This window comes from Hyla sarda, chromosome 3 (genome assembly GCF_029499605.1).
Source record: "Hyla sarda isolate aHylSar1 chromosome 3, aHylSar1.hap1, whole genome shotgun sequence".
Taxonomy (NCBI): Eukaryota; Metazoa; Chordata; class Amphibia; order Anura; family Hylidae; genus Hyla; species Hyla sarda.
The window spans coordinates 56,395,139-56,467,227 of NC_079191.1; the positions used below are offsets into that span (position 1 = coordinate 56,395,139).

The 72,089-nt window shown below is 45.3% G+C and overlaps 1 pseudogene; it reads left to right on the forward strand.

Moving 5' to 3' along the window:
* Nucleotides 1-29,550: 29,550 nt before the first annotated feature.
* LOC130363328 (U2 spliceosomal RNA) lies at nucleotides 29,551-29,632 on the forward strand (annotated as a pseudogene).
* The last annotated feature ends 42,457 nt before the right edge of the window (nucleotides 29,633-72,089 follow it).

Genomic DNA, 72,089 nt, shown 5'->3' on the forward strand with positions numbered 1-72,089 from the left:
AGATAAGATATCAAGGGGCAGAGTACCCCTTTAAGTAACACTCTTGCAAAGTCAAGTAATCGTTTGGCAGAGGAGAAGAAATGCCTGCACAAAAAGGATCAGTGACTGATTGCTTTGTATTGAAGAGATAAGCAGAGCCTATACAGCAACGCTTGTCTGTGTATAATTGATGCAGAATGTGATAATTAAACAAATAGTATATATTGGCGCGTCAATGGGGAATTTCCATTGATGTGTAACATATCATTATAAACGTAGAAATTTTTGGGACTTTGGACTCACTACAATTTCCTCAATAATTTTATTACCTCATTTTTGGAAATTAAAGCCAAGAGTGAAAATGCAATGTGAATATTTCCTTAGTCACCCATATGGTAGGCATCATTTTTTTCCTTCTCTTACCAGGAATGCAGCTGGGTGTGACTGGAGTGTCCCAGCTATTTCATCTCAAAACAATAGTTATGTCAGGCCCGCGAGCGGTCTTTATTCCTCCGCGTTATTAAGACTTCCCAGTTAGTTAATTCCTTGTAAGAGGGCTTGTTAGCTATGTTGCAGCTTGCCAAAAGATTTGAGCAGTTTAAAGAAAAAAATGCCTTGAACCGCCAGCGATTGTCTCAGCCTGACTTTAGAAGATTGCATGTGTACTTCTCAGTACTTAGAAGATTTTCTTTCCAGGACAAAGTTGGTGTCGAAGAAATAGGTGATTTTTATGTGCTCATCCGGCTTCAAAGCCAGGACACTTACCTTATTAGAGCGACATCTTGACTACATGCTCCTCTGCTATGGATACCTGCTCAGACTATACAGCTGAAGTCTACAGGTAGACAAACTTTGAGCTTTCAAATGGTTTTACCCACTATATTATATAATGGTGAATCACTAGGATCAGTCCTACAACTCCGACTGATCCTGGGGATGAATGTGGGTGGCCATGGAATTAAAGGGGTACTCTGGTGCTCCAGCGTTCTGAACATTTTGTTCTGAATGCTTGGAGCCGGAAGCTGTGATCGTGATGAAACGGACACGCCCCCTCCATTCATGTCTATGGGAGGGGGCGTATCGGCCTCCCATAAACATGAATGGAGGGGGTGTAGTGTGATCTCACAAGGAGGCGTGACTGTGATGTCATGACCACTGCCGCAGGAACCTGGTGTTTGTTTAAAATGCTGTGTGCAGTGGGAGATTGTGGGGGCTCATCACACTCCCTCCATTCATGTCTATGGGAGGGGGCGTGTCGGCTGACACGCCCCCTCCCATAGACATGAATGGAGGGTGTGTGGTGTGATCTCACTAGGAGGCGTGGCTGTGATGTCACGACCACTGCCGCAGGAGCATGGTGTTTGTTTAAAACGCTGTGTGCTGTGGGAGATTGTGGGGGCCCCAGCAGTGATTCTCCTGCGGTAAGACATCTTATCCCCTATCTTTTGGATAGGGGATAAGATGTCTAGCAGTGGAGTACTCCTTTAAGTGGAGCACAGGTCACCACTATACATAATGTTGTGGCATATCCTAAGGATGATTATACACCTTTAACGCTTTACTGCTACAATGCAGTGAAGCAAAGCTTCTACCTAAATAGACTTGATAACCAGAAAACAGTGCCCTCTCTCGGCATCTGATGTCCAGAGCATGAAGTGCTTCATTTGTTCAATCAGATAAGTGCTTGAGATAAAATACATCAAATACCTGGACTGACTAGGGCATTGCTGAAAGTGAGGTTAAATGGCGTGGTATAAATAGGGCAGGATAGTGATCCAAAAAGTTCAAGTGTATCTAAACTTTCACACAACCTCTTTATAAGATGTCATATATTGTGACCAGTGGGGTTCAGCTGCTGAGACCCCCACCGATCGTTAAAATGAAGGGACCAAAGTGCTCCCCTGACTGCTTTCTCCCTTAGTTTCTGCTCAATATTATTTGGAAATCCAGGTGTATGGTGTACAGGTGCAGTAGAAGTCAAGTCCTTAAACCACTTGTTTGGCATTTTGAATAAAGTTGAGGAGAAACTAATGAACAAAGCACTAAGTGGAGCACTTCTGTCCCTTTATTCTAGTGATCATCGGGGTCTCAGCAGTGGAGCCTCCACCAATCACAACTTCTGAGATTTTTTTTATGATATGACAGAAGTTGTGTGAAAGCTCAGGTACACTTTAAAGGGATTGTGCGCTGCCCTGACTTTCGGAGCTCCGCTCACAGCGTCCGGAAGTTCATTACTCCGAACGCTGTGTGCAGGCTTCCGTGTTCGCGGACATCGGGCGTGACGTCTCGCCTGGCCCCTCTACCAAAGTCTATGGGAAGGGGGCGTGACAGCGGTCGCGCCCCCTTTCCATAGACTTTCGTTGAGGGGGCGGGCAAGACGTCACGAGGGGGCGGGCGAGACGTCACAAGGGGCCGGGCGTAATAGACGGAAATGTATTCCATGCGGAGTCTGCAGAAAGAATGAACATGTCTATTCTTTCTGCAGACACTGGAATATGTATTTTCCCGTCAGATGTTTCCAGCGCAGAAATTCTGATAAGTGCACAGCACAGCAGAATCCCATTTTAATCAATGAGACTCTGCTGCTGCAGAATCTCCATGCCGAATTCCAATGCGGAATTCCACATGGAAATTCTGGTGTGAACATAGCCTTAGTGTTTTGAATGCAAACAGAAGCCTTAGTGTCTACTGCCGCTAAATCTTGCTGCAGGTCTTCTGCAGTCATTTAAAGGGTTTTTGACCGCCTGCCTCCTCAGCAATAAGGTTGGAAGCCATTAAAACCTAATGGGGTACTCTTCCCCTAAACATCTTATCCTATATCCAAAGGATAGGGGATAAGATGTCTGATTGCGGGGGTTCCGCTGCTGGGGACCCCCGCAATCTAGGCTGTGGCACACCAAACATCCGTTGCACAGAGCGAACTTTGCTCCGTGCAGGATGACTGGCGATGCGGGGCGGAGGCTCGTGACATTGCGGCCATGCCCTGCTCTTAACATCACACCCACGCCCCCTCAATGAAAGTCTATGGGAGGGGGTGTGACAGCCATCACACTCCCTCCCATAGACTTGCATTGAGGGCATGGTCGTGACATCACAAGCATGGCGTAGCCGTGAGGTCATGAATCTCTGGCACTGCACCCGACACTCTAAACAAATGCCGGGTGCAGCAGGGAGATCGCGGGGGTCCACAGCGGCGGGACCCTGGGATAAGGTGTCTAGGGGCGGAGTACCCCTTAAATTTTTCTGCCACATTAGGTAGTGTAGCCAAAATTTCTCTAACTTTTAACCTTTTTCCAATTGTATTTCTAGGAACATTCAGTGCTTTTGCTATCTTTCTGTATGCTCTGTCCTGCTTGTGCAAGACAATGATTTAGTCTCTTAAAGGGGTTGTGCACTGCCCTGACTTCACGAGACGTCACTAGGGGCCGGGCTAGACGTCACGCCCGGCGGCCGCAAACACGGAAGCCCGCACACAGCGTTCGGTGTAATGAACTTCCGGATGCTGTGAGAAGATCCGAAAGTCAGGGCAGCGCACAACCCCTTTAAGAGACTAAATCATTGTCTTGTACAAGCAGGACAGAGCATACAGAAAGATAGCAAAAGCACTGAATGTTCCAAGAAATACAATTGGAAAAAGGTTAAAAGTTAGAGAAATTTTGGCTAAATTTTGCCCGCGATCTCCCTGCTGCACCCGGCATTTGATTAGAGCGTCGGGTGCAGTGCCGGAGATTCATGACTTCACGGCCACGCCATGCTTGTGATGTCACGACCATGCCCCCTCAATGCAAGTCTATGGGAGGGGGCGTGATGGCTGTCACGCCCCCTCCCATAGACTTTCATTGAGGGGGCGTGGGTGTGATGTTAAGAGCAGGGCGTGGCTGCGATGTCACGAGCCTCCGCCCCGCATCGCCAGTCATCCGGCACGGAGCAAAGTTCGCTCTGTGCAACGGATGTTTGGTGTTCCGCAGCCGAGATTGCGGGGGTCCCCAGCAGCGGAACCCCCGCAATCAGACATCTTATCCCCTATCCTTTGGATATAGGATAAGATGTTTAGGGGAAGAGTACCACATTAGGTTTTAATGGCTTCCAACCTTATTGCTGAGGAGGCAGGTGGTCGAAAATCCTTTAAATGTCTGCAGAAGACAAGCTGCAAGATTTAGCGGCAGTAGACACTTAGGCTTCTGTTTGCATTCAAAACACTAAGGCTATGTTCACACCAGAATTTCCGTGCGGAATTCCGCATTGGAATTCCGCACGGAGATTCTGCAGCAGCAAAGTCTCATTGATTTAAATGGGACTCTGCTGTGCTGTGCACTTAGAATTTCTGCGCTGGAAACATCTGACGCGAAAATACATATTCCAGTGTCTGCAGAAAGAATAGACATGTTCATTCTTTCTGCAGACTCCGCACGGAATACATTTCAGTCTATTGTGCATTACAATGCTGAGATTCTCAGTGCAGACATTCCAAGTGTGAACATAGCCTAAAAGTGTTTATTCTGGAACTTTAAGATGTACAACACTACTGACCCAAAAGAACAAGAAATATTGGCTTCAATACAAAAACTACGTTTTTCAAGTCTAGGGATCAGTGGTTTGTCTGGAGTAGGAAGAATGAAGCATACACTGATAAGAATACCCTGTGAAGGGTGGCGGTGGCTTGGTGATGCTCTGGGGCTTTACTTTCTCTGGATTCAATCAAGTACAGTGTTCCCTCAAGTTACAATATTAATTGGTTCCAGGACGACCATTGTATGTTTAAACCATTGTATGTTGAGACCATAACTCTTATGAAACCTGGTAATTGGTTCTGAAGCCACCAAAATGTCATCCAAAAATAGGAAAAAGTGAGGATTAAAGATAAATAAGTAGATAACTAATCTAGATAAAGCAAATCCTTACATATAAAAGTAAGAAAGATCTGCTGGGAGCTGTAATCACTGTCTATTTCAGTGTTTCCCAAAGAGGGTGCCTCCAGCTGTTGCAAAACTACAACTACCAGCATGCCGAAGGCTGTCCGGGCATGTTGGGAGTTGTAGTTTTGCAACAGCTGGAGGCACCTTCTTTGGGAAACACTGTCTATGTAGAGGACAGGAGCTTCTTCAGAGTCCTGTACAGAACACGCAGTGTCCTAAAAATAGTAAAATGGAGCCGCCCTCACCTGGTGTCCAACGGAGCAGCTAACCCTGGTACAGGTAAAGAGTGCAGAACATGTAATACCTCCCTGTAGTGTAGCCTGTAGTGTAGGGGGCGCTACCAGACACCAGTCAGTGCATGCACTTTAGGAATACAGGGATTTTACCAGTGAAATACCCATTCTGATTGGCCGGTTCTTCAAAACATTGACACGTTTCGCAGATTCCATAGCATTGTATGTTGAGTCTGGTTTCAAGTTACAATGGTCCAGAAAAGACCATTGTATGTTGAAACTATTGTATGTTGAGGCCATTGCAAGTTGAGGGATCACTGTATCAGGAAATCCTAAGGAAAACATTATGGGGGAGATTTATCAAAACCTGTCTAGAGGAAGAATGACACAGTTGCCCATAGCTGGAGAAGGAGGAAAAAAGAAAAATATACGGGGCGCTCTCTGGCGTAGTAGGTTGTATACTTCTTGATAAGGAAGAAGAGCGACAAAGAAATCCCACCACCACACCTGTGTAGTGGTACTGACCTCTAGAAGCAGTACGGCGTATATGGCGCGACTCTGGAGTGGTGTGGGATGACGGGCTGTTACAGCTTGCTGCTTGGTACCCCCTTGTCCGTTGTGCCCAGGGCAGGGCAACGGAAAGGCTATATAGGAAGGGAAGTACGGAGATTTAGCAAAAGCTGTATAGAGTTAGAGTGGTGCAGTTGCCCAAAGCAACCAATCAGATTGCTTCTTTTATTTTTAAAGAGGTCTGAGGAAAATAAAAGCAATCTAATTGGTTGCTATGGGCAACTGTATAGGAACGGAAGTACAGGAAAGGCGGGGGTTCTGTATCCCAAGTGCTACTGTTGAATAAAACCGATAGGCCAAAAGGTACACAGGATGCTTTTTATTCGTACATAAAAGGTACAACTGGACAACGCGTTTCGGCGTTGCAATTTTACAGTTTATATTGTGGACCTGAGGAAGGTGTGAGAGCACGCCAAAACGCGTTGTCCAGTTATACCTTTTATGTACGAATAAAAAGCATCCTGTTTACCTTTTGGCCTATCGGTTTTATCTAACAGTAGCACTTGGGATACAGAGCCCCCGCCTTTTCTGTACTTCCCTTCCTATACAGTTGCCCATAGCAACCAATTAGATTGCTTCTTTCTATTTACTCTTTAAAAATAAAAGAAGCAATCTGATTGGTTGCTATGGGCAACTGCACCACTCTAACTCTATACAGCCTTTGATAAATCTCCCCCTATGAAAATAATCCAATGAATCCAATGAAGCGGTAACGTGAGGTGAACAGCTGTGCCTGGAGGATGAGGACATATCTTCAAACGCTGCACAGTATAACTTGTCACAGGAATTCCCCATTCCTTTCCTGCTGGGAGCTATAACTATTCCCAGATAAACACATTTAGTGAGTCCAAAATTCCTGACCTGATAAACTCACCTATAAAGTTGACACAAGGAGCCAGAGATTAGAGAGCTAATACAGTGAGATATATACAGCGAGATAAGGAAACCACAAGTCTTAAATCACCTCAGCTCCTCTTGTAAACTTTTTGGACTTCTAGCACCAGAGCCGACAACAGTCAGGCCGATAGATAATTCCTGTTTAGCTGATAGAGAGATTACTTACCTTATAGGCCAGAAAGTTCTGCTTTTGTGTGGGTGGGCTAAGACTGAAGTAAAGGACTAAAGCATAACTTAAGGATGTGACCTGGATTAACCCGACCTGTAGATAGACCTTTACTATTAAACAAATTCTCATCTTGCCCTTCGCCACCTCCTTGGTGATACCATATCTGCACTATGTAAGATACGGACACAAAAGACCAAAAACAGGAATTATTCTTTGAAGAGTGGATGTTGATTATTAACCTTATGTAAAAGACGTTCTCTACGAAAGTAGATTCTCTTACAAATGCTTTTTTTTTTTAATCACTTTTTAGTGTTTTGACATTGTGAATAGAGACATGTCTTTGTACAATTACACTTATAATTATACTATTAATGTGTGAATAACAGCTGTTACAAGGATATCATGCAGACATTTAGAATTTGGAAGAAATAACAAGGCTTTACAGAACTGAAGAGCTACAATATCTATATATAATGGATTTGTAGGTCATTAATAAGCCATGTATGGAAAGGTATGATCTAAAGATGGTCCTTAAAGGGAGCCTGGAATCCCTTTCATGCCACCTGAACCACGAGTCATCAGGGGGGTCCCTGGTGGCTTCTACCCACCCCACCAGCCGTGATTGATAGATCTCTCTTCATGTATAGGTGCAGGAAGAGACCTATCTATCAGGGCCAGCAAGATGGGCAGAAGCCACAGGGGACCGCCCTGATGGTTTGTGGTTCAGGCTGCATGAAAATGATGACAGGGCTGTCACGCCTCCTCCAATAGACATGAATGGAGGGGGCATTGCGTGATGTCATGAGGGGGCGTGGCGGACCATCACGACCACAGCCGCCCGAACCAAGCTTTCTGAATATAATGTTCAGAACGCCGGGGTGTCAGAATGGAGATCTCAGGAGTCCCAGCATCCGGACCCCACGCGATCAGATATCTTATCCTCTATCCTTGGATAGGGGATGAGATGTCTAGGGGCGGAGTACCCCTTTAAAGGTATATTCTGGATAATGTTTTTTAATTTTTTTTTTATAAAGAATCAGGCTCCTGTAAAAAAAAAAAAAAAAAAATATATATATATATATATATATATATATATATATATATATATACTTACCTCCCCAAAACCCCCACTTGGTCCCCACTGCGCAGTACTTACTTGTGTAGGTGTCAGCACAAGGACCTTGCTACTTCAGTGATTGGCTGTCTTTGAACTCTGAAACTCAGAAACAAGGAATTAATGCACAAATATTATCCAGAATACCTATTTATTACATCCACTCTTCATATGCCTTGTATAGATGGTTTAGATGGGTTCTTCCACTCAGTACCTCCCTACATGAGCCTGACTGGAGAAGCACTTTGTAATGTAGTATGGTCCCACTTAAGTGGACTCAAGTCATCTATGTATGTGAGCAGAACATGTAATGCTACATTTCCTCTGAAGTGGTTACTGGGGACATGGTTGGCTGCAGCTTACCTCAGATAAATTGGCTTTTCGCCAGAGATGTTGTACTGGACCTATGGCATTCAGCTGACACCCATGTCAACGACAAATGAAAGGGGTTTTCACTGATAAGACATCTCCTTTAAACCTAAAGGGGTACTCCTGGGGGCGGTGGGGGTATTTCAGCTGCCGGGGCCCCTCATGATCTCCTAAGTAGGGCATCATCTGTCCCTGCTCAACTCACCGGTCCGCTGATTCTCCCCTGAGCGCTCTGGCCCCCACCTTCAGAGATGCGCTTGGGCTGAACAGCCAACCATCTAATGTAGATGGTGGCCACCAAAATCTCCCCATAGAGCAAATTTGAGGAACAGCATATAACAGTTGGACATGGCAAATTTCAACATGGACCATTCTTTTTTTTTGGAGGGGGATAAGCCATTGCCAGAGGTATCTAGTAGCAGCTTTCTCCCCCCTCTAAACACATGTAAATATATCAAGTTATATAGAAATGTATTCCCACCCATCATTTTATATAAACAGAACAGGTTGGTCTTCCACCAAGACCAAAGTTATTGAAAGCTGAATGAGAATATTTATGGCATTTATATGTCCACCATATTGGTTGTAACCCAGTTTTCTTAAAAACTATAACAACTAGAGGTGACCTGGATCTCAAAAGGGTCCATTCAAGGATTTGTTATTATAGAGGGCTACGACTATTCTGTACAACCTCATACAACATCAAACTATCTCCAACCTAATCTCCACTGGCGATGAAATATGAATAGGGCATCATCAGAATCACTCAGTAGTGCAGCCTCATGCTTTGGGCCTATACTTTCTAATGATTAAGTGGAATATTAAAAAATGGTTTTCACATGTGTAATGTAGAATAAAGTGCTATTATATTATCTTCTTGTAGGCATGGTAGATGATGCATCTGAATTAAAGATGTTGGGTACATGATACTATCCTTTAAAAATGAGCGGTCTCATTCCTGTGATCAGAATTAGTGTATTCTGACTGTATTGCTCGAGTGACACACAACCTGTGTTACGCCGAGCGCTCCGGGTCCCCGCTCCTCCCCGGAGCGCTCGCTTCACTCCCTCCGCTGCAGCGCTCCGGTCACGTCCTCTGACCCGGGGCGCTGCGATCCTGCTGCCAGCCGGGATGCGATTCGCGATGCGGGTAGCGCCCGCTCGCGATGCGCACCCCGGCTCCCCTACCTGACTCGCTCCCCGTCTGTTCTGTCCCGGCGCGCGCGGCCCCGCTCCCTAGGGCGCGCGCGCGCCGGGTCTCTGCGATTTAAAGGGCCACTGCGCCGCTGATTGGCGCAGTGGTTCCAATTAGGGTTTTCACCTGTGCACTTCCCTATATTACCTCACTTCCCTTGCACTCCCTTGCCGGATCTTGTTGCCTTAGTGCCAGTGAAAGCGTTCCTTGTGTGTTCCTTGCCTGTGTTTCCAGACCTTCTGCCGTTGCCCCTGACTACGATCCTTGCTGCCTGCCCCGACCTTCTGCTACGTCCGACCTTGCTTCTGCCTACTCCCTTGTACCGCGCCTATCTTCAGCAGCCAGAGAGGTGAGCCGTTGCTAGTGGATACGACCTGGTCACTACCGCCGCAGCAAGACCATCCCGCTTTGCGGCGGGCTCTGGTGAAAACCAGTAGTGGCTTAGAACCGGTCCACTAGCACGGTCCACGCCAATCCCTCTCTGGCACAGAGGGTCCACTACCTGCCAGCCGGCATCGTGACAGTAGATCCGGCCATGGATCCCGCTGAAGTTCCTCTGCCAGTTGTCGCTGACCTCACCACGGTGGTCGCCCAGCAGTCACAACAGATAGCGCAACAAGGCCAACAGCTGTCTCAACTGACCGTTATGCTACAACAGTTGCTACCACAGCTTCAGCAGTCATCTCCTCCGCCAGCTCCTGCACCTCCTCCGCAGCGAGTGGCCGCTCCTGGGATACGCTTATCCTTGCCGGATAAATTTGATGGGGACTCTAAGTTTTGCCGTGGCTTTCTTTCCCAATGTTCCCTGCATCTGGAGATGATGTCGGACCTGTTTCCCACTGAAAGGTCTAAGGTGGCTTTCGTAGTCAGTCTTCTGTCCGGAAAAGCCCTGTCATGGGCCACACCGCTCTGGGACCGCAATGACCCCGTCACTGCCTCTGTACACTCCTTCTTCTCGGAAATCCGAAGTGTCTTTGAGGAACCTGCCCGAGCCTCTTCTGCTGAGACTGCCCTGTTGAACCTGGTCCAGGGTAATTCTTCCGTTGGCGAGTATGCCGTACAATTCCGTACACTTGCTTCAGAATTGTCCTGGAATAATGAGGCCCTCTGCGCGACCTTCAAAAAAGGCCTATCCAGCAACATTAAAGATGTTCTGGCCGCACGAGAAATTCCTGCTAATCTACATGAACTTATTCACCTAGCCACTCGCATTGACATGCGTTTTTCTGAAAGGCGTCAGGAACTCCGCCAAGATATGGACTCTGTTCGCACGAGGCGTTTCGTCTCCTCGGCTCCTCTCTCCTCTGGTCCCCTGCAATCTGTTCCTGTGCCTCCCGCCGTGGAGGCTATGCAGGTCGACCGGTCTCGCCTGACACCTCAAGAGAGGACACGACGCCGTATGGAGAACCTCTGCCTGTACTGTGCTAGTACCGAACACTTCCTGAGGGATTGTCCTATCCGTCCTCCCCGCCTGGAAAGACGTACGCTGACTCCGCACAAAGGTGAGACAGTCCTTGATGTCTACTCTGCTTCTCCACGTCTTACTGTGCCTGTGCGGATGTCTGCCTCTGCCTTCTCCTTCTCTACAGTGGCCTTCTTGGACTCTGGATCTGCAGGAAATTTTATTTTGGCCTCTCTCGTCAACAGGTTCAACATCCCAGTGACCAGTCTCGCCAGACCCCTCTACATCAATTGTGTAAATAATGAAAGATTGGACTGTACCATACGTTTCCGCACGGAGCCCCTTCTTATGAGCATCGGATCTCATCATGAGAGGATTGAACTTTTGGTCCTCCCCAATTGCACCTCGGAGATTCTCCTTGGACTTCCCTGGCTTCAACTTCATTCCCCAACCCTGGATTGGTCCACTGGGGAGATCAAGAGTTGGGGGTCCTCTTGTTCCAAGAACTGTCTAAAACCGGTTCCCAGTAACCCTTGCCGTAACTCTGTGGTTCCTCCAGTAACCGGTCTCCCTAAGGCCTATATGGACTTCGCGGATGTTTTCTGCAAAAAACAAGCTGAGACTCTACCTCCTCACAGGCCTTATGATTGCCCTATCGACCTCCTCCCGGGTACTACTCCACCCCGGGGCAGAATTTATCCTCTCTCTGCCCCAGAGACTCTTGCCATGTCCGAATACGTCCAGGAGAATCTAAAAAAGGGCTTTATCCGTAAATCCTCCTCTCCTGCCGGAGCCGGATTTTTCTTTGTGTCCAAAAAAGATGGCTCCCTACGTCCTTGCATTGACTACCGCGGTCTTAATAAAATCACGGTTAAGAACCGCTACCCCTTACCCCTCATCTCTGAACTCTTTGATCGCCTCCAAGGTGCCCACATCTTCACTAAATTGGACTTAAGAGGCGCCTATAACCTCATCCGCATCAGAGAGGGGGACGAGTGGAAAACGGCATTTAACACCAGAGATGGACACTTTGAGTATCTGGTCATGCCCTTTGGACTGTGCAATGCCCCTGCCGTCTTCCAAGACTTTGTCAATGAAATTTTTCGTGATCTGTTATACTCCTGTGTTGTGGTATATCTGGACGATATCCTAATTTTTTCTGCCAATCTAGAAGAACACCGCCAGCATGTCCGTATGGTTCTTCAGAGACTTCGTGACAACCAACTCTATGCCAAAATTGAGAAATGTCTGTTTGAATGCCAATCTCTTCCTTTTCTAGGATATTTGGTCTCTGGCCAGGGACTACAGATGGATCCAGACAAACTCTCTGCCGTCTTAAATTGGCCACGCCCCTCCGGACTCCGTGCTATCCAACGCTTTTTGGGGTTCGCCAATTATTACAGGCAATTTATTCCACATTTTTCTACCATTGTGGCTCCTATCGTGGCTTTAACCAAGAAAAATGCTGATCCCAAGTCCTGGCCTCCTCAAGCAGAAGACTCCTTTAAACGACTCAAGTCTGCCTTTTCTTCGGCTCCCGTGCTCTCCAGACCTGACCCTTCCAAACCCTTCCTATTGGAGGTTGATGCCTCCTCAGTAGGAGCTGGAGCTGTTCTTCTACAAAAAAATCCTTCCGGGCATGCTGTCACTTGTGGTTTTTTCTCTAGGACCTTCTCTCCAGCGGAGAGGAACTACTCCATCGGGGATCGAGAGCTTCTAGCCATTAAATTAGCACTTGAGGAATGGAGGCATCTGCTGGAGGGATCAAGATTTCCTGTTATTATCTACACCGACCACAAGAACCTCTCCTACCTCCAGTCGGCCCAACGGCTGAATCCTCGCCAGGCCCGGTGGTCTCTGTTCTTTGCCCGATTTAATTTTGAGATTCACTTTCGTCCTGCCGATAAGAACATTAGGGCCGATGCTCTCTCTCGTTCCTCGGATGCCTCAGAAGTTGATCTCCCTCCGCAACACATCATTCCACCTGACTGCCTGATCTCCACTTCTCCTGCCTCCATCAGGCAGACTCCTCCAGGAAAGACCTTTGTTTCTCCACGCCAACGCCTCGGAATCCTCAAATGGGGTCACTCCTCCCATCTCGCAGGTCATGCGGGCATCAAGAAATCTGTGCAACTCATCTCCCGCTTCTATTGGTGGCCGACTCTGGAGACGGATGTTGGGGACTTTGTGCGAGCCTGCACTATCTGTGCCCGGGATAAGACTCCTCGCCAGAAGCCCGCTGGTTTTCTTCATCCTCTGCCTGTCCCCGAACAGCCTTGGTCTCTGATTGGTATGGATTTTATTACTGATTTACCCCCTTCCCGTGGCAACACCGTTATTTGGGTGGTCGTTGATCGATTCTCCAAAATGGCACATTTCATCCCTCTTCCTGGTCTTCCTTCTGCGCCTCAGTTGGCTAAACAATTTTTTGTACACATTTTTCGTCTTCACGGGTTGCCTACGCAGATTGTCTCGGATAGAGGGGTCCAATTCGTGTCTAAATTCTGGAGGGCTCTCTGTAAACAACTCAAGATTAAATTAAATTTTTCCTCTGCATATCATCCCCAGTCCAATGGACAAGTAGAAAGAATTAACCAGATCCTGGGTGATTATTTGCGACATTTTGTTTCCTCCCGCCAGGATGACTGGGCAGATCTCCTTCCATGGGCCGAATTTTCGTATAACTTCAGGGTCTCTGAATCTTCCTCCAAATCCCCATTTTTCGTGGTGTACGGCCGTCACCCTCTTCCCCCCCTCCCTACCCCCTTGCCCTCTGGTCTGCCCGCTGTGGATGAAATTTCTCGTGACCTTTCCATTATATGGAGAGAGACCCAAAATTCTCTCTTACAGGCTTCTTCACGCATGAAGAGGTTCGCGGATAAGAAAAGAAGAGCTCCCCCCGTTTTTTCCCCTGGAGACAAGGTATGGCTCTCCGCTAAATATGTCCGCTTCCGTGTCCCTAGCTACAAGTTGGGACCACGCTATCTTGGTCCTTTCAAAATTTTGTGTCAAATTAATCCTGTCTCTTATAAACTTCTTCTTCCTCCTTCTCTTCGTATCCCTAATGCCTTTCACGTCTCTCTTCTCAAACCACTCATCCTCAACCGTTTTTCTCCCAAATCTGTTCCTCCCACTCCTGTTTCCGGCTCCTCGGACGTCTTCTCGGTCAAGGAAATTTTGGCTGCCAAAAAGGTCAGAGGGAAAAATTTTTTTTTAGTAGACTGGGAGGGTTGTGGTCCTGAAGAGAGATCCTGGGAACCTGAGGACAACATCCTTGACAAAAGTCTGCTCCTCAGGTTCTCAGGCTCCAAGAAGAGGGGGAGACCCAAGGGGGGGGGTACTGTTACGCCGAGCGCTCCGGGTCCCCGCTCCTCCCCGGAGCGCTCGCTTCACTCCCTCCGCTGCAGCGCTCCGGTCACGTCCTCTGACCCGGGGCGCTGCGATCCTGCTGCCAGCCGGGATGCGATTCGCGATGCGGGTAGCGCCCGCTCGCGATGCGCACCCCGGCTCCCCTACCTGACTCGCTCCCCGTCTGTTCTGTCCCGGCGCGCGCGGCCCCGCTCCCTAGGGCGCGCGCGCGCCGGGTCTCTGCGATTTAAAGGGCCACTGCGCCGCTGATTGGCGCAGTGGTTCCAATTAGGGTTTTCACCTGTGCACTTCCCTATATTACCTCACTTCCCTTGCACTCCCTTGCCGGATCTTGTTGCCTTAGTGCCAGTGAAAGCGTTCCTTGTGTGTTCCTTGCCTGTGTTTCCAGACCTTCTGCCGTTGCCCCTGACTACGATCCTTGCTGCCTGCCCCGACCTTCTGCTACGTCCGACCTTGCTTCTGCCTACTCCCTTGTACCGCGCCTATCTTCAGCAGCCAGAGAGGTGAGCCGTTGCTAGTGGATACGACCTGGTCACTACCGCCGCAGCAAGACCATCCCGCTTTGCGGCGGGCTCTGGTGAAAACCAGTAGTGGCTTAGAACCGGTCCACTAGCACGGTCCACGCCAATCCCTCTCTGGCACAGAGGGTCCACTACCTGCCAGCCGGCATCGTGACAACCTGAGGGTCAAGGCCTAAAGCTGTGTCTGATAATCTGTCTTTTGTGCCCTTAAAGCCAAAACTGCAAGTCATACCACCTGGACATGCCTATATAGGGGCCTCACAAGCTGAGGGATAACTTGGAGCCCTTGGGCCCTAGTCCAAAATCTATAAAGATCTCTCAACAATCACTTATCATTTATAGTAGTCATCTCCTCACATGGTTCAGGGGGACCTTTTGTAACCCCTCATGCTCCAGAGTCTTGGTCCAGCTAAAATTCCTTCCCTCTCTTATAATAACGTCCTTATTTATAAGCAAGCCATTTTTATATGAATCATCTGCTCCCCGAGGGTCCGATTATACTGTGCAAGTGTTTGCCAAACAGGACAATATTGTCCTGTGTATAAGGCCCAAGGATCAGAAACAAATTTGATAATTTTATCAGGTTTACAAGTCCATGTTCGCTGATTGACCTGATTGGTCGATCTACTTGAATGGCGCTCACATTGGGTTTCGGTCTGATACCACCCTTAGAATAGTGTCATGTAGACGGGTTGAAGAAACATTGGTGGGAGAATGACTTTTGCAATAAAGCAACCTCTGAGAAAAGATGGGGAAAAGGGATGAATGAACGATCCAGCTCTATCTGCACAATCAAGGAGTCAGGTAAAGGCTCTTTAGGACCCTTTCACACTGCCGTTGCTCCCCGTGAAGAACAGCCATTAAAGTCTCTTTATTTTTCTTTGACTTTAACGGGCGTGCTGATGACGGAGCATAACGGACAACAATGGGTCCTGACGGCTCCCATTTACTATTATAGGGGCCTAAGGGGGCCGTTGTTTTTGACAGGAATAGCAGGAGAAAAAGAAAGTACAAGCAGTATTTTTCTCCCACTATTCTCCCCGGCTCCCCTGACGGGCATCACACTGCCGTGTCCTAACGGTAGTGTGAAAGAAGCCTTAAATGAGCGCCAAGCAACAAGATCATCTTTTATAATGTGCTTATCTGTCAAAAATGGCCCTATCATGATATGAAAGTAATAGTCTCATGTAATACATTCTGTATTCTGCAATACAACTACTGTGTTACATGCAATTACTTATTTTTCTTGCTATATTGACCACTAGGTGTCGTACAAGTGAAATTATGCAGAGATGTAGCAGAGATGAAGTTGCCATTTGTTTGCTGTAGTATTGTTTTTGCACCCTGGTATCTATCTGCCACAAAATAAATTAGTTGGAGTCCTATGTAAACCCACATCTCATACTGAGTTGTAACAAATGACAAATTCAAATCTGCTACATCTCTAAAGAGTCTCCAAGGGATATCAGTGATCAGGTCACATTATCTCCCATTGTTTTGAATGACAACACAAGATTGATTGACTTCCATTGCCTGTGGCTTAGTGTGTGTCCTCTCCCTGGGGAGACTGGCCAAAATCACGGTTAGCCACAAAATTACCAACACGATCTATCATAATACAAGGGATCCATGGCACAAGAGGTTTTAACATATAAACCCCCCTATGAGCGGAACGGATGAAACTTCAATTACTGTGATGTTCTGCGCAACAGTCAAGGCCATTTGCCAGTGACAAAGTTCTGCAACCGTCATTGGAAGTCATTGTATGTCTATGAAAAGGGGAGATGTTGCTCGGCAGATGGAGGTCTGTGTGCAGATAAACAGGTAGATGACATCACGCCATGTGATAAAACTTTCAACATCCACCATTTATATGCATATTCCTGGGTAAATAATATCCATTGCCTGATCTTGCATCAAGAGCTTCAGCTTGACATCTGTTTAGCAGCCATTGTACTGTGCAACTATGTGACTCACGAAGCATGACGTAGCAATGGCTGGCAGCGCCATCTACAGGACAGATATAGAGACTGCAGTGACTTTTTTTTTATTCTGCTTTAACTTTTGGGCATATGCCACTAAGTGCAGAATTACAAGGCAGAATCTGGATTCATATTCAGGACTTTGTACACACTAGAATTCTCTTTTTTTTTTTTTTATAGATTTTTTTTTTAGGCAAAATATAATGGATATAGAATATATGATGTTTTTTCTGGGCTTCCTTTCCTTGGGAAGCAGCAGGAATCTTAGTGTCCACTTTGTTCCCAATCCGTTTTAGAAGTTATGGGTCAGAGGCCACTTCTTGTACTCACTAACAAACAGTAGATACATTTTGTAATTGATCATACGGGTAGATTGAGTCAAACGCTTCACTAGACCATGGATCCATCAAAAAAGCAACCTATAAGTTTACTATTAAAGGGAAACTGACCACTGGTTCACCCTCACTAATCCAATACTAGGGTGAAACGGATTAAAATGATGTATGATCATTGAAAGAAGCTACCCACCTCAATTATAGGGGTTATTTAAATATGGTGACTTATTACATGCTTACCAAGGATCTGTGCTTGTCTTGATGGTAGGTTGCCAAGTCCCGTGTCCCCATCATGCTGCTGTCTTGTTTGTGTGAACTGGCTATTCACTGTTTCTGTGCCCTCCCTACAACTACAATCCCCAGCATTCCTTATTTCTAGGTGTAAAGTGACTTATCTCCCTCTGAGGAGAATAATATCCATCCCACCCAACGGTCACTCCACCCATTGAAGCACAGACAAGCTCCCTTTCAACACCTGACTAGTGATGCATTATCTCAATCTGCACTGCAACCTGGGAAACACTAATTTTGTTGGCCACTAAAAAGGAGAATCCAGGGTTAAAATCACATAAGAATTGTGAGAATTATGAACTAGACTAACTTTATAGACACTGTAGCATAGTCAAATAAAAAAAATCCAGAATACCCCTGTTACGCCGAGCGCTCCGGGTCCCCGCTCCTCGCTCGCAGCATCCTCTCATTCGCAGCGCCCCGGTCAGACCTGCTGACCTGGTGCGCTGCAATATCTCTCCCAGCCGGGATGCGATTCGCGATGCGGGAGGCGCCCGCTCGCGATGCGCATCCCGGCTCCCGTACCTGACCCGTTCCCCGTCTGTCTTGTCCCGGCGCGCGCGGCCCCGCTCCTTAGGGCGCGCGCGCGCCGGGTCTCTGCAATTTAAAGGGCCACTGCGCCACTGATTTGCGCAGTATGCTTAATCAGTATGTTCACCTGTGCACTCCCTACTTATACCTCACTTCCCCTGCACTCCCTCGCGGATCTTGTTGCCATTGTGCCAGTGAAAGCGTTTCTTTGTGTGTTCCTAGCCTGTGTTCCAGACCTCCTGCCGTTGCCCCTGACTACGATCCTTGCTGCCTGCCCTGACCTTCTGCTACGTCCGACCTTGCTCTTGTCTACTCCCTTGTACCGCGCTTATCTTCAGCAGTCAGAGAGGTTGAGCCGTTGCTGGTGGATACGACCTGGTTGCTACCGCCGCTGCAAGACCATCCCGCTTTGCGGCGGGCTCTGGTGAATACCAGTAGCAACTTAAAACCGGTCCACCAACACGGTCCACGCCAATCCCTCTCTGGCACAGAGGATCCACCTCCAGCCAGCCGAATCGTGACAGTAGATCCGGCCATGGATCCCGCTGAAGTCCCACTGCCAGTTGTCGCAGACCTCACCACGGTGGTCGCCCAGCAGTCGTAACAGATAGCGCAACAAGGCCACCAGCTGTCTCAATTGACCGTGATGCTACAGCAGCTATTACCACAGCTTCAGCAACAATCTCCTCCGCCAGCTCCTGCACCTCCTCCGCAGCGAGTGGCCGCTTCCGGCCTACGATTATCCTTGCCGGATAAATTTGATGGGGACTCTAAGTTTTGCCGTGGCTTTCTTTCGCAATGTTCCCTGCACTTGGAGATGATGTCGGACCAGTTTTCTACTGAAAGGTCTAAGGTGGCTTTCGTAGTCAGCCTTCTGTCTTGGAAAGCTCTGTCATGGGCCACACCGCTCTGGGACCGCAATGACCCTGTCACTGCCTCTCTACACTCCTTCTTCACGGAGATTCGAAGTGTCTTTGAGGAACCTGCCCGAGCCTCTTCTGCTGAGACTGCCCTGCTGAACCTGTTCCAGGGTAATTCTTCTGTTGGCGAGTACGCCATCCAATTCCGTACTCTTGCCTCCGAATTATCCTGGAATAATGAGGCCCTCTGCGCGACCTTTAAAAAAGGCCTATCCAGCAACATTAAAGATGTGCTGGCCGCACGAGAAATTCCTGCTAACCTGCATGAACTTATTCATCTTGCCACCCGCATTGACATGCGTTTTTCCGAAAGGCGTCAAGAGCTCCGCCAGGATATGGACTTTGTTCGCACGAGGCGGTTTCTCTCCCCGGCTCCTCTCTCCTCTGGTCCTCTGCAATCCGTTCCTGTGCCTCCTGCCGTGGAGGCTATGCAAGTTGACCGGTCTCGCTTGACACCTCAAGAGAGGACACGACGCCGCATGGAGAATCTTTGCCTGTACTGTGCCGATACCGAACACTTCTTGAAGGATTGTCCTATCCGTCCTCCCCGCCTGGAAAGACGTACGCTGACTCCGCACAAAGGTGAGACAGTTCTTGATGTGAACTCTGCTTCTCCATGCCTTACTGTGCCTGTGCGGATATCTTCTTCTACCTTCTCCTTCTCTGCTATGGCCTTCTTGGATTCCAGATCTGCAGGAAATTTTATTTTGGCCTCTCTCATCAACAGGTTCAACATCCCGGTGACCAGTCTCGCCAGACCCCTCTACATCAATTCTGTTAACAATGAAAGATTGGACTGTACCGTGCGTTACCGCACGGAACCTCTACTAATGTGCATCGGACCCCATCACGAAAAAATTTAATTTTTGGTCCTCTCCAACTGCACTTAAGAAATTCTTCTTGGATTACCGTGGCTTCAACGCCATTCCCCAACCCTTGATTGGTCCACAGGAGAAATCAAGAACTGGGGTACTTCTTGTCACAGGGTCTTAAACCGGTTCCCAGTACTTCCTGTCGTGACCCTGTGGTTCCCCCGGTATCCGGTCTTCCTAAGGCTTATATGGACTATGCTGATGTTTTTTTGCAAAAAGCAAGCAGAGACTTTACCTCCTCACAGGCCTTATGACTGTCCTATTGACCTCCTCCCGGGTACTACTCCACCCCGGGGCAGAATCTATCCTCTGTCTGCTCCAGAGACTCTAGCCATGTCGGAGTACATCCAGGAGAATTTAAAAAAGGGGTTTATCCGCAAGTCCTCCTCTCCTGCCGGAGCTGGATTTTTTTTTGTGTCCAAAAAAGATGGCTCCCTACGCCCTTGCATTGATTACCGCGGACTTAATAAAATCACGGTAAAAAAACGCTACCCCTTACCTCTTATCTCGGAACTCTTTGATCGCCTACAAGGCGCCCACATCTTTACCAAACTGGACTTAAGAGGTGCTTACAATCTCATCCGCATCAGGGAGGGGGACGAATGGAAGACTGCATTTAACACTAGAGATGGCCACTTTGAGAATCTGGTCATGCCCTTTGGCCTGTGCAACGCCCCTGCCGTCTTCCAAGACTTTGTTAATGAAATTTTTCGTGATCTCCTATATTCCTGTGTTGTGGTTTATCTGGACGATATTCTGATTTTTTCTGCCAACTTAGAAGAACACTGCCAGCATGTCCGCATGGTTCTTCAGAGACTTCGGGACAATCAACTTTATGCCAAAATGGAGAAATGTCTCTTTGAATGTCAATCTCTTCCTTTCCTAGGATACTTGGTCTCTGGCCAGGGACTACAAATGGACCCAGATAAACTTTCTGCCGTTTTAGATTGGCCACGCCCCTCCGGACTCCGTGCTATTCAACGTTTTTTGGGGTTCGCCAATTATTACACACAATTCATTCCACACTTTTCCACTATTGTGGCCCCTATCGTGGCTTTAACCAAGAAAAATGCCAATCCTAAGTCCTGGTCTCCCCAAGCGGAAGACGAATTTATACATCTCAAGTCTGCCTTTTCTTCTGCTCCCGTGCTCTCCAGACCTGACCCATCTAAACCCTTTCTATTGGAGGTAGATGCCTCCTCTGTGGGAGCTGGAGCTGTCCTTCTACAAAAAAATTCTTCCGGGCATGCTGTTACTTGTGGTTTTTTTTCTAGGACCTTCTCTCCGGCGGAGAAAAACTACTCCATTGGTGATCGAGAACTACTGGCCATAAAATTGTCGCTTGAGGAATGGAGGCACCTGCTGGAGGGATAAAAATTTCCAGTTATCATATACACTGATCACAAGAATCTCTCCTATCTCCAGTCTGCCCAACGACTGAACCCTCGCCAGGCTAGGTGGTCGTTGTTCTTTGCCCGTTTTAACTTTGAAATCCATTTTCGCCCTACTGACAAGAACATTAGGGCCGATGCCCTCTCTCGTTCTTCTGATGCCTCTGAAGTAGAGGTCTCTCCGCAACACATCATTCCTCCGGACTGTCTGATCTCCACTTCTCCAGCTTCCATCAGGCAAACTCCTCCAGGGAAGACCTTCGTTTCTCCACGCCAGCGTCTCGGGATTCTCAAATGGGGACACTCCTCCCACCTCGCAGGCCATGCGGGCATCAAAAAATCCTTGCAACTCATCTCTCGATTTTATTGGTGGCCGACTCTGGAGACTGATGTTGTTGATTTCGTGCAGGCCTGTACTATCTGTGCCCGGGATAAGACTCCTCGCCAGAAGCCTGCTGGTCTCCTGCATCCTCTGCCTGTTCCTGAACAGCCTTGGTCACAGATTGGTATGGACTTTATTTCGGACTTGCCCTCATCCCGTGGCAACACAGTTGTTTGGGTGGTCGTTGATCGATTTTCCAAGATGGCACATTTTATTCCTCTTCCTGGTCTTCCTTCAGCGCCTCAGTTGGCAAAGCATTTTTTTGTACACATTTTTCGCCTTCACGGTTTGCCCACGCATATCGTCTCGGATAGAGGCGTCCAATTCGTGTCTAAATTCTGGAGGGCCCTCTGTAAACAGCTCAAGATCAAATTAAACTTCTCTTCTTCTTATCATCCCCAATCCAATGGGCAAGTAGAAAGAATTAATAAGGTCCTGGGTGACTATTTACGGCATTTTGTTTCCTCCCGCCAGGATGACTGGGCAGATCTTCTACCATGGGCTGAATTCTCATACAACTTCAGAGTCTCCGAATCTTCTGCTAAATCCCCATTTTTCGTGGTGTACGGCCGTCACCCTCTTCCTCCCCTCCCTACTCCCTTGCCCTCTGGTTTGCCCGCTGTGGATGAAGTGACTCGTGATCTTTCCACCATATGGAAAGAAACCCAAAATTCTCTTTTACAGGCTTCATCCCGGATGAAAAGATTTGCTGATAAAAAAAGAAGAACTCCCCCCATTTTTGCTCCCGGAGACAAGGTATGGCTCTCCGCTAAATATGTCCGCTTTCGTGTCCCCAGTTACAAACTGGGACCACGCTATCTTGGTCCTTTCAAAATCTTGTGCCAGATTAACCCTGTCTCTTACAAACTCCTTCTTCCTCCTTCTCTCCGTATTCCCAATGCCTTCCATGTCTCTCTCCTTAAACCACTCATCATTAACCGCTTCTCTCCCAAAGTTGTTTCTCCCACTCCTGTTTCCGGTTCATCTGACGTCTTCTCTGTGAAGGAGATTCTGGCCTCCAAGACTGTCAGAGGTAAAAGATTTTTTTTGGTGGATTGGGAAAACTGTGGCCCAGAGGAGAGATCCTGGGAACCTGAGGACAACATCCTAGACAAAAGTCTTATCCTCAGGTTCTCAGGCTCCAAGAAGAGGGGGAGACCCAAGGGGGGGGGGACTGTTACGCCGAGCGCTCCGGGTCCCCGCTCCTCCCTGGAGCGCTCGCAGCATCCTCTCATTCGCAGCACCCCGGTCAGACCTGGTGACCGGGTGCGCTGCAATATCTCTCCCAGCCGGGATGCGATTCGCGATGCGGGAGGCGCCCGCTCGCGATGCGCATCCCGGCTCCCGTACCTGACCCGTTCCCTGTCTGTCTTGTCCCGGCGCGCGCGGCCCCGCTCTTTAGGGCGCGCGCGCGCCGGGTCTCTGCAATTTAAAGGGCCAGTGCGCCACTGATTGGCGCAGCAGGCTTAATCAGTATGTTCACCTGTGCACTCCCTACTTATACCTCACTTCCGCTGCACTCCCTCGCCGGATCTTGTTGCCATTGTGCCAGTGAAAGCGTTTCCTTGTGTGTTCCTAGCCTGTGTTCCAGACCTCCTGCCGTTGCCCCTGACTACGATCCTTGCTGCCTGCCCTGACCTTCTGCTACGTCCGACCTTGCTCTTGTCTACTCCCTTGTACCGCGCTTATCTTCAGCAGTCAGAGAGGTTGAGCCGTTGCTGGTGGATACGACCTGTTTGCTACCGCCGCTGCAAGACCATCCCGCTTTGCGGCGGGCTCTGGTGAATACCAGTAGCAACTTAGAACCGGTCCACCAACACGGTCCACGCCAATCCCTCTCTGGCACAGAGGATCCACCTCCAGCCAGCCGAATCGTGACAACACCCTTACAAGTATATCATTAAATCAACCTGGTCTACTACACCAAGACCTCCATTGCAAAAAAGAAATAACATCTATGGTGTACACAGAGTCAAACTGACCTATTACTCGACAAGTCCCATTTTAATAAGTAAAGCCACCTCCATGGGGAGTATAGTATTACTTCTAATATAAGAAGTGGTTATCTCCTCTCAAGATCCTTCTTGAGGTTCACCTAAGCATCCTATGAAGTAGGTACAGTTAACCACTGAAGCTTGGTGGACTCCATTAAGAAGAAATTAAGCTCTCTGTCCAAATATATTTGCCCGACAAATAAAAGATTTTGAGTCATCTCTGGATAAGCTCAGCAAATCAAATACATTTTAAATCAAAGAACAAAAAATGTATTTTGAAAGTGAAGTATGGTCTGAATTAAAATGAAAGCACTTGGATGACTGTTTCATCTATCAAGATACTTTCAAATACTAATTGACTTAAAACTTTGAAGGGATTTGTGGGTAAATACATTGTAATTCTCATCTCATTTATTTTCACGATGGAAGTATTTTTTTTTTTTTCAAACTATGAACCAATCTTGAATCATATCCATTAGCACTTTGAGTGTGCAGCTGAAATTAAAGACAGCTGTCTGGAGCCTCTGTTCATATAGTACAGATTGCCTTTATTGTAGGAACAACTTCATGGCTTGTTTGAAGCCAAGGCAATTATAGAATGAATGACTTCCTTCATATCTTCATGCTTCTTAATATTTTCCTTCCAAATCGATATATTGTGGGATCTAAACAACAAAACAGAGCTAACATTTCAGAAATAACTGTTGGGGGTATGGGGGGTGGAATAGTTTATCCAAATTTCCATATCGTTAAAGGGCCAATTTTCTTAAAGTGATTTTCTACCCAAAACAGAATATAAGCCATACATTAGTAAAAAAAAAAAAAAAAAAAAGAAGATAAAGCAGAAGACAATTTTTGGGAAAATAAATAAATAAATAGATCAAAAGTTGTATTTATTTACAGAGTAATTGGTCTGTTTTGGTTCAGAAACCAACTTATAGGCATGTTATCCACTCAGCACCCTGCCAATCAGCATTGGAGGATAGGCCATCAATCATATTTGCCCAGAGACCCCTTTAACTTAAGAATAGATAGTTACCTACATATGACTTTGTTCACATCTGATTTTGTCTTTTTTATAGGTATGTTTATAATATGGAGGCACAGAGGAGGGCCTAACTACTAAATGTGGGTACAGGGGTGGGCCTACCTACTATATGAGGGTATGTTTATTATATATGGAAGCAAAGAGCAGACCTAACTACTATATGGGGTCTCCGAGTTAAACCTAAAACAATATGGGGACATAGAGCATGGTTAACTACCATTAAGGGGAAACAGAGGGGGCCTAATGGAAGCACCAAAGGGACCTAATTACCATATGAGGACACAGAGGAGAGTTAATTACTAAATGGAGTATGGCACAAAGAGGACTTTATTACTGTGTGGGGCAAAATGCAGTTTGTATATGAGGAGTTTTTATATAAGTGAGTATGGTGCTAAAGGATCCTAAAATGTTTGTCTGGCAGATTCTGTGGAAATGAGTTGTTGGTGGCAGAAGTCTTCGAGATGTCCCAGGTCACATGGGGAACAAAAGGAAGTGTTGGCAACTCTGATCACAGGAGACATCACCTTCTATTCACTTGAGAAAATGTCATTTGTGAGTCGTCACTGGATGAAATAATTACTTATATGGTCTGCAATGATGGCGGTGTGGTGGTATTATAGTCCTTTGTATATTGGTATTATTGGTAATATCGGTCTAAGTAAACTGGTGTAATTGTGTAATTAATTTAGAGATATTAAAGTTATTAAAGTGGATAAGCATTGTAACTTTTGTAATTTTGTAAAGGGGACTACAATCAGCCAACCCTGCCCACTTAAGCCTATGGTCTAAAGTGTATGTCGGCCTTCAGACTCTCCAAAGACAACAATGGTCAGGTATGTTGGATTTTTACCACCCAATACTATTCTCCGCGGTGATAAAAGCCACCTCCAGCGCTATCTCACTGTAACTTACCCCTCCCCATAGAGGAAGCATGAACATTTGACCATGCCGAACGTTCATGAACGTTTATACTGTTTACTGAATGTGTGTTCCTCCACAATTCTCTATCACTTTCTTGTCAAAGGAGTACTTCAGTGTTTTAGCACTAATTACCTATCCACAGCTTAGGGGATAGTTGTCTGATAAAGAAGGGTCTGACCGCTGGGACCCCCCCCCCCCTGCCATCTCCTGAACAAAACCTAATCTCTGCCGGCTCAAATTTTTATTTTTATTATCAACATTTAAATAATATACAATACATATGAGGATATGAATCTCTGCATTACACATATTTTAACCCCCTTTCAACCCCTCTCTCCCTACGCCAGTGGAGGGAAGAAAAAATTAATGATGACTCTACTTCCATCCTATTAATTCAAATTCCTTCACTCTATCCACCAATTTCAACCATTTTACAATTTGTGGGGGAGATGGAGAAAACCATGCCCTTAGTATTATCAGTCTGGCCAGCCCCAGAAGTTTTATAATAATATCTGCCAGCTCAACTTTCCCAGACACATCTCCCGTCAGCGCTCCAATCCCCACCTTCGGGGACGTGCATGAGGTGAACTGGAGGGACGTTCTGTTCATCCAATCACAGGCTGAGACCATAGGAATAGGGGATAAGTGTTAACATTTTGGAGTATCTCTTTAATTATTAACTAAAAAGGTGATCAGACTAACGAGCTGGGGCTTTTTTTTTTGTCATTACAGTCCATACACCCATGACACCATGACAACAAACAATGTAGATAACCATGACTTTTACCAGGTGTTGTAAAAAAAATATAATAATATGCCAACTGGTATGACAATACCTGCGTGTTGTTGGCAAATACAATAGGTGCCATCTATATGAGTATGTATTTATAACAGTGATTGTATGGTTTTTATTTGTTTTTCAATGTTCATCAAATGCTATAATTTTGTACGTGTGCATTACAAATACTATATAGCCGGAAAAAAAGAAAGAAAAAAAAAAACCTATAGATGTTTTCAGTTTGAACTGTATTATAAGATTCACTTTAAAATGGTTCAAAGCAATACAACAACATAGACGCTCTTGTCACTGGCTGCGCAGTGTGAATCCTTCTCTGTTTAGGAAAGCTGACAATAACAACTGGATGTGCAGGAAACACAGCATTAAATGAGAGCGTGCCTACAAATCTAACAGCACTGGCATTTGTTCCCTGCAGTTTTCTGCTTTATTGTGTAGAAAGACAAGACAGCAACAGCTGAGCCTGTGACAGAGTAACCATTACATAGAGGAGTAGATGCGAGTAATGAAGAAAATAAAGAAGAACCATCAACCACTGTTCTGTAATGTCTACAAGAGGAAGGTTAGTTCAGTTAAAATATCACAAAATCATCTGGTTCTAACCCAATTCTAACCCATGACACACATCTGCCAGTGAGAGTCAAAGTCCAAGGGTGGCATACAGTTGCCCTCTTGATGCCCAAGGCGAGGTTTTAAGAGAAGACGCCCAAATGGTAGCTGAAGTACACAGAGTAACATTTTGAATATGCATTTGCAGTGTGCGGCCATTAGCGTACTGGTGATATGAGGAGAGTCAGCTGGGACTTAGGGGGCAAGATAATGGGGATGAGGTCACAAAGTTTACACACCTGGATTTGGGGATTTTCTGCCTTTTTTCCTCTCTAGATCCTTTCAAGCTGTGTCAGGTTGGATGGGTAATGTTGGTGGAAACTATTTTCAGGTCATTCCAGAGTTATTCTTTTGGATTCAAGTCAGAGTCTCTGGCTGGGCCACTATGATAGCTGTGTGCTTAGGGTCATTGTCCTGTTGTAAGGTGAACCTTCAGCCCAGTCTGAGGTCCAGAGAACTCTGGATCAGGTTTTCATTAAGAGTATATCTGTACTTTGCTCCATTCAACTTTCCCTTAAAGGGGTACTCCACTCACCAGTGTTTGGAACTAAATGTTCCGAATGCTGTTTTCGCACCACGCCCCTCGTGATGTCACGGCCACACCCCTCAATGCAAGTCTATGGGAGGGGCGTGGGCATGACCAACCCCCGTAGCGCAAAATTAGCAATCAGAACATTTAGTTCCAAACGCTGGCCAGTGGAGTATCCCATTAATCTTAAACAGTCTCCCTGAGAGAATCTTGTTTCTCATAGTCTGAGAGTCACTTAAGGTGGTCATTCATGTGTCTTTTTGTAAGAAGAGGCATCTTTCTGGTAATTTTTCCATACAACTAACATTGGTGGAGTGCTGCAGTGATGGTTGACCTTAAGGAAGTTTTTCCCATCTGTACTTAGGATATTTGGAGCTCAGTCAGAGTAATCATTGGGTTCTTGGTCACTTCTCTCACCAAGGGCGTTTTCTCCTGGTTACTTAGTTTGCAAGAGTGGTCAGCTATAGGAAGAGTCCTGTTTGTTCTAAACTTCTTTAATGTAAGAATTATGAATTAGACCTTTCAGTGCAGCACAAAAATGTTTGTACTCTTATCCAGATCAGTTTCATGGCTCTACAGGCAGTTCTTCCATCCTTGTTGGTTTTTGCTCTTTGCTTCTAGAGATAGAATTTCCCTAACAACAGGCAGTGGGCAGCAGACACCTAGTCATCATAATCACACTAGTTCTATATACTAACAATAATAGACTTAAATGGGCACTGTCACCAACTTTTAATTTTGATATGTTGTAAGACTTATGTACTACAACATATCTCTAATATAGTTACATTTTTTTTTTTTAATTAACACAGTGTATTTTATGTTTGAAAACCGGCCACTAGGGGTCTCCCTCCTAGTGGCCGGCTGCAGCCTGGCGTGACATCACGCCTGAATTCGAACCGATGCCGGCCGGGCATCGGTCCTAATTCATTCATCCTGCACTCGCTCCCTGCCTGTCAATCAGACTGCTCCCTGGCCTCGCACGCCGGCCCCGCCTCCCGGCAGCCCCTCGCTGCTGTCCTGCACTTACTTTTTCATGCCGGCCCCGTCGCTGCACTGTCCTGGTATGTCTGGGGGGGTGGAGGAGGAGCAGGTTGCGTGGCGGGGGGAGCGCGGCGGGGTTCGGGTGGCGGGGTTCGGTGTTCAGGGCGGGGGGGTTCAGGTTGTGACGTGGCCATGTATTGTTTTTAACACAGGGTGCCTCCAGTTTTTCCCCACTACAACTCCCAGCATGCCCTGACAGCCAATAGATGTCAGGGCAAGCTGGGAGTTGTAGTGGTGAAACAGCTGGAGGCACCCTGTGTAGATGAACAAGGGCGGAAGTGTCGGCCCCAGCAGGCATCAGTGACTCGCGCCTGCTGGGGAAGTCTGCCTGGTAGTGAGCACACTACCAGGCAGACAAAACTGCATTTTTTATATAGTAAAAAATAAAAAAATTAAAGGCAGGGAGGGGGTTAGGGATAGATGGGAAATAGGCAGGGACAGAGAGGGGAAAAAAAGGGATGGTGGGAGCTACCCTTTAAGAAATATTATAGAAAAATATAATATAATTAATATAATAAAAACAATACATAACAATATTAAAACTTTTTAAGCGTTGCTTCTCAGATTTCATCTTGCACAAGGTTAGATGAGGTTGAGCAAGATCTGGAGTTTAAATTAAATATTTAATTTCCAAATTTAGTGTCATTTCTGCCGGGAGCCTGGACCTCCCTGGTGTTCTCTATCTGGGATGTATTTCATAAAATGTCTCACAAAGAATGGCTCACAGATACAAAGCAATTAGATCCAAATAATTGAAATTGGGAACGGAGGGATGGATAGGTTAATTGCTGTTATTAGCTACATCAAATTAGATAATGCAGCGGCCATGTATTGCCTTCCCTACCGTAGAGAAACATGCCCAGTACAACATTGTAGCATTGATTAAATTATTCAGCCCCGTGGTTAATAATTCTGCTCAGATTTTGTTATTATTGTCAATCTTCTTATAGCTAAGACGGGGCTCTAGGGATTGATGAAAAAAATATAACCCACGTCTTTGACCTATTTCAACCGTCATAAACTTTCAGTTTCCAAAAACTTTAAAAAATACTTTTAAAAGTAGCCTTAATGTAAAAACTTTACAAGTAAAAGGTACTCTGTCGAAAAACATCTTATCCCCTATCCAAAGTTTGCAATTATTATCCCTGTACTGTGACATCACTGTGTATATTATCACTTCTCTGCCTTTTGGTTAATATCAAGTGTAGTATCTGTTCTTATCAGTTTCATACTGGTGGAGAAGTTCCACCGGTGTGGGGCTGGGTGCTGCATGGAGGGGGCAGGTGTACCGGGGCATTGCGGGGCTGGTTCTGAGGAATCAGCTCGACGGCTGCCCTGACATGACCTGTTTCCTCTGGGTCTCGCCATGAGTTAGAGGGGTGTAGAGCCGAGGTACTTCCGTGCCTCGGGGAGTGGTGACCCTGAGGTGCCGAAACTCACTGGGTGTTATAACTCACTGAGTGAAAGCACTGCACCATTACTCTTCATCTTTGGCACTCACCCTTGGTATCCCGGCCTTCTGGCTAGGATCCGGGAAATTTTTATAGATCCGGCTGGATGACCGGGCAGTATATCTGCACTTATCCACTTATTTATTTTTTGTGTTTTGTCACTGTGCCACTTTTACGTGTTGTTTTGTACACAGGATTGGCAGGATGCGGTAGCCCTTCTGGGTGTCCCTCCTGGTGGTCTAGGGGAGGTGTGTGTGGCCATTAGGTTCCTCACCTCCCTGCAACCCTTGGGCATCTTGGCTTTGGTCAAGATGCCATCGGTATACGGCTCCTCGGCTGATACCTTGGTTAATGCCTAGGTTGAAGCCAGGTGCATTTTCGTCCCCTTAGTAGCTTCGGCGAAAAGGGTCATCGAACCTGGATCCTTGCAGGTGCCTTTTGGCCCAGAGGTGAAGGGTAGGTTTGTTGGGGGACCTCTCTCCTGTTGGAGAAGGGCTTAGCGATAGACTGCATCCTTTGTGCACGTTTTTTTTTTTGTGTGACACGTTTGCACTTTTTCTTGCACTATGGGTGATAGAGAGCACTAGCCTCGGCAAAAAAATAAATAAAAAATCACTGTGTATATTATTCCTGTACTGTGACATTACTGTATGCATTATCCCTGTACTGTGACATCACTGTGTGTATTATCCCTGTACTGTTACATCACTGTGTGTATTATCCCTGTACTGTGACATTACTGTGTGTATTATCCCTGTACTGTGACATCACTGTGTGTATTATCCCTGTACTGTGACATTACTGTGTGTGTTATCCATATGCTGTGAAATTGTTGTACATATTATCCCTGTACTGTTACATCACTGTGTGTTATTATCCCTGTACTGTGACATCACTGTGTGTATTATCCCTGTACTGTGACATCACTGTGTGTATTATCCCTTTCATGTGACATTGCTGTATGTATTATCCCTGTACTGTAATATAACTGTGTGTATTATCCCTGTACTGTGACACCACTGTGTGTATTATCCCTGTACTGTGACATCGATGTGTATATTATCCCTGTACTGTGACATCACTGTGTGTTTTATCCCTGTACTGTGACATCATTGTGTGTATTATCCCTGTACTGTGACACCACTGTGTGTATTATCCCTGTACTGTGACATCACTGTGTATATTATCCCTGCACTGTGACATCACTGTGTGTATTATTCCTGTACTGTGACACCACTGTGTGTATTATCCCTGTACTGTGACATCACTGTGTATATTATCCCTGTACTGTGACATCACTGTGTGTTTTATCCCTGTACTGTGACATCACTGTGTGTATTATCCCTGTACTGTGACATCACTGTGTTTATAACTCCTCTACTCTGACATCACTGTGTGTATTATCCCTGTACTGTGACACCACTGTGTGTATTATCCCTGTACTGTGACATCACTGTGTGTATTATCCCTGTACTGTGACATCACTGTGTATATTATCCCTGTACTGTGACATCACTGTGTGTTTTATCCCTGTACTGTGACATCACTGTGTGTATTATCCCTGTACTGTGACATCACTGTGTGTATTATCTCTGTACTGTGACATCACTGTGTATTATCCCCCTACTGTGACATCACTGTGTGTATTATCCCTGTACTGTGACATCACTGTGTGTATTATCTCTGTACTGTGACATCACTGTGTATTATCCCCCTACTGTGACATCACTGTGTGTATTATCTCTGTACTGTGACATCACTGTGTATTATCCCTGTACTGTGACATCACTGTGTGTATTATCCATGCCCTTTGACATCACTTTGTTAATTATAGCTGACCATGGTCAATTATCAAAAAAAAGTTATGCATGTATTTAGGGCCAGAAGTCCCGTACAGCCATGACTGTAGTTTATATACCTTAATTTAATGTGGTCAAGTCTTTGCTGAAGGTGGATATGGTGGAGAGGGGCCCATTCCAAGCTTCGCTATGCTCCATGTTTACTTGTTATAGCCCTTTTTGTCACCAGTAGAAGTCAAGTATCTGAATAAACATCCATTATTTATTTGAAAAGGATTTAGTACTTTTGAAGCAGTTGGAGAATCCCAGGTATAGCTGTAATAATAAATGATTGATCAAATCCATGCTGTTATTTCATTGCAGAGTAATTTAGGAAATAGCAGCTTCCATTTATTGAAATGTAAGTGCAGACATATTACATCCAGCACCACATTATATAATAATGGCTTCAGCTCATTAAGCATCTGTCACTAAACCGACTGTTCTAGATGACTGACTGCATAATCTTCACCGTCATTACCAGCTGATCTAATTAACCGCTATACAACATGTCAGCAGCTGACTACAGGAGCAAACTGTCTATCAGTCTATCTTATATCTATCTATCTCATATATATCTAACTAGGTACACAATGGCGCAGCACTCCCAAGTGTTCCAAAATAAATGTGATTTATTTAACCCATGTTTAAGCAGCAACATTTAATTTCTCCATTAGAATCATTATGAAGCAGAATAATACCCACTAATAGGGGGCTCTTAATACCCAAAGTAGTGACAGACAAATAAAGTGTACCTGTGCTCATTTGATAACCTTTTCATGCCCTGCCCAACTGCCGTACATGTACAACTACTGGGAAATGGGTACCTGACACCCGCCGGTAATGATCATTCTGCAGCATCTGGTGCAAAATCCAGATGGAAAATCTGCAGCAGATTTGCCCTATGTGAGTATACCCATAGTCTGTAGCTGCTGTACTTTACCACTGTGCAGAAACCAACAAAATGACACTGCACAGTGAAATTGCTCATACAGACACAGAGAAGGGAGGTGTAAGATGACCAGCAGGGAGGCAGGTGAGGACAAATTTGCAGCAGTCAAGTTACTAGTCGCTTGCCTTTTCCAGATTCCCTATGTTAGCTCCCTCTGCTTACAGGGAGCAATATGAAAATGTATTACTTCATTTTTCATATTTTGAGACAAGTAAAAAAAAAAATTTAAAACATGTCCAAAATTAATTAAAAAAATATTCTGACATTCCTTTTAACCAGATAAGGCATACAGGTACGCCCCCGTTCCCAAGTCCTTAAAAACACAGGGTGTACCTGTATGTCCTGAGTCCTGTTATCAGGGTTTAAAGCATTCTCATAAGTGAAAAACACTTCAAACCCTGTGGGTCCCAACTGCTATCAGCAGCCAGGAGCCAAGGTTAATGGCCGGCATAAACCCTTTAGTTGCTGCAATCGAAGTTGATTGCGGTGTCTAAAGTGAAAGTAAAACTATCCCGGCAGCTCAGGGGCGCTGATCGGGACTATCGTTACAGAATCTCAATGCCCTGATCAGCCTGGTCATCCAGCCTGGCCTCTCAGCTAGTGTTGAGCAGCATAGGCCATATTCGAATTTGCGATATTTCGCGAATATATGGATGAATATTCGTCATATATTCGCTAAATTCGCATATTCGTAATATTCGCATTATATTTTCGTATATGCGAAAATTTGCATAAACGAAAATTTGCATGTTCAAAAATTACCATATGCGAAAAATTAGCATAAACGAAAATTTGCATATGCTAATTTTCCCATGTGCGAAAATTCGTACGCCAGTCTCACACAGTAGTATTAGAGCCTTCTTTATACCACACAAGCTGGAAGCAGAGAGGGATGATTACTGTGATGTGTACTGTGAAAAACAAAACAAAAACAATATTCGTAATTTCAAATATATAGTGCTATATTGGGGAATATTCGCGAATAATATTCGCATTGCGAATATTTGCGAGCAACACTAGTGTTGACCACCAGACGAAGGGGCAGCCAACACGCCCCCTCAAAAAAAGCGCTATGGCAGAGCCAGAGATTGCCAAAGGCAGCTCTACATCAGTCCCCCAAAAAATTTGAGTTCTTGGATTTAAATATCTATATTCAGGACGGCTGTTTGCATACTGCCACCTATTTTAAGGAGGTGGATGCAAACAGCTATGTCGACTTTAACAGTTGCCATTTTAAATAATGGAAGAAGAACATTCCATTCGGTCAAATGAAAAGAATCCGAAGAAATTGTTCTTCCACACAAAAATGCCAGCAACAACTAGATAACCTGGAGGATCGTTTTAAACAAAAAGGGTATCCCAAACCCCTTATACAAGGAGCATGCCAGCTAGTGGACGAATTAGAACAAAGTGCTTGCTTGAAAAATAATAAACAGGGTAATGCAGAGGGTGGTTATAAAGATGAATTTGATTCTGTTTTTCTAACTAGGTATTACACTTCACACACCAATATTTTTTTCTTATTTTTTTGTATAGGTAATATCACCAGCTCATATTATTGTGTCATGATTACTGGCACCATATGTAGTCCCCCAGTTATTCTTCTTTAGATGTTTTCCGTGTCCTGTGCAGTATCTCTCCCAGAAGTCCACTTGATGGTCCACGTTGTGGTCTACACCCCGAAGTCATCAATTTTTACTCTAAGAGAGAGTGTGCAGCTGTTTCTGGAGACGGTCAACAATAACCTCTGCATGGTGGAATAATAGGTCACGATGTTTATCAGGATCAGTAGAAGCATCACCCACTCGATGATTATGATGGGGATTTCACGGATCTCGTCCCAGTCTTCATCATTATAGAATAATTCCTTTAATGTTTCATATCCAAAATAGAAAATTACACAGACAAAAGTCAGGCCACAGCAGGTGCATCTACTATGGTGGATGACTTTTTTTGCTCCTGGTAATTTATACATCTGGATGGACTGCCCAAGGTAGTATAAGTCTTCAAATGTAATTGAAATTATCGTGCTGACAAAGTGTATCCTGGGATATTCTTTGGGGGGGAAATACATGCATGACAGCTGTGGCAAAACAGGAGGCCCACACAATGGCCAGCAGGATCCTCTGGATCAGGACCTGATGACCCCTGAACTCTTCAGTATGCATAACCATATACTTATAAATAAGAAAGGTTAGTACCAAAGTGCCAATGGAAATCCCTATGAATCCAATTCTGAATAATATGCTTTCGGGAAAGAAATTTCCCACGTCACTGTGAAGGAAAAGAAACCAATGTTATTATGGATATTTCCTCACTCCCAACCCATGAAATAAGAATCATGTGCTTGTTTAACTTACCTGATGCTCATCAGTGGCGAGGCGGCATGGCCGAGGACGACCGTCATGATGTAGCTGGTGGCAAGCCAGGCCACAAACCAAAACGCCAACAGGAGGGGGACGAACCCCAAACCTTTTAGCTCCATTTCAGACAAGTAGAAGAAGAAGCTAATCTCACCAATCTCACTAATCTCACTGGAACAATCTACAGACTGAAGGCTCGGGCGGCTGTCAGTGGAATGTCAGGCCTCCAGCTGTCTATGACATCACATGTGACATGTCAGAATGACTGCTTGTTTCTTGGAGCTGCCATGATTTAGTATCTGCTATAGACAGAACCTGATGTTTTTACTATGGACCTTACAGACCCCAGAACCCAAGTAATTAGTGCAGGGGCTCCATTTTGATCATCTCATATTTCACATTATTTGAGTTCCAGGGCTCAGATACATTTGCACCCTCTATAGCAGTGGTCTTCAAGCTGTGAACCCCCAACCGCTGCAGAACCACAACTCCCAGCATGCCCAGACAGCAACTACGCATAAGGAAATAGTCTAATTAAACTTTTCTTATATATAGAATCCCTGAATTCTCCAATCTCTCCTTTTATTGGTTTATGATCTGCATTACTTATTTGTAAAAAAACAATGTTTCTGATTGTCTGCCACCCCATACTTATGGGCTATCTCTTCAACTGACTTTATTTGACCTAAAGCGTATAATTGATTTATATAAATAAGCCCCTTTTCATCAAAAAGAGTGAATCTTTAATTTTAAGGAATTCTTTAAGTGCTTTATTCGACCATAATGAAGTAAAGTCAAAACTCCATGTGATTTTAAACATTTTTTAAGTTCCTCCCATACTTTATTATATAGATATGCATGGGTGTAGTGAGTATCCCAGCTTCCAAAATCTTAAAAATATCCTTATAACGAACGACCCATTAGGGTATGTTCACACTACAGTGTGTGAACGGAATCTCCGCTCGCTGAATTCAGCGAGCGGAGATTCAGACTGGCAGCTGGCAGCGGCGGTAGAACCGGGCGGCACTGAGCCGTCACCATTGACAGCTATGCAGTGCTCGCGGACTTCCGTGCAAAGAATTAACATGTTCTTTCTTTGCGCGGAACAATTTCAGCGATGCTGAAATTCCACTTTGTGAACGGGTCTCGCGGAAACCCATTCACACTAATGTTAAGTTCACACCGCAGAATTCAGCTCGCGGAATTCCGCCCGTGGAATTCGGCTTGCGGAATTCTGCCCGTGGAATTCCGCGGGAATTCCGTAGTTTGAGCATACCCTTAGAGAGAAAAAATAGGACTACATTTTCCCTCGTTCTCATAATAGTCTGCAATTTTAGTGCTAAAAAGTACCTAAAAAAAGTGCCCAACCCCCATCGTGCTCAGCTAACGTTAAAGAAACATATTTCATTCTCTTGCTTTCCTGCTCCAAAGTAGTGAATTTAATAAAGAAATAAGAGCTTGGAACCATTTTTCTGATATCCATACAGTATAGAAACATAGAATGTGTTGGCAGATAAGAACCAATTGGCCCATCTAGTCTGCCCAATAATCTGAATCCTATCAATAGTCCCTGGCCCTATCTTATATGAAGGATAGCCTTATACCTATCCCATGCATGTTTAAACTCCTTCACTGTATTTGCAGCGACTAGTGTTGTTCACGAATATTCGCAATTCGAATTTTAATCGCGAATATAGCATATTCGCGAATTCGCGAATATTGCAAATATAGCACTATATATTCATAATTATTTTTTGTGCATATGTGAAAATTTGTGCGCATATGCGCAAATTTGCGAATATTGAGCCTTCCCTTCATTACTGGTATAGAGAACTGTGACTAGTGCATCAACTCTGTGACTTTTTGCCCATGAAAACCAATAGGCTAATTGTGGTCTATGGGAATCTCACTGCATGTAAGAGAAGCAGGACCGTACAGTGGGATGGGAGACCGTCACTGGTTCGAGTCCCAGGGTGGACAGAGTGTTACAGTGTTGTGGTTAAACTTTACTTTCCTGGAAAAGCTGTTGAGTTGCCCATATCAACCAATCAAATAGCTTCCTTCATTTTTCAGAGGCTTTTTCAAAAATGAAAGAAGCGATCTGATTGGTTGCTATGGGCAACTCAGAAACTTTTCCTCTGGACAGGTTTTGATAAACCTCCCTCTATGGGGGAGATTCATCAAGACCAGTGTAGAGGAAGAGTTGTGCAGTTGCCCATAGCAACCAATCAGGTTGCTTCTTTCATTTTTCACAATGCCTCTGTAAAATGAAAGAAGCGATCTGATTGGTTGCTATGGGCAACTCAGCAGATTTTCCTGGAAAAGTTTCTGAGTTGCCCATAGCAACCAATCAGATTGCTTCCTTCATTTTTCAGAGGCCTTTTCAAAAATGAAAGAAGCAATCTGATTGGTTGCTATGGGCAACTGCACAACTCTTCCTCTACACTGGTTTTGATGAATCTCCCCCATAGAGGGAGATCTATCAAAACCTGTCCAGAGGAAAAGTTTCTGAGTTGCCCATAGCAACCAATCAGATTACTTCCTTCATTTTTCAGAGGCTTTTTCAAAAATGAAAGAAGCGATCTGATTGGTTGCTATGGGCAACTCAGCAGCTTTTCCCCATAGACCACAATGGGCCGACTGGTTTCAATGGGCAAAAAATCACAGAGTTAATGCACTAGACACAGTTCTCTATACCATTAAAGGGGTACTCCGGTGAAAACCTTTTTTCTTTTAAATCAACTGGCTCCGGAAAGTTAAACAGATTTGTAAATTATAAACCTACAACTAGCACCCAATAAGAGTCCAGAAATATAAAGTCAAAAAATGAAAAAACTTTATTTAGAACAATTCAATATGCACAATATGGGACCCACCCAATTAAAACCTCCTGAGGAAGAATATGAAACACTTGTTGAGGCGGCGGTGGGGGCATAGTGATCTTGCAGGACCCAGCATGACTACCTTAGGTAATAAAACATGACCACATTATTTTCTTCTTTGACCTTGTTATTTTTGTGATTCTTTCATGTATGCTAGGGTCTAGAGATGAGCTATCCCCTGTCTATTTTGTGGGGTTCATTTTTAAGGGTGGGTTGTTTTAATTGGGTGAGTCCCATATTGTGCATATTGAATTGTTCTAAATAAAGTTTTTTCATTTTTTGACTTTATATTTCTGGACTCTTATTGGGTGCTAGTTGTAGGTTTATAGTTAGTTTATTCTAGCATTTATGGACTTTAGTCGGTGTATGGCCGGAATTGTAGGTTTGTGAGATTTGTAAATTACTTCTATTAAAAAATCGTAATCCTTCCTGTACTTATTAGCTGCTGAATACTACAGAGGAAATTATTTTCTTTTTGGAATGCTCTCTGATGACATCACGAGCACAGTGCTCTCTGCTGACGTTATTATAATAATAATAAGTCTTTATTTATTTATTGTTGTCCTTAGTGGGATTTGAACCCTCTCCAGCTCCACTATATCTTTCTTGTACACTGGTGCCCAGTACTGTACACAGTATTCTATATGAGGTCTGACTAGTGATTTTTACAGCGGTAGAATAATTTCCTTGTCGTTGGCATCTATGCCCCTATTGATGTACCCCATGATTTTATTAGCCTTGGCAGCAGCTGCCCGACACTGGTCACTACAGCTAAGTTTACTGTTACCTAAGACTCCTAAGTCCTTTTCCTTGTCAGTCGTCCCAAGTGTTCTCCCATTTAATACATAATCCCAGCTCGGATTTTTCTTCCCCATGTGCATTACCTTACATTTATCAGTGTTGAACCTCATCTGCCACTTCCCAGCCCAAACCTCCAACCTATCCAGATCCATTTGTAACAGTGCACTGTCCTCTATAGTGTTTACCGCTTTACAGAGTTTGGTGTCATCTGCAAAGATTGCTACTTTACTATTCAACCCCTCTGCAAGGTCATTCATGAATATATTAAATAGGACAGGACCCAAGACGGACTCCTGTGTTACCCCACTAGTAACAGTCACCCAATCAGAATAAGTACCATTAATAACCACCCTCTGTTTCCTATCATTGAGCCAGTTACTTACCCACTTGCACACATTCTCCCCCAGCCCAAACCTTCTCATTTTATGCACCAACCTTTAATGTGGAACCGTATCAAATGCTTTGGAAAAATCCAGATATACGACATCCAGCGATTGCCCCTGGTCCAGTCTGGTGCTCACCTCCTCATAAAAGCTGATCAGGTTAGTTTGACAGGATCAATCCCTCATAAATCCATGCTGATACAGGGTCATACATTTATTTTTATCAAGATATTCCAAAATAGCATCTCTTAGGAAACCCTCAAACAATTTACAAACAACCGAGGTTAAACTAACAGGTCTATAATTCCCGGGGTCACCTTTTGACCCCTTCTTAAATATTGGCACCACATTTGCCATGCGCCAGTCCTGGGGAACAGTCTCTGTCACTATAGAGTCCCTGAATATTAAAAATAGGGGTCTGTCTATTACATTACTTAATTCCTTTAGAACATGGGGGTGAATGCCATCTAGACCTGGTGATTGGTCTATTTTGATTTTTAGTAGGCGGCACTGTACTTCTTCCTGGGTTAGACAGGTGACCTGTACTGGGGAGTTTACCTTATCACACTGTATTTCACCTGGCATTTCATTTTCCTCAGTGAATACAGTGGAGAAGAATTTGTTTAGTATATTTGCTTTTTCCTGATCCCCGTTTATAATTTCTTCCTCATCATTTTTTAAAGGGCCAACACTTTCATTTTTATATAATAAAAGAACATTTTGGGGTTAGTTTTACTCTCTTTGGCAATGAGTCTTTCTGTCTCTATTTTTGCGGCTTTTATCAGTTTTTTTTTACATATTTCACATTTTTCTCTATAGCTTTTTAATGCTTCTTCACTGCTGTCCTGTTTTAGTAATTGAAATGCTTTATTTTTGTCATTTATTGCCCCCTTAACATTTTTATTCATCCATATTGGTTTTCTTTTATTTCCGACCCTTTTATTCCCATAAAGTATATACATCTTACAGTGAAAATGTAAGATATTTTTAAAAGTCTCCCATTTAGTGTCAGTATTGTTCTTTTTTAGGACATTATTCCAATTTATATTGTTAAGGGCTTCTCTGAGTTGATCGAACTTTGCCTTCCGAAAGTTCATTGTTTTTGTGACCCCTCGAGAGATTCCCTTATTGAGGAACAAGTTATAATGTATTAAAATATGATCACTATTTCCTAGGTGTCCATCTACTTGCACATTAATTACTCTGTCAGGTACAGTACATTGGGAAATATTAAGTCTAGTAGGGCGCCTCCTCTGGTCGGGCCCTGCACCATTTGGGACAGATAATTGTCTTTAGCTATAGTCAGAAACCTGTTTCCTTTAAAGTCGAAGTCGGCCCAGTTCTCCATGAACCCAAACCCCTCCTTCCTACACTAGCTTCTGAGCCACTTGTTTACCTCCCTAATCTCCCGCTGCCTCTCTGGTGTGGCTCGTAATACAGGTAATATTTCAGAAAATACAACCTTGGAGGTCCTTGCCTTAAGCTTGCAGCCTTAGTCCCTGAAATCCTTTTTAAGGACACTCCATCTACCTCTTACTTTGTCATTGGTGCCAATATGTACCATGACTGCTGGGTCCTCTCCAGCCCCACCCAGCAACCTGTCAACGTGATCCGGGATGTGCCGAACTCGAGCGCCAGGAAGACAACACACTGTTCGGCGATCCCGGTTTTTGTGACAGATCGCCCTGTCTGTCCCTCTAATAATTGAGTCCCCCACTACCAATACCTGTCTGGCCTGCCCTGCTCTCCTCCCTCCTTACTGGAGCAGACACCCCCCTGGTGGTCAGAGGCAGAATCCTGCTGCAGTACTGCTAGCTCTGAAATGGCATCCCCCTCATCTACCAACAGGGCAAACTTGTTGGGGTGTGCCAGTTCAGGACTAGCCTACCTGACACTTTTCCCTCTACCCCGTTTTCTAACTGTAACCCAGCAAACTGCCTGACTGTCCTGCACCTCCGTCCCACTATCCTCCCCCACCTCTACCCCAGAGAGTACCTGCTCAGTGAGCAGGAGACTCCTCTCCGGGTTGTCAATGCATCTCAGTGTTGCCAGTTGCTCCTCTAGATCCAGGATCTGGGCTTTCAAATGAGCAACTCGCACACATCTCGCACAACAATATGCACCCTCAAACTGTTGTTCAAGGATTGCATACATTGTGCAAGATGCACACTGGACTGCCTTTTCCAACATGGAGGTCATACTAGATTTGGGGATTGCAAAAATTAACAGAAAAGAAAAAAAAATCTAATATTTCAATTTACACTTCCTGAATTTAACCCCTTAAGGACCCAGCCATTTTACACCTTAGGACCCGGCCATTTTTTGCACATCTGACCACTGTCACTTTAAACATTAATAACTCTGGAATGCTTTTAGTTATCATTCTGATTCCGAGATAGTTTTTTCGTGACATATTCTACTTTAACTTAGTGGTAAAATTTTTTGGTAACTTGCATCCTTTCTTGGTGAAAAATCCCAAAATTTGATGAAAAATTAGAACATTTTGCATTTTTCTAACTTTGAAGCTCTCTGCTTGTAATGAAATTGGATATTCCAAATATTATTTTATTTTATTCACATATACAATATGTCTACTTTATATTTGCATCATAAAATTGACGAGTTTTTACTTTTGGAAGACATCAGAGGGCTTCAAAGTTCAGCAGCAATTTTCCAATTTCACGACTTTTGCATATGTAAAAAAATTAAAAAAAATTTCAATAAAATGTGTGCTTCCCCCCAAATTTCACATTTTTGCAAGGGTTAATAGCAGAAAATAGCCCCCAAAATTTGTAACCCCATCTCTTCTGAGTATGGAGGTACCCCATAAGTTGACATGAAGTGCACTATGGGCGAACTACAATGCTCAGAAGAGAAGGAGTCATATTTGGCTTTTTGAGAGCAAATTTTGCTCGGGGGCATGTCGCATTTAGGAAGCCCCTATGGTGCCAGGACAGCAAAAAATACCCACATGCCATACCATTTTGGAAACTAGACCCCTTGAGGAACGTAACAAGGAATAAAGTGAGCCTTAATACCCCACAGGGGTTTCACGACTTTTGCATACATAAAAAAAAATAAAAAATTTCACAAAAATGTGTGTTTCCCCCCAAAATTTCACATTTTTACAAGGGTTAATAGCAGAAAATACCCCCCAAAATTTGTAACCCCATCTCTTCCGAGTATGGAGGTACCCCATAAGTTGACCTGAAGCGCACTATGGGCGAACTACAATGCTCAGAAGAGAAGGAGTCATATTTGGCTTTTTGAGAGCAAATTTTGCTCGGGGGCTTGTCGCATTTAGGAAGCCTAAATGGTGCCAGAACAGCAAAATAACCCCCACATGGCATACCATTTTGGAAACTAGACCCCTTGATGAACGTAACAAGGGGTACAGTGAGCATTTACCCCCCACTGGTGTCTGTCAGATCTTCGGAACAGTGGGCTGTACAAAATTTTTAATTTGCGCAGCCCACTGTTCCAAAGATCTGTCAGACACCAGTGGGGTGTAAATTATCACTGCACCCCTCATTACATTCCGTGAGGGGTGTAGTTTCCGAAATGGGGTCACATGTGTTTTTTTTTTTTTTGCGTTTGTCAAAACCGCTGTAACAATCAGCCACCCCTGTGCAAATCACCTCAAATGTACATGGTGCACTCTCCCTTCTGGGCCTTGTTGTGCGCCCCCAGAGCACTTTGCGCCCACATATGGGGTATCTCCGTAGTCGGGAGAAGTTGCATTACAAATTTTGGGGGGCTTTTTTCCCTTTTACCTCTTGTCAAAATGAAAAGTATAGGGCAACACCAGCATGTTAGTGTAAAGAAATTATTTTTTACACTAACATGCTGGTGTAGACCCCAATTTCACCTTTTCATAAGGGGTGAAAGTAGAAAAAGCCCCCCAAAATTTGTAAGGCAATTTCTCCCGAGTATGGCGATACCCCATATGTGACCCTAAACTGTTGCCTTGAAATACGACAGGGCTCCTAAGTGAGAGTGCCATGCGCATTTGAGGCCTGAATTAGGGATTTGCATTGGGGTGGACATAGGGGTATTCTACGCCAGTGATTTTACTTTTTATTTTATTTTGTGTTAGTGTAGTGTAGTGTAGTTTTTTTAGGGTACAGTCACACGGGCAGGGGGGGTTACAGCGATTTTCCCGCTGCGAGTTTGAGCTGCCGCGCAAAATTTGCTGCATCGCAAACTTGCAGCCTGATACTCACTGTAAGCCCCCTGCCCATGTGAATGTACCCTGTACATTCACAAGGGGGGGGACCTCCAGCTGTTTCAAAACTACAACTCCCAGCATGCACAGTCTATCAGTGCATGCTGGTAGTTATAGTTTTGCAACAGCTGGAGGCACACGGGTTGGGAAACACTGAGTTAGGAAACAGACAATGTTTCCCAACAAGTGTGCCTCCTGTTGTTGCAAAACCACAACTCCCAAACATTCTCAGGCATGCTGGGAGTAGTAGTTCGGCAACTTCTTTAGAGCCAGATGTTGCCGAACTACAACTCCCAGCATGCTTGGAGTTGTAGTTTGCAACATCTGGAGGACTACAGTTTGCAGACCACTAATACATTGATTCCCAATCTGTGCCCTTCCAGATGTTGCAAAATTACAACTCCCAGTATGCCAAAACTGTCCAGGCATGCTGGGAGTTATAGTTCTGCAACATCTGAAGGGCCAGATGTTACAGAACTACAACTCCCAGCATGCCTGGACAGTAATGGCATGCTGAGAATGTGTAGTTTTGCAACATCTGGAAGGGCACAGTGGTCTCCAAACTGTGGACCTCCAGATGTTGCAAAACTGCAACTCCCAGCATGCCCAGATGCCAAGGGCTGTCTGGGCATGCTGGGAGTTGTAGTATATAGGGTTCCAATACAGCAATGCATGTCGCTTTACGGCGACGTGCATTGCTGTAAAGGGCCCGACCACGGCTGAAGATCTACTCACCTGTCGCCGCCGCCGCCATCTTCCTCGCCGGTCCCCAGCACTCCCCCGTCCCCCGCCGCGTTCTCCGGTCTTCCTCCCGTCCTCTCCGGACTTCAAGGGGCCGGGCAGGACGGGAGGAAGTAACCGCCCCCCCCTCCTGCGATTGGTCGGTTAACTAACCGACAGATCGCAGGGAATAGGAGGAGGTGGCAGGTTTGCCACCTCGCTCCTAGTCTTCAGCATGGTCCTGGCTGTCTGTGACAGCCGGGATCATGCGAAATTACCGGGCGGTCGGGTCCCAGAGACCCGATCAGCCCGGTATCGCCGCAGATCGCAAGGGCGATTTCCCTTGCGATTTGCGGCGATCGCCGACATGGGGGGCATACATGGCCCCCCTCGGCGTTTGCCCTGGATCCCTGCTGAAGGATTTCAGCAGGGATCCGCTTACGATCTCCGCCGGGTGAGCGACGGAGACCAGGAAAAGACATGACGTATGCATACGTCATGGGTCCTTAAGACCCAGGGTGTGATGACGTATGCATACGTCATGGGTCCTGAAGAGGTTAAAGTCCCTTAATTTTAAGTCCCCTCACTTTTATACTCACTCACTTGTATGCTTCACACTCTTGTATACAGACAAACAATCGCTAGCTCAACATAGTGTATTTGCTTTATATTTATCACAACCACAACCACCTCTCTTCCACTGCCTGGAAGTGAATTCACTTTAGTGAAGCTTTTTTTTTTTTCATTTACACATCCGAATTTAACGAAAAGTCGTCAAAGACCTGTGGGGTGTTAAGGCTCACTGGACCCCTTGATACCTGCCTTGAGGGGTGTAGTTTCCAAAATGGTATGCCATGTGGGGGTTTCTGCTGTTCTGGCACCATAGGGGCTTCCAAAATGTGACATGCCCCCCCAAAAATCATTTCAGCAAAAATTCACTCTCCAAAATCCCATTGTTGCTCCTTCCCTTTTGAGCCCTCCACTGCACCAGTCGAATACTTGACATACACATAAGAGGTATTTCCTTACTCTAGAGAAATTAGGTTACAAATTTTGGGGGGCTTTTTCTCCTATTACCCCTTGTAAAAATTCAAAAACTGGGTCTACAAGAACATGTGAGTGTAAAAAATGGAGATTTTGAATTTCCTCCTTCACTTTGCTGCTATTCCTGTGAAACACCTAAAGGGTTAACACACTTACCCAAATGTCATTTTGGATACTTTGAGGGGTGCAGTTTTTATAATGGGGTCATTTGTGGGGTATTTCTAATATGAAGGCCCTTCAAATCCACTTCAAAACTGAACTGGTCCCTGAAAAATTTCAATTTAGAAAATGTTGTGAAAAATTGAAAAAGTGCTGTTGAACTTTGAAGCCCTCTGATGTCTTCCAAAAGTAAAAACCTGTCAACTTTATGATGAAAATATATAGTATCTGTGAATCAATATATAATTTATTTGGAATGTCTGTTTTTGTTACAAGCAGAGAGCTTCAAAGTTAGAAAAATGCTAAATTTTCAATTTCTTCATCAAATTTTGGAATTTTTCACCAAGAAATGATGCAAGCCTCAACAAAAATTTACCACTAACATGAAGTAGAATATGTCACGAAAAAACAATCTCAGAATCAGAATGAAAGGTAAAAGCATCCCAGAGTTATTAATGCTTAAAGTGACAGTGGTCAGATGTGCAAAAAATTGCTGGGTCCTTAAGGTGAAAATGGGCTGGTTCCTTAAGGGGTTAAACCCCACTGGCATTTGACAGATCTTTGGAACAGTGGGCTGTGCAAATGAAAAATTTTCATTTTTCATTTTGACAGACCACTGCTCAAAAAAATCTATCAGACACCTGTGAGATGTAAATGCTCACTGCATTTCTTATTAGGGGTGTAGTTTCCAAAATGGGGTCACATATGGGGGTGGGGTCACTGTTCTGGCACCATGGAGGCCTAAACGCACATGGCCTTCAATTTCAGCCAGATTCTCTCTCCAAAAGCCAAATGGTGCTCCTTCTCTTCTGAGCCCTGTAGTTCACCCGCAGACCACTTTACATCCACATGTGGGGTATTTTCTGACTGGGTTACACATTTTGTGGGGCTTTTTATCCTATTACCCCTTGTGAAAATGATAAAATTGGGGTAACGACAGCATTTTAGGGAAAAAAATATAATTTTTTTTATTTTCACCTCCAACTTTAACTAAAATTTGTCAAACACCTGTGGGATGTTGAGGCTCACTATACCCCTTGATACTTTACGTGAGGGGTGTAGTTTTCAAAATGGGGGTCACATATGGGTGTTTTTTATGTTTATGTCAGAACTGCTGTAACTACCAGCCACCCCTGTGCAAATCACCAGTTTAGGCCTCAAATGTATATGGTACACTCTGTTTACACTAACATGCTGGTGTAGACCCCAAATTTACCTCTTCTTAAGGGGTAAAAGAAGAGAAAAAAAATTTGAAACCCAAAACTGTTGCCTTGAAATATGAGAGGGCTCCAAAGTGAAAGAGCACCATTTGCATTTGAGGCCTAAATTAGGGATTTGCATCCACCACCAAATTACCCTACGGCAGTGCTTCCCAAATAGGGTGTCTCCAGCTGTAGCAAAACTCCCAGCATGCCAGGACAGTCAATGGCTATGCCGATGTGCTGGCCCCTGTATCACCCGTCATTTCGCACAGAGTAAGTTTGCTCTGTGCAGTGATGACAGCAGGGTGCCGCAACCGAGATCACGGGGTCCTTTGGAGAGGGGATAAGATGTCTTGGTGTGTAGTACCCCTTTAAGAGGGAAAAACATGATATATATTTAACCCCAACCCAAATGTACCTTATTTTTATTTTCTACCTAAGGTACATAAAAAACGGAAAAAAAACACCTGATCGTCCGATAGTTGCCAGATGTTTATCTGAATATATAGACCATCAGTTACAGAAATGTGTGGTCTCTTTACCAGCATAACTCAGAAATAAAAGGGCGTTTATTAATCCTACTGAAAGATATCATACGGGAAGAGGACTATATGTGGGCAACACTAGATGTTGCTTCATTATATAGTAACATACCACATGACGGAGGAGTGGAAGCTGTGTGATCTTTTTTAGTGGAAGATTCCTTGAGGCCCATACATCAGAGGAACTTAATTTTGGAGGTCATTAAAGGAGTAGTCCAGTGTTGAAAAACATCCCCTATCCCAAGGATAGGGGATAAGTTTCAGATTGCTGGGGGTCCGACCGTGATCTCCTGTACGGGGCCCTGGCTTGCTGGCCAGATAGTGCGTGTTGACTAGTGTTGAGCAGCATAGGCCATATTCGAATTTGTGATATTTCGCGTATATATGGACGAATATTCGTCATATATTCGCTAAATTTGCATATTCGTAATATTTGCGTTATATTTTTGCATATGTGAAAATTAGCATAAACGAAAATTAGCATGTGCTAAAATTACCATATGTGAAAAATTTGCATAAGCGAAAATTTGCATATGCAAATTTTCCCATAGGCGAAAATTCATACACCAGTCTCACACAGTAGTATTAGAGCCTTCTTTACACCACACAAGCTGGAAGCAGAGAGGGATGATCACTGTGATGTGTACCGTGAAAAAAAAAAAAATAATACAATATTCGTAATTACGAATATATAGTGCTATATTCGCGAATATTTGCATTGCGAATATTCGCGAGCAACACTACTCTCAGCAGGCTGTGGCAGCAGAGCGCCGATAACACTGATCAGTGATATGCTATGGCATAGCATTGATCAGTGTATGCAATCAAAAGACTGCATGGTATAGCCCCCTGTGGGGGCAAAAAAAAAGTAAGTAAAAAAAAGAGAATATGTGTGGATAAGCCCCCCCCCCATTAAAAGTTTGAATTCCCCCCCCCCCCCTTTTCCTATTTTTAAAATAAAATAATGTAATAAAAAAAAAAAAAAAAAAAGAAATCATATGTGGTACTGCCGCGTGTGTAAATGTCTGAAATAATAAAATATAAGGTTAGCTAAACCGCACGGTCGATGGTGTACACATAAAAAATACCAAAGTCCAAAATTGGTTACTTCATAAACCATTAAAATATGAATAAAAAATGACAAAAAGTCCCATCAAAACAAAAATGCAACCGATAAACGCTACAGATCACGACACAAAAAATTAGCCCTCGTATACCCTTGTATGCTGAAAAATAAAAACATTATAGGGGTCAGGAGATGACAATTTTAAACATACTAATTTTGGTGCATGTAGTTATGATTTTTTTAAAAGTAGTAAAATAAATAAAACCTACATAAATTGGGTATCCCTGTAACCGTATGGACCTACAGAATAAGGAGAAGGTGTCATTTTTACCTAAAAGTGCACTGTGTAGAAACGGAAACCCTAAAAAGTAGCAAAATGGCGTGTTTTAAAAAAAAAAAATTTCTCCCCACAAATAATTTTTTTGGGTTTTGCCGCAGATTATGTAAAAAAATAAGTGATGTAATTACAAAGTACGATTGGTGAAGCAAAAAACAGGCCCTTATATGGGTCTGTAGGTGCAAAATTGAATGCGTTATGATTTTTAGAAGGTAAGGAGGAAAAATCAAAAGTGCAAGAACAAAAATAGTTTTGAGTCCTTACTTTGACCCTAAGACATCTTATCCCCTATGAAAAAGAATAGGGGATGAAATGTCTGACCACGGGGGTCCCGTCGCTGAGGATCCCCGCAATCTTGCATTTGGCAAGGGGGTGTAACATCACGACTCTCCCCCATGTGACATCACGCCCCCTCCCATAGACTTGTATAGCGGGGGCAGGGCGTGACGTCACGATTCTCCGACCCTGTGGTCGGCACCCGGCAGTTTGCGAACTGGCAGCGCGGCGTGCTGCTCAAAGAGGTGGGTGCCGAATGCAAGATTGCGGGGGTCCCCAGCGGCGGGACCCCCGCAGTCAGACATCTTATTCCCTATCCTTTGGATAGGAAATAAGATGTCTTAGGGCCGAAGTACCCCTTTAAGGTGAAAATGAGTCCTTAAGGGGTTAAGCAATATACTGACATGTATTCAGCACCTATTATAGTAGCACAGCTCTTCTAATTCCGCCACTTACGTGATTAGATACAATAATTGCTCAGCAGATGTCAACTTTTTCATTCATCTCGAGCTTTTAGGATGAATAAAACTATGACGCTGCTCCAGGGCTAACGTTCAGCTGGCTTCCAGCCTCTGATTTAGAGGATATAAATACATTATAACTGCTTATTCTCATGTATTTACTATGATACCAGACAGAACAGTATATGGATCCTTGTTCTTCTACCACTTATCTAGTGACCCCCCTTTCCCCCAACAATCCACAGGCAAATATGAGCTATGAAATTCATTAGCTGAACTTCTTATATACTGAAACAAACAGTAGAACATTATTGGGGTACACCACACCCATACTTGCTGGTTGAATATATGGTTTATCTGCTCTTAGTACCAGGTAGAGGAGGAGAAAAAACAATGGGGCGATCCCTGTGTGGTATTTTATGGAAAAGTAAAAAATGAAAATACCCGCCATCGACACCTATGGTGGCGTACTGACCTTGAGTCGATAGTACCCAATGGTGGTGAGAAGGAATGGCGACAGTCTACTGCTCTTACCCCTTATTATTCCGTCTTCTCAAGGAGGATGGACAAATATGCAAAGTAGGAGGAGTAAAAATGGGGGGTATGTTGAGAGCGCTACTGTCAGATGGCGATGGTTGAAGTCAAGAAACGGTATGAGCCAGCACTTATGCAGGACTAACTTTTATTGAAAAAAGAAGTCAAGAAAGTAAAAACAGGACAACGCGTTTCGGCGCTCGCTGGCGCCTTCCTCAGGTCCACAATCATAAATTTGTGTAGTCCTAGCCGGAGTTCCTGCGGGCGAGTTCCGAGTGGTTGCCCTCCGCGATCAGACATCTTATCCCCTATCCTTTGGAAAGGGGATGAGATGTCTTTGGCCGGATAGCCCCTTTAAGTGACAGGTGATAGCCTGAGTGAGAGTGGACGAGGTGTGAGGGGATAGGGTCACTAGTGCAGGTGGTGGGGCAGGAGAAGGAGAGGAGTCCAAAGACTTCATCCTCAGTTACTGGGAGGGATGAAGAGGAAGTGAATGGGGTCAGCACTATTGGGGGACTGAGAGATGATTTTGAGACAGATGTCATCTATTTTAGTTTTTATTAAATGTTAATGATATAAACACTAATAACCCATAACCAAGACCAAGTTCTTCACCTCTATGTAGATGATATTAAGACTCTAGGCCTTTCCCTTCAACTCTCTTGGTGTGCCACTTATAAGCCACTTGATGCTGTGACTGATGACACGGGCGCTGATGGAGGTTGTGTTATTGTTTACGCTCATTGGGGACATTGTGTCAATGCTCTTTTCTTCTTTACCATGTCTGAGTAAGAATTTATTGAGGCTCAGAGCTGATAATACATTGTTAAGGGGATTAGGCTCAATGTAAACTGTTAACCCTTTCTTCCCTAGTCTGGCATACAGTAGTAAATAGCTACTAGCTTAAATCTGTTTCTGACCCCAAACTATTAATAGTGTTACTCTTATTTTGTGTCGAGCCTGCAACTTCTCCGCCAGTCAGAAATTAGAAGGCAGCCTTAGGTCATCTGTGGTTATTAAACTATAGAATCATTTACTGACTCTCTTCCCATTGTATCTATCAGAAAGCGTGAATCGGCTCGTATCCAAATAGTGCTGAGTATTGACTGGGAGATTTTGCAGAGCATGAGAAACACTGCTATGTTTTAAATACATATGTAGCAGTGCACTAATGCTAAGTTCATAGTGCCGTTGTGCTCTGAATGGCTCCAAAAAACGGGTCGGATCACAACAAACTCCACCAGGTCACTGCCTGGTACCGGCAGATCCCATTGACTTGAATGCAAGGCCGGTTTTAGACTAAGTGTGGCCCTGGGCAAAAATAAAAAATGGGGGCCCCCAGATTGAGCCCCCTGAATTGTGCTGCATCTCGGCTAATGCGAGTAAATGAGATTGCGCTGCAAACCACAAATGGCTGTGACTACAACATGATAAACGTAATAATTCCATCCAGGATGAATTTGTGGCTGTGGTAATTTGGGGGTCGAAATGTGACCCCATTTAGTGCAGATCAGCTCAGCTCCCCCCTTTGCAAGAGCGAAGTGCACGGACACCTGTGGAGCAACAGCACCTTGTAAGGAAAAAAGTTGAGAAATCCAGCGCAAAACAGCATCATAAAATGTATGGTCACAGGAAACCAGGGTCACAGAAAGCCATACATTTTATGATGCTGTTTTAAGGGTTTAATAAACCACCTAAAGAGCAAGAACTGATCTGTGCTGGATTTCTCCATGTGTGACTACATTTACTTACATTAGCTGAGATTCAGCACCATTCAAGGAGAACAACATGGCGATCCTTGACTGTGCGACCCGTTTTTGCCATGTAGCCCGAACCTTATATTGTAACCTTGTTCGTTATACAGTAATAGTCACGACACACAGATAAACAGTGATCTCAATGCTACCTATCAGTAATAGTGCCCACATATACTATAAGGCTTAGTTCACAGACAGAATGTCCACATGGAGAATCTCCGTGCAGATATTCCGCAAACTGCGGGGCACCGACATAATATGCCGGCACTAGGACTGCACAGGAATGCCGTGTCTCATAGACAGCCATGCATTCTGTGCAGACACAGAAAATGGAATTTCTGTGCCAGAAACATCTGTGGATCCGCCGGTGACCCGACTTATTTTGTGCCTCCAGCTGTTGCCACCCCCCTTCCCCTGCCTTACCCACCCCTGGCCGGCTGAAAATGTTCAGAACGCTGGGGCAATGGACTACCCCTTTAAGTACACAGCATAGTTCCCCCCCATATTAAGTTGGCAGCACAGTCCCCCCCCCCCACATTAGTTTGGCAGTATAGTTTCCCTACATTAGTTTAGCAGTATAGTTCCCCCACATTAGTTTGGCAGTATAGTTCCCCCCACATTAGGTTTGGCAGTATAGTTCCCCCCACATTAGGCTTGGCAGTATAGTTCCCCCCACATTAGGTTTGGCAGCATAGTTCCCCCATATTCGCTCGGCAGTATATTCCCCACATTAAGTTGGCAGTATAGTTCCCCACCTTAGGTTGGCAGTATAGTTCGCCCACCTTAGGTTGGCAGTATAGTTCCCCCACCTTAGGTTGGCAGTGTAGTTTCCCCACATTAGGTTGGCAGTATAGTTCACCCACATTAGGTTGGCAGTATAGTTCCCCCACATTAGGTAGGCAGTATAGTTCCCCCACCTTAGGTTGGCAGTATAGTTCCCCCACATTAGGTTGGCAGTATAGTTCCCCCCACATTAGGTTGGCAGTATAGTTCCCCCCACATTAGGTTGGCAGCATAGTTCCCCCACATTAGGTAGGCAATATAGTTCCCCCACCTTAGGTTGGCAGTATAGTTCCCCCACATTAGGTTGGCAGAATAGTTCATCCACATTAGGTTGGCAGAATAGTTCCCCCACATTAGGCTGGCAGTATATTCCCCCACAGACATACAGCCTACAACCATATACAGTGTATGGCTGGAGGCTGTATGTCTATGTATTGCCCTGCTTCAGTGCTTCGACCACCGCTCCTCCTGGCTTATAGGCCACAGCAGTAGGTCCCAGGACCGGAGGAGCAGTGGTTGTAGCACTGAAGATGACGTGCTGCTGGCAACTTAGGCTAGGTTCAGACTACGGAATTCCGAGTGCGGCCAGCGCTGGCTGAATCACTGCAGTCTCCAGGCGGATTTCCGCCTGAAGAAAGAGCAACACCTTTCTTCAGACGGAAATTTCCAAGCGGATTTTCCGCTTCACAAATTCCGAAGTGTGAATTTGTGAACGGAAAACCATTCACTATACAGTACATTTTAGCAAGCGGAATTTCCGCCTGCAATTTCAAAGCAGAATTGCAGGCGGTAATTCCGTAGCCTGAACCTAGCCTTACCATGCTGGCCAACGGGCTTCCTCCTGCTCGATGCTCCGTGCCTCCATTTCTATGGTCACATGCATGGGATGTCAGTGACGTACCGGCTTGCGCTATCTCCCGGCGGCCCCTGCGTTTTTAAAGTTAATGCAGGGCCGCAGAAAGTTAATGGGTCATAGGGATGTCCTTAATAGTGATGGGGGAAATGTATCTGGGGGGGGGGCAATTGCCCCGTTGCGGCCCCCCCTCCTGGATCTGCCACTGATACTTACACTACCAATACTGCCAGGGCCATCTTTAAATTTGATTGGACCCTGGGCAAGCAATTTTTTTTGCACTGCCCATCCCCCCCCCCCCCCCCCCGTTTTTGCAACCCTGGCAAAAGCTAAAAAGCTAGTTTTGCCACCCCTTTACTCCCACCTTACTACTGGGGTGACACACTATAACAAACCTCCTCCTCATGTAATCTCCTTACTACTGGGGTGACACACTGTAACAAACCTTCTCCTCATGTAATCTCTTTACTACTGGGGTGACACACTGTAACAAACCTCCTCCTCACGTAATCTCCTTACTACTTGGGTGACACACTGTAACAAACCTCCTCCTCATGTAATCACCTTACTACTGGGGTGACACACTGTAACAAACCTCCTCCTGATATAATCTCCTTACTACTGGGGTGACACACTGTAACAAACCTCCTCCTCATGTAATCTCCTTACTACTGGGTGACACAGTCTAACAAACCTCCTCCTCATGTAATCTCCTTACTATTGGGGTGACACACTGTAACAAACCTACTCCTCATGTAATCTCCTTACTACTGGAGTGACACACTGTAACAAACCTCCTCCTCATGTAATCTCCTTACTACTGGGGTGACACACTGTAACAAACCTCCTCCTCATGTAATCTCCTTACTACTGGGGTGACACACTGTAACAAACCTCCTCCTTATGTAATCTCCTTACTACTGGGGTGACACACTGTAACAAGCCCCCTTCACATGTAATAAGCATACTAATAGGGTGACACACTGTAACAAACCTCCTCCTCCTCATGTAATCTCCTTACTAATGGGGTGACACACCGTAACAAACCTCCTCCTCATGTAATCTCCTTACTACTGGGGTGACACACTGTAACAAATCTCCTCCTCGTGTAATCTCCTTACTACTGGGGTGACACACTGTAACAAACCCCCCTCCTCATGTAATCTCCTTACTACTGGGGTGACACACTGTAACAAACCTCCTCCTCATGTAATCTCCTTACTACTGGGGTGACACACTGTAACAAACCTCCTCCTCATGTAATCTCCTTACTACTGGGGTGACACACTGTAACAAACCTCTTCCTCATGTTATCTCCTTACCACTTGGGTGACACACTGTAACAAAACTCCTCCTCATGTAATCACCTTACTACTGGGGTGACACACTGTAACAAACTTCCTCCTCATATAATCTCCTTACTACTGGGGTGACACACTGTAACAAACCTCCTCTTCATGTAATCACCTTACTACTGGGGTGACACACTGTAACAAACCTCCTCCTCATGTAATCTCCTTATTACTTGGTGACACACTGTAACAAACCTCATACACACATCATACATATGCATAAATCTATCATGCACACATAATACATATGCACACATCATACACATACATATACACTACACATCCCCAACCCAAAGCCTCACCTTACCCCCAGGAGATGATTGCTGGAGATCGGGTTGGCTGAGGCTGCTTTGCTTCTGCGCCAGGGTCACATCAGTAGGAGCTCCCAGCAGCCCCTGGCCTCCTCAGCCCTGCAGGGCCGCACATAGAAGTCCCCCGAGCAGTGGAGAACAGGGATTTACTAGTGGAGCAACGTGGTGACATCTGATAAGTGGAGCGCAAGCAGGGCTCCTCCAGAATGCTCAGGACAGGGGGAGGAGTGTTAGTGCCTTAGGCCCTGAATACTGCATTTTGCACAAAATCGCGGTAAAATCGCGGCAAAAAATGCCACGATTTTACCGTGATTTTGCCCAAAATGGAGTATTGTTAGTAATGCCCTAAAACTTTTCAGGGCCCCCACTATTTTTTTCTCTGCTAAAATCGAAAGAACTCTTGATGAAGCTCCATACAGTGGAGCTCAAAGACTGTGAACTTAGCCTAAGATTCCATAGATCTATAGTTAAATCTAAGATAAGATATATATTGCCAGTTGGGAATCTCGGTTCTGTCTGTGTCATTTGTAATATTCATGTGAAATATTTTTTGTTTCAGTTTGCTAGGTCAGTGTGTCATGCCTAATGTTAGTATGTGTACCCCTCTGTATGTATACATATGCCTCGAATCTCCTCAGCCACCTGTGTGGTCAAGTCGTGCCAGGGGTAGCGACCTGGGTGCCGCCTGCCACAGGAAATCCATCCCGCTTTGCGGCGGGCTCTGGTGAAAACCAGCGGCACCTTAGACTTCACTCCCTGGCACAGCCCATGTCATCTACCACACAGGTCCAGCAGATCCACTACTACCCTGAGTGCTACAGCCTACTGCCGTGAGTCTTACAGTAAGATCTGGCCATGGATCCCACTGAGGTACTTCTGCCAGAAGTTTCGGATCTTTCCTCCAGTCGCAGCAGTTAGCCCGTCAGGCTCAACAAATGAATCAATTGTCTGTCATGATGCAACACCCTCTAGCCGTACAGCAGTAACAACAGCAACAGCAGCCGCAACCTGCTCCTATTTCTCCACCTGTTCCTGCAGCACTATCCAGATCCAAGCTTTGTTTATCCCTACCCTCAAAGTATGAAGTTGATCCATAGTTGTGTAGAGGCTTCATGACACAGTGTTCTTTCCATTTGGAGCTCATGGCGGATCAGTTCCCAACGGAATGTGCTAAGGTGGCCTTTATGGTCAGTCTGTTGTCTGGAAGACCCCTGGCCGGGGCTACTCCTCTCTGGGATAATAATGATTTGGTCTCCTCTAATCTGCCGGCCTTCCTAGCAGAATTCCGCAGGGTATTTGAAGAACTCGCACGAGCCTCTGACAAGGGAATTCCTCCATTGGCGACTACGCGGTTCAGTTCCACACTCTTGCCTCTGAACTGGCTTTGAACAACAAGGCCTTGTGTGCTACATTTAAAAAAGGACTGTCCAGTAGAATCAAGGATGCTCTCGCTGCACGAGATCCTCCGTCTACCCTGAGTGAACTAATTCATTTAGCCACTCAAATTAATGTGCATTTGCAGAGAGACAGGAAGAACTTCATTTGGGAAGAGAACCTGTCCGAACACGGCGACTTCCTCCTCAGGCACCCATATTCCAACGTCGACCTCTTCTGTCTTCTTTGCCTGTTGCCGAAGAGGCTATGCAAGTGGACCGTTCTCGCTTAACGCAGCAGGAAAGATCTCCTCAACGCAATGAGAATTTGTGCTTATATTTTGCCAGTCCGGAGCACTTTCTCAAAGACTGTTCTATACGTCCTCTGTGTCCTAGAGAACATTTGCATCTAGGACAAATGAGAGAGACGACCCTAGGTGTGAATTCTATTTCTCCTCATTTAACCACTCCGGTCCAAGTTTCCATTCCTGCTAAGACTTCTTTCGTTGCTTCTGCTATTTTGGTTCCGCTGGTGACTTCATTGATGCCTTCCTGATCCATACATACACTGGCTTCCAATGACTCGTCTTGTTAAGCCCTTGTATATTTCCTCTGTTAATGGACAAAAAACCTGAACTCTACAGTGCTATTGTCACAAATCGGCTTACAGGTTGTGGATCCACTGTGTCAGCGAGGGATTGGCGTGGACCGTGCCGGTGGACCGGTTCTAAGTGGCTACTGGTGTTCACCAGAGCCCGCCGCAAAGCGGGATGGTCTTGCTGCGGCGGTAGCAACCAGGTCGTATCCACTAGCAACGGCTCAACCTCGCTGACTGCTGAGAAGGCGTGGGACAGAAGGACTAGGCAGAGGCAAGGTCAGACGTAGCAGAAGGTCGGGGCAGGCGACAAGTTTCGTAGTCAATATGGATAGCAGGAGATCAGGTAACACAGGCTTGGACAACACTAAACGCTTTCACTGGCACAAGGCAACAAGATTCGGCAAGGGAGTGCAGAGGAAGTGAGGTGATATAGCCAGGGAGCAGGTGGAAGCTAATTAAGCTAATTGGGCCAGGCACCAATCATTGGTGCACTGGCCCTTTAAGTCTCAGAGAGCTGGCGCGCGCGCGCCCTAGAGAGCGGAGCCGCGCGCGCCAGCACATGACAGCCGGGGACCGGGACGGGTAAGTGACTTGGGATGCGATTCGCAAGCGGGCGCGTCCCGCTATGCGAATCGCATCCCCGCCGGCAATGTCAGTGCAGCGCTCCCGGTCAGCGGGTCTGACCGGGGCGCTGCAGGGAGAGAGACGCCGTGAGCGCTCCGGGGAGGAGCAGGGACCCGGAGCGCTCGGCGTAACAGTACCCCCCCCCCTTAGGTCTCCCCCTTTTTTTTGTCCGGCAACTGCTTTACCTGGGACGAGGACACCGGGAGTGAATGTAGGGTTTCCTCAAAGGCAGGCAGTACAGCAGGAGTGGGAATGGGGAGGGAGGGCAGGGGGTGAAGCATGGCACGGGACAGGGTGTCACCAGGACGGGGGCCATGAGGAGGCAAGGCACAGTCCAGATAAGCCTTGGGGGACCAGGTGTAGGAGGAGGCACTGAGGCTTGCCTGACGGGACTGGGAGGGGGGGAGAGGCATTTCTTGTGGCAAGCAGAGTCCCAGTTCTTGATCTCCCCGGTGGTCCAGTCAAGGGTGGGAGAATGAAGCTGGAGCCATGACAGACCGAGGAGGACCTCAGAGGTGCAGTTGGGAAGGACGAAAAATTCAATCATTTCGTGATGGGGTCCAATGCACATTAAGAGGGGTTTTGTGCGGTAACGCACGGTGCAATCCAATCTAACTCCGTTGACCGCGGAAATGTAGAGCGGCTTGACGAGACGGGTCACCGGGATGCAGAATTTATTCACCAAAGAATCCAAAATAAAATTCACGGCTGAGAGGGAGGAGTTGGCAGAAGGAGAAATCCGCACGGGCACCGTGAGACGTGGAGAAGCAGACTTTGAACCAAGAGACGCCACACCCACGTGAGCTGGGTGCGTGCGTGCGTTTCCTAGACGTGGAGGACGAATAGGGCAATCCACCAAGAAATGCTCGGTACTGGCACAGTACAGACAAAGATTTTCTTCCCTACGGCGATTCCTCTCTTCCTGGGTCAGGCGAGACCGATCCACTTGCATGGCCTCCTCAGCGGGAGGCCCAGGCGTAGATTGCAAAGGATACTGTGGGAGAGGTGCCCAGAGATCTAAGTCTTTTTCCTGGCGGAGCTCCTGATGTCTCTCAGAAAAACGCATGTCAATGCGGGTGGCCAAATGGATAAGTTCTTGGAGGTTGGCAGGAATCTCTCGTGCGGCCAGCACATCCTTGATGTTACTGGATAGGCCTTTTTTAAGGGTCGCGCAGAGAGCCTCGTTATTCCAAGATAATTCGGAAGCAAGAGTACGAAATTGGATGGCGTACTCGCCTACTGAAGAATTACCCTGGACCAGGTTCAGCAGGGCAGTCTCGGCAGAAGAAGCTCGGGCTGGTTCCTCGAAGACACTACGGACTTCAGCGAAGAAGGACTGGACTGTGGCTGTGGCAGGATCATTGCGGTCCCAGAGCGGTGTGGCCCAAGACAAGGCCTTTCCTGAAAGAAGGCTCACTACGAACGCCACCTTAGACCGTTCTGTAGGAAACAAGTCCGACAACATCTCCATATGCAGGGAACATTGAGACAAAAATCCACGGCAGAGTCTAGAGTCCCCATCAAATTTGTCCGGCAGGGACAAGCGGAGGCTAGGAGCGGCCACTCGCTGCGGAGGAGGTGCAGGAGCTGGCGGAGGAGATGGTTGCTGCTGTAGCAGAGGCAGAAGTTGCTGTAACGTGGCGGTCAACTGCGACAGCTGCTGTCCTTGTTGGGCAATTTGCTGCGATTGCTGAGCGACCACCGTGGTAAGGTCAGCGAGACTTGGCAGCGGCACCTCAGCGGGATCCATGGCCGGATCTACTGTCACGATTCGGCTTACAGGTTGTGGATCCACTGTGTCAGCGAGGGATTGGCGTGGACCGTGCCGGTGGACCGGTTCTAAGTGGCTACTGGTGTTCACCAGAGCCCGCCGCAAAGCGGGATGGTCTTGCTGCGGCGGTAGCAACCAGGTCGTATCCACTAGCAACGGCTCAACCTCGCTGACTGCTGAGAAGGCGTGGGACAGAAGGACTAGGCAGAGGCAAGGTCAGACGTAGCAGAAGGTCGGGGCAGGAGACAAGGTTCGTAGTCAATATGGATAGCAGGAGATCAGGTAACACAGGCTTGGACAACACTAAACGCTTTCACTGGCACAAGGCAACAAGATCCGGCAAGGGAGTGCAGGGGAAGTGAGGTGATATAGCCAGGGAGCAGGTGGAAGCTAATTAAGCTAATTGGGCCAGGCACCAATCATTGGTGCACTGGCCCTTTAAGTCTCAGAGAGCTGGCGCGCGCGCGCCCTAGAGAGCGGAGCCGCGCGCGCCAGCACATGACAGCCGGGGACGGGTAAGTGACTTGGGATGCGATTCGCGAGCGGGCGCGTCCCGCTATGCGAATCGCATCCCCGCCGGCAATGTCAGTGCAGCGCTCCAGGTCAGCGGGTCTAACCGGGGCGCTGCAGGGAGAGAGACGCCGTGAGCGCTCCGGGGAGGAGCAGGGACCCGGCGCGCTCGGCGTAACAGCTATTCTGCACAAAACCGCTCGTTATGCAAGTAGGAGATTTGCATAAGGAAAAAATTTAGTTCTTTTTGCTTCCTCATTGTACTTCAGAGCCTCTTCTTGGTCTTCCTTGGCTTCAACGTCATTTTCTGCAACTAGACTGGAGATCGGGTGAAATCACTCACTGGGGAAAGTTTTGCCAAAATCACTGTGGTGTGCCATTCCAGTCTAAAGCTGTCTCTTCACCTCCTCCTATGCCTGGTTTTACTCTTCCATATCAAGGCCTTCAGATGGATCCTGACAAGCTGACTGCATTTTTAGATTGGCCTCATCCTACTGGTCTACGAGCTATTTAACGCTTTCTGGGATTTGTCAATTATTATCATCAGTTCATCCCACATTTCACTTCCTTGGTTGCTCCGATTGTGGCTCTCACTAAGAAGAACTCTAACCCCAAGGCTTGGCCTCCGGAGGCCGAAGAGGCCTTCGCTCGCTTAAAGAATGCATTTGCCTCTGCTCCCGTGCTTTCAAGACCTGATCCAGAGAAGATGCTTCATCTGTAAGAGCTGGTGCCGTTCTTACCCAGAAAAACTCCAAGGGCAAGATTGTAATCTGTGGTTTCTCGCCTGCAGAGAGGAACTACTCCATTGGAGATCAAGAGCTTCTTGCTATTAAGCTTGCCATGGAAGAGGGGCAACATTTATTAGAAGGTTCTTCTCATCTGGTCAGCATCTATTCTGACCATAAGAATCTCCTATATCTCCAGCCTGCTCAGCAATTGAACCCTCGTCAGGCTAGAGGGCCTCTTTTCTTTTCCAGATTTAATTTCTTCATTCATTTCCGCCCTGCTAACAAGAACGTCAGAGCGGATGCTCTTTCCAGGTCCTCCAATGTCGTAGGATTGGACTCCACATGAAGGCATATTATTCCTCCCGAGCGATTGGTTTCTGCAGCTCCTGCCGATCTTCAGCAAGTTCCTCCTGAGAAATATGTTGTGTCTTGGGGACATTCCTCTGTGCTGGCTGATCACCCTGGAATACGGAAGACTATTAAACTTATCTCCCAGCATTACTGGTGGCCGCACCTTGTACGCAATGTCCCCGATTTTGTCCGTTACTGTGTTATCTGTGCCCATGATAAAACTCCTCGGCAGAAACTGCAGGACTCTTACAGTCTTTGCCCATTCCGGAAACTTCCTGGTCTCACATAGCTATAAACTTTTTGAGCCCCAAAAAGAGGGGGAGACCAAAGGGGGGGGATGTACTGTTACGTCCAGTGCTCTGGCCAGACATGCTGGCCGTGAGCGCTTTCCTTCTCTGCTCTCCTCAGTTGGCGGGGCCGGGATTCACATCGCGGGACGCGCCTGCATGCGAATCCCAACCCGTCACTCACCCCCGCTCTCTTTTGTACTTTCTGTCCTCTCGTAGAGCCGGCGTGCTTGCCCCCGCCTCCCAGTGCACGCGCGCATCGGGGCTCTCAGATTTAAAGGGCCAGTGTGCCTGTAATTATGACATTCACCTGCATCTTTTCTATGAGTACCTGCACCTCCTACAAACCCCAGCCAAATCTTTGTTTGCCATTGCGCCCTAGTGAAAGCTATTCAGTGTCTTGCCTTGCCAGTTCCTGGCCCCTCAGTTCGGTGACCTGCCTATTGACCTCCTGCTACGTTCCTGAATTCGGACCTGTGCCTCCTGCCCTGACCTTTGGCTATCCAGACCACAAGTTGCTCTATACCTCCAGTGCCTTGAATCTCCTCAGCCACCTGTGTGGTTGAGTCATGCCAGGGGTAGCGACCTGGGTGCTGCCTGCCACAGAAAATCCATCCCACTTTGCGGTGGGTTCTGGTGAAAACCAGCGGCACCTTAGACTACGCTCCCTGGCACAGCCCACGTCATCTACCACACAGGTCCAGCGGATCCACTACTACCCTGAGTGCTACAGCCTACTGCCATGAGTCTTACACACACACACACACACACACACATATATATAGATATATACAGGTGCTGTAATCTGTGGTTATTACTAGTACAAATTTTGAGTAGTTTTGGATTTTTGATCACTTTTTATCACATTTATTCTGAGATGTAATATGCAATATCGGCAATTGGGGTGTGTGGTGTGTTACAGAAAAATGGTTACTGATACAAGGACAGGTTAGGCACCTCTTACCATTATGATGCAGATAGGGGTGTGTTAGTTCAGACAATTTGTACAGCGATACCAAATATGTTATTTATTTATTTATTTATTGGAAAATGGAAAAAGGGGTGGGGTATTACAAATTTTATTAGGAGGGATTTTATATTATTTTTATTAATCACCAATTAAGCAATACAAATAATAAGTGACAAAAATGAGCATGCACAAAAAAACACTATTCATCGGTATCTGACAATGTCAAGGAGAAATAATGATGCATGATTTCATAAAAAAAATCATAATGGGAGTAAATCTCAACAACTCATCTGATGTCCAAAGGAGCAGTACATGTAGCACCTCCCTGTACTGTAGGGAGGTGCTAACAGACAGGAATTCAGTGCATACACTTCAGTAATACAGGGGTTTTACCAGTGAATGCCCATTTTGATTGGTCGGTTCTTCCAGCCATTGACATGTTTCACAGATTCGGACTGTCTGTATGTATGTATGTATGTATGTTGAATCTGGTTTCAAGTTAACATGATCCAGAAAAGACCAATGTATGTTGAAAATATTGTATGTTGAGGCCATTGTAAGTTGAGGGATTACTGTATATGCTTTTTTTGCTTCCAGGGTACGAAGCTCCTTATAAGCCTCAGTCAACTTGTGAAGGAGAGAATGAATGGAGGACAACATGATATGACTTCTCAGAACGGCCTTAACAGATGCCCAGAAAATATTAATATCATCTAAATGGACAATGTTGTCCTCCCCAAAAGTCTCCTCCTAGTTGATCATTTGATCTTGTGTATTTTTGTTGTTTTATAAGTCATGTTTAAATAAATGTCCACAAAAATTAAGCCTTTGGATATTGCTTGAAAACAAGAAGTTTTAACTGGTAATGGTCACGATCTGGACTAGCAGAAAGAAAAATGCCCGTATGTGAAGATTCATTTGAAGCCTGTGGGAGCTCCAGCAAGGAAAGGTCTGATCCCAAGGATATGAAGTTGAATTGAGAATTTGAAGTGCTGGCCCGCTCTCCTGTTTTTCTTGTCTTTTTGTTTTACACTCCTAGTTAATCAAGAATTTCTTAAATTAAGTGGATGCATAGAGATGTTCAGGAAAGTGCCTTCAGAACGATACTGGTCTAATTCGAATCATATCCGGCCTACAGGGCTGGTGCAAACATTTTTGCCACCCTAGGCAAAAGTTAATTTTGCTGCATCTTGACTCCACCCATTGACCCGCCCTTTGACACTCCCCACCTTACTACTCGGGTGACACACTGTAACAAACCTCCTCCTCATGTAATCTCCTTACTACTGGGGTGACACACAGTAACAAACCTCCTCCTCATGTAATCTCCTTACTACTGGGGTGACACACTGTAACAAACCTCCTTCTCATGTAATCTCCTTACTACTGGGGTGACACACTGTAACAAACCTCCTCCTCATGTAATCACCTTACTACTCGGGTGACACACTGTAACAAACCTCCTTCTCATGTAATCTCCTTACTACTGGGTGACACAGTGTAACAAACCTCCTCCTCATGTAATCTCCTTACTACTGGGGTGACACACTGTAACAAACCTCCTTCTCATGTAATCTCCTTACTACTGGGGTGACACACTGTAACAAACCTCCTTCTCATGTAATCTCCTTACTACTGGGGTGACACACAGTAACAAACCTCCTCCTCATGTAATCACCTTACTACTCGGGTGACACACTGTAACAAACCTCCTTCTCATGTAATCTCCTTACTACTCGGGTGACACACTGTAACAAACCTCCTTCTCATGTAATCACCTTACTACTGGGGTGATACACTGTAACAAACCACCTCCTTATGTCATTACCTTCCTACTGGGGTGACGCACATTGGGGGGGGGGGGGTTTCTGGTGGTACTGCTGGCTGAGCTGGTTGAGCGAGTGGTTTGGATGTCTAACTGTATTTTTCGTCCTATAGGACGCACCGGCGTATAAGACGCACCCAATTTTTAGGGGCAAAATCAAAAAAAAATAAAGATTTTGAACCCAATAGTGGTCTTCAACCTGCGGACCTCCAGATGTTGCAAAACTACAACTCCCAGCATGCCCGGACAGCCGTTGGCTGTCCGGGCATGCTGGAAGTTGTAGTTTTGCAACATCTGGAGGTCCGCAGATTGAAGACCACTGCAGGAGGAGGTAATACTCACGTGTCCCCGCCGCTCCGGACCCGTCACCGTTGCCCTGGATGTCGCTCCATCGCTGTCGCCGCGTCCCCGTCGCTCTGGAACGTCTCTGCTGCAGGCCGGGTATCCTCGCTCTCCGTCGCCGCCATCACGCCGTGATGACGAGGAAGGAGAGCGCCGGCATACAGGGATCCCTGAATGGTGAAGACACCGAGGAGGCAGGTAAGGTCCCTCCCGGTGTCCTGTAAGCACTAACCCGGCTATTCAGTCAGGCTGTTCGGGACCGCCGCGGTGAAATCGCGGCGGTCCCGAACAGCCCGACTGAACAGCCGGGTTAGTGTCACTTTCCCTTCAGACGCGGCGGTCAGCTTTGATCGCCATGTCTGAAGGGTTAATACAGGGCATCACCACGATCGGTGATGTCCTGTATTAGCCGCGGGTCCCGGCCGTTGATGGCCGCAGGGACCGCCGCGATAGGTGTGTATTCGCCGTATAAGACGCATCGACTTTTTCCCCCCAGTTTTGGGGAAGAAAAAGTGCGTCTTATACGGCGAAAAATACGGTAAGCGATTTCCTCATTATATACAAAAAGGAGGTGTCCCATAATAAAGATCAAGAAGGGGCACCTATGTCAGTGGTGGGTTTTGCCAGTCAGGACACAGGGTCCTGGTGTTAGTTTCCTCATGATCCCTGGGCCAGTACACTGTCACCTCTAAAGCAGTGGTCTCAAATTGTGGCCCTCCAGATGTTGCAAAACTTTAACTCCCAGCATGCCCGGACAGCCGTTGGCTGTCCGGGCATGCTGGGAGTTGAAGTTTTGCAACATCTGGAGGGCCACAGTTTGAGACCACTGCTGTAAAGATAGGGGTCCTTCACTACTGAACATACATGAATAGTACAATAAATACAGTTTAATAAATTCAGGGCCTAAACTTGAGATATAAAAAGTAATAGAAACAATAACAGAAATGATGGAAAGAGAAGTAACCAGGCACTTTACAGATTAACCCACAACCTGTTAAATAGTGTTGACAGACAGGTCATTTTTTTCTCAAGTGCTGTCATTCCTCCTGCACTGGAAAACAAGGAAACTCCAGCATGTAAATCATCAGTCCCGGGAGCTTCAGGGCATAACCCAGACATAGGGGCCATCGCACTCTCTCTCTATTTTATTTTTTTTTGCACAGAGACATCAGACAAAAGAGTTGTGCAAATGAGCCTTTAAATCGTAAATAGTCACCATACAATGCATGAAAGAATGCGTCCCGGGACAAAGGGCAATATTCACAGTTTATCTCAAGCTGATGGATCTGAATCGACGCATGAACGTGGGTTTGTTATGGGATGGAGAAGGGCGCAAACCCCCACAGAGATCCCAGTGGTCGTGAAGAGTAGTATACACAGTCAGGCTATGTCTGAAACAATTAGAGTAAAGGAAACTGTCTTTTATCAGAATGTCAACTTGTGCTCATGATTGATATGGGAAAATGTATCTATCTATCCCATATCTATCTATCTATCTTTCTATCTATCTATCTCATATCTATCTATCTATCTCATATATCTCTATCTATCTATCTCATATCTATCTATTGATCTATCTCATATCTATCTATCTCATATCTATCTATCTGTCATCTATCTATCTATCTATCTCATATCTATCTATCTATCTATCTATCTAAAAAGGATAAGTTGGCCAGCACATACTGATACCAAACAATTGCATGGACCCGGCATACAGGTGCAGGCTGCTAGGCTAAATATACAAGCAGGAGAATACAGCAGCACACTGCTAGCACAAAGATACAGATAAAACATGGAATGCTGTATTGTTACAAAAAATGAAACATTGAGGTGCAAACTATTTGGCCAAATGGTAAGGGAAGCACCTCAATTTTTTATTTTTCATTGTAATAATATAGCATTCCACGTTTTATCTGTATCTTTGTGCTAGCAGTGTGCTGCTGTATTCTCCTGCTTGTGTATTTGTCTATCTAATATTCTATCTATCTACAGTGGGGATCAAAAGTTTGGGCACCCCAGGTAAACATTTGTATTAATGTGCATAAAGAAGCCAAGGAAAGATGGAAAAATCTCCAAAAGGCATCAAATTACAGATTGGACATTCTTATAATATGTCAGCAAAAGTTAGATTTTATTTCCATCATTTACACTTTCAAAATAACAGAAAACAAAAAAATGGCATCTGCAAAGGTTTGGGCACCCTGCAGAATTTATAGCATGCACTGCCCCCTTTGCAAAGATGAGACCTGCCAGTGTCATGGATTGTTCTCAATCATCATCTGGGAAGACCAGGTGATGTCAATCTCAAAGGTTTTAAATGGCCAGACTCATCTGACCTTGCCCCAACAATCAGCACCATGGGTTCTTCTAAGCAGTTGTCTAGAAATCTGAAACTGAAAATAGTTGACGCTCACAAAGCTGGAGAAGGCTATAAGAAGATAGCAAAACGTTTTCAGATGTCAATATCCTCTGTTCGGTATGTAATTAAGAAATGGCAGTCATCAGGAAAAGTGGAAGTTAAAGCAAGATCTGGAAGACCAAGAAAAATATCAGAGAGAACAGCTCGCAGGATTGTGAGAAAAACAATTCAAAACCCACGTTTGACTGCACAATCCATCCAGAAAGATCTTGCAGACACTGGAGTTGTGGTACACTATTCCACTATAAAGAGATACTTGTACAAATATGGTCTTCATGGAAGAGTCATTAGAAGAAAACCGCTTCTACCTCCTCACCACAAAAATCAGCGTTTGAACTTTGCAAATGAACATATAAACAAGCCTGATGCATTTTGGAAACAAGTTCTGTGGACCGATGAGGTTAAAATTTTACTTTTTGGCCAGAATGAGCAAAGGTACGTTTGGAGAAGAAGGGGAACAGAGTTTAATGAAAAGGACCTCTGTCCAACTGTTAAGCATGGTGGTGGATCAATCATGCTTTGGGGTTGTATTGCAGCCAGTGGCACAGGGAACATCTCACGAGTAGAAGGAAAAAGGGATTCAATAAAATTTCAGCAAATTTTGGATGCTAACTTGATGCCATCTGTGAAAAAGCTGAAGTTAAAGAGAGGATGGCTTCTACAAATGCATAATGATCCTAAATACACCTCGAAATCCACAGGGGATTAGATCAAGAGGCGTAAACTGAAGGTTTTGCCATGGCCTTCACAATCTCCTTACCTCAACATAATTGAAAATCTATGGATAGACCTTAAAAGAGCAGTGCGTGACAGACAGCCTAGCAATCTCAAAGAACTGGAAGACTTTTGTAATGAAGAATGGGCAAAGATACCTCAAACAAGAATTGAAAGACTCTTGGCTGGCTACAAAAAGCGTTTTACAAGCTGTAATACTTGCCAAAGGGGGCAGTACAAGATATTAACTCTGCAGGGTGCCCAAACTTTTGCAGATGCCATTTTTTTTTGTTTTCTGTTATTTTGAAAGTGTAAATGATGGAAATAAAATCTAACTTTTGTTGACATATTATAAGAATGTCTAATCTGTAATTTGATGCCTTTTGGAGATTTTTCCATCTTTCCTTGGCTTCTTTATGCACATTAATACAAATGTTTGCCTGCGGTGCCCCAACTTTTGATCCCCACTGTATCTATCTATCTATCGATTTATCTTAAATGTAATCTATCTACCTATCTCATATCTATCTATATATCTCTCTATCTATCTATATCTCTCATATCTATCTATCTCATATCTATCTATCTCTTTTCTATCTCATATCTATCTATCTATCTATCTCATATCCATCTATCTGATATCTATCATCTCATTTCTATCTATCTATCATCTCATATCTATCTATCTATCTATCTATCTCATATCTATCTATTTATTTATCTATCTATCTCATATCTATCTAATATCTAACTATCTCATATCTATCTATCTATAGCAAGCAGGTAAACGGAGCAGCACTCCGAAGTAGTGAAAAATAGTGACTTTATTTATCACCAAAAATGTACAGCGACGTTTCAACCACCTCTCGTGGCCATCATCAAGAGCTTGATGATGGCCACGAGAGGTGGTTGAAACGTCGCTGTATATTTTTGGTGATAAATAAAGTCACTATTTTTCACTACTCTGGAGTGCTGCTGTGTTTACCTGTTTTCTGTATTATGTGGGGCCCGAGGACCAGGACTAGACCACAGCTTGCACCCTCCTACTCTGAAAATTTGAGTGCTGCTCCATCTGCTGTTATCTATCTATCTACCTATCTATCTAATACATAAACAGGAGAATACAGCAGCACACTGCTAGCAAAAAGATACAGATGAACCATGAAATTCTATATTGCTACAATGCAAAAAATGAAAAAATGGAGGTACTTTGCACACCATTTGACAAAATAGTTTGGACCATCCCACCACGATAGATAGATAAAGATAGATAGATAGATAGATAGATAGATAGATAGATAGATGAAGAGTACTATACACAGTCAGGCTAGGTCTGAAACAATTAGAGTAAATGAAACTTTAATCAGAACGTCAACTTGTGCTCATGATTGATATGGGAAAAATATTCTATCTATCTATCTCATATCTATCTCTCTATTTATCTCATATCTATCTATCTCATATCTATCTATCTATCTATCTATCTATCATCTATATCCTTATCTCATTTCTATCTCTCTCATATCTATCTATCTATCTTTATAATGCAAATAAAAATGGCACAACCAATATCCAGAAGAAAAGTGAAATTAGGGGTTCCCGCATAGCTGGAACCTGGGTCCATCGGTTCTTCAATCCAAACAATAGTAAATATGATGCAGCACTCCACAAGTTGCAAAGAAAGGGTGGTTTTATTCCATCAAGTGCATAGACAACGTTTCACCAGCCTCACACTTGAAAAAGCCAGTGTGAGGCTGGTGAAACGTTGTCTATGCACATGATGGAATAAAACCACCCTTTCTTTGCAACTTGTGGAGTGCTGCATCATATTTACTATTATCTATCTATCTTTCTATCTATCTCATATCTATATATCTATCTCATATCTATCTCACATCTATCTATCTCACGTCTGTCTGTCTGTCATATCTATCTATCTATCTCACATCTATCTATCTCATATCTGTCTATCTATTTCATATCTTCCTATTTCATATCTATGTAGCTATCTATCTCATATCTGTCTATCTATCTATCTATCTATCTAATACTCTATCGATAGTCTGTGATCTATGGGCCTCACTGATGATGTCAATCATGCCCCCTTCCATAGACATGCATTCAGGGGGCGTGGCTTTGATGTCACAAGCCTCCGTCACTGCACTCGACGTTCGTTTAGAGCATCAGGGAGATTACGATAGGGGATAAGATGTACCCCTTTATGCGGCATCAAATTGAAAAAATATAGATTTATATTAAAACCTGATTAAAGTATTGTGTTATCTGTTTTTAATTTTTTTTCTTACTCCTGATAAAAACAAAGCATTTTTCACAGTGGTCACTAGAGCAGTCATGGTGCATTAGAACTTGCTGTTTTCTGTTGCTCATTTTGCTGTGTAGACTGGAGACAATATGCAGAGCAGTGGCGGATCCAGTGGCGGATCCCCGCTCCCTAGCATGGTGGAGCCGAAGCTGTAAGCTCCGGCTCCACCATTCCCTAACCTTACACACACGCTGTGCACAGTGTGTGAGCTGCGGGGACGAGATCCACTAAAGGCCGGCGCGATGACGTCACATCATCGCGCCGACGCCTGGAGGACCCGTCCCCGCGGCCTGCATACTGTAAGTAAGTGTATGCTCAGGGTCCAGGGGATTAGGGAAAGAGGATATGTGCCACTGTTAGGAGGAGGGGGGAGGGGGGGCAGAGAAAAGGGAATATTTAATGAGGGTCTGCAGGGCAAAGCACAGGGGGCATTATATGTGAAGAGCACATGACAGGGGGCCCCCTGTCCTGTGCCCTTCACATATAATGTCCCCTGTGCTGTGCCCCTCACATAATGCCCACTGTGCTGTGCCACACATATAAATTATATGTGTGGGGCACAGCACAGGGGGCATTATATGTGTGGGGCACAGAACAGGGGGCATTATATCATATAATGCCCCCCTGTCCTGTGCCCCTCACATATAATGCCCCCTGTGCTGTGCCCCTCACATATAATGCCCCCTGTGCTGTGCCACACATATAAATTATATGTGTGGGGCACAGCACAGGGGGCATTATATGTGTGGGGCACAGCACAGGGGGGCATTATATGATATAATGCCCCCCCTGTTCTGTGCCCCACACTTATAATGCCCCCTGTGCTGTGCCCCTCCCATATATTGCCCCCTGTGCTGTGTCCCGCACATATAATGCCCCCTGTGCTGTGCCCCTCACATATAATTCCCCATCATGCGCCCCTCATATATAATGCCCCCATCATGCGCCCCTCACATACAATGCCCTCTGTGCTGTGCCCCTCACATATAATGCTCCTGTCATGTGCCCCTCACATATAATGCCCCCATTCTTTGCCCCTCACATATAATGCCCCCATCATGCGCCCCTCATATATAATGCCCCCTGTGCTGTGCCCTTCACATATAATGCCCCCATCATGTGCCCCTCACATATAATGCCCCCTGTGCTGTGCCCCTCACATATAATGCACCCTGTGCTGTGCCCCTCACATATAATGTTCCTGTCATGTGCTCCAAACATATAATGCCCCCTGTGCTGTGCCCCTCACATATAATGCCCCCTGAGGGGACAGGACATGGGGCTTTATATGTGAAGGGCACAGCACAGGGGGCATTATATGTGAGGGGCGCATGATGGGGGCATTATATGTGAGGGGCACAGCACAGGGGGCATTATATGTGCGGGACGCATGATGGGGGCTTTATATATGATGGGTGCATGATGGAGGCATTATATGTGAGGGGCAAAGAATGGGGGCATTATATGTGAAGGGCACAGCACAGGGGGCATTAAATGTGTGGGGCACATGACAGGAGCATTATATGTGAGGGGCACAGCACAGAGGGCATTATTATGTGGGGGGAACAGGACGGGTCATAATTATTATATGTAGGGGCACAAGATGGGGCATTATTACTATATGTGAAGGCACAGAGTGTTTTGCCTTTCAGAAGTATATTGTAGATTATGAGGAATTTCTGGGGTGGTAAGTTTTTTAGGGGCCACAATACATTACGGTATTTTACTCAGAGGGTGCACTGCACAGCAAGTTATATTCAGAGAATGCACTGTGTGGTAGTATTAGATTTAGAGAGCACAGTGTGTGGTAGTATTATATTCAGTGGGTACAGTGTGTGATAGTATTATATTTAGAGGGTGCAGTGTGTGATAGTATTATATGCAGAGGGTGCAGTGTGTGGTAGTATTATATTCAGAGGGTGCAGTGTGTGATAGTATTATATTCAGAGGGTACAGTGTATGGCAGTATTATATTCAGAGGGTACAGTGTGTTGTATATTCAGGGGGTACAGTGTGTCAGAATTATATTCAGATGGTGTGTGCCAGTATTATATTCAAAGAATACAGTGTTTGGCAGTATTATAATAATTATTGTTTTCATATAGAGGATCAGAATACGCTGACATAGTGAGGAGACGTCTGGGCATCAAGACGTCACCTGTAATCATTGATCTCTATAGTGAGGAGAATACAAAATGATATCAGTGATTACAGGTGACGTCTTCTCTATAGTGAGGAGAATACACAATGATAAGACGTCACCTGTAGTCACTGATATCACTGTGTATTCTCCTCACTATAGAGGAGACGTCACCTGTAATCACTGATATCATTGTGTATTCTCCTCACTATAGAGAAGACGTCACCCATAGTCACTGATATCATTGTGTATTCTCCTCACTATAGAGAAGACGTCACCTGTAATCACTGATCTCTATAGTGAGGAGAATACACAATGATATCAGTGATTACAGGTGACGTCTTCTCTATAGTGAGGAGAATACACAGTGATAAGACGTCACCGGTAGTCACTGATATCACTGTGTATTCTCCTCACTATAGAGGAGACGTCACCTGTAAT